Source organism: Anopheles marshallii, chromosome X, assembly GCF_943734725.1.
Source record: "Anopheles marshallii chromosome X, idAnoMarsDA_429_01, whole genome shotgun sequence".
NCBI classification, from domain to species: Eukaryota; Metazoa; Arthropoda; class Insecta; order Diptera; family Culicidae; genus Anopheles; species Anopheles marshallii.
The window spans coordinates 13,660,002-13,728,789 of NC_071325.1; the positions used below are offsets into that span (position 1 = coordinate 13,660,002).

Below are 68,788 nucleotides of genomic sequence, written 5' to 3' on the forward strand. Positions count from 1 at the left end.
GGCGTTAGCGTGATTACGTATGAGCAACATTGTGCATTTTTCCGCTTCTATAAACGACACTGTCAGCAACAAAAGTCACCCCAGTTTTCCAACAGTGACTCAACTATCAAACTTTGCTAGGCGCTATTTCTGCAGGACGAACGGCGTCAACAAAGTCCAAGCACCGTTCCGCAACAACCGGGAATGCCGGACCCGTATAGGTGTAACTTTGTTTTGGGTCCAGCCCTCGATTGTTTGAACACCACTCCTCATTTTATGCGCACAGCACACATGCTCTACTTTTGTTTCTAAGGAACTTTTTTTACTCCCCCCCGCATACTGTAGTCACTGTTGGATTTGTACACGTTGTTTTTTTTTGGATATCATCGCAGCATCATGTACTTATCGATCGTATCTTTACTGTAGGCCCCCAGTTCCAGAGTGTACCAAGCTGATGCTAACCAGTTTTATGTACCATTTGCGACCGAGACAACCGTCTGCGAACCAACGCTAATAAGCAAGCCCGAAGAAAATATGACAGTTCTTGCTTGCATTGGTTCAACAAACAAACAAATCTCAACTGGTCGGCTGACTTCCGATAATGTGAGCAACCGTAGCGGTATCGTACAGACAGTTGTGAAATATCTGTGGACGACCGAAAACCGAACACTAATGCTGTAACTTGCTCTTTGGTACCGGATATTGCCGCCCAGTAGGGAAAAAACTGTGAATCTACACCTTAACTGCCTGCAATGCTGCACTGTGACCGAAATTAAGGCTGGGTATCTTAAAAAAAACGGTTGAAAGCTATCGAATATTCGCAGCGCAGCTTGAAACGCCCGAAACAAACTTAAATACTAATATCGAAACGAAGAAATCTCAACCCACTTACGATCGCCTAGAAAACAAACTTTAATGAATAATTTTCATCACACATCGGTGTGGCGCAACTGGTAAAGCGTCAAGCGACTGGAAAACAAACATTGCTTTGGTAACTTTCTTCAACCCGGATACATCAGCTTCTTTACTACTCGTGAGTCCCATTGTTAACCGTGGACACAATGGAAAATGAATCATTGCCCATTCTGCTTATAACCGCTAATGTGGGAAGCGTGTTCGAAGATGTAAGTAGTATCTGATATATGTTCACGACAGTAAAAACCGTGCTGTTTCATTGCATGAAATATAGAGCTAGCGGAACGTTTGGCAACATAATTATTATACGGAATACGTAAAGCCAGGTTATTCATTATTTGTTTTGTTTTTCTTCTTCCATCTCTCTCAATATTGTGTTGACCCCATCCTTTTTCAGCCCTCAAATCTGCTGCACATTTGGATCAAAGAATTTCTCGAGCAGATTGCTGCACGACAACCAGCATTTATCGCCCTCCATCTGCAGGAGGTGGGTGGTAAAACGTACGAAAAATCCATGGAATATGTGCAGGAGTTCATCAAACAGCTGTGCGAATCGGAAGAGCTGCGTGACTACAATCGTATTCGGGTTTATTTGGATGAAGACTACAATTCGGCGGAACATTTTACGGTATGTAATATAGTAAATAGCACCATCTAACATACCTAAATCAGTGCAACTGGTAAGCCATATGCACCTGTTAGTACATTAGGTTACAATGTAGCGCCATCATACGATACCTTCAGGAAACGCTAAAGGAAATCCAATCAGTGCAAAAATATGACTTCTTGGTCTGTTAGCATTTGTATGGCAAAATCGCTATTCGCTAAGAAAAGGCACTTAGTTTAAAGCAAAGAAGCTTAAAACAAGCGAACCAAACGGGAAGACGACTAATTCCTCGTTCCTCGTTTCGTTTCTGTAACATATTTCTTACGCACACGCTTTCAAATATGCCTGTTGAACCACTGACCTGTATCGTTGCGTTTGTTCCCTGCTATCGCTACATGCGCCCAAACGAAGCCCTATATATGAATGGCAATCGATGTACCGAGAAGATTGTATATTTTTAGATTTCTTGCACGAACAAGGTTCCACGACGGGAAGGTAAAGCCCACGTTCTAGTGACAAACGGGAAGTAAGGAAAAGTTGTGTAAAGGCGGGAGAGTAGAAAAATCTGGTAGGCGCCAAACTTCGTTACACTAATGGCGATATAGACAATCTTCCAGAAATAGCGTTATCGATTTTGGTCAAATTTATCATGGTGTATTGAAGTCATTGGGATGATTTTAAATAGCTCGTAGATTTTTATCAAACATATTATATAAAGAAGGCTCACACAGTTCTCCTACGATCTTGTCCATTCTTAGGAATATTCCAGTGTCGCACTAACTATTCATCTAGGGACACCTCAACTTCAATGACTCGGTCTTTTAACAACATTTTTATATCTTTTTTGACTTTCACGTCCAACTATAATCACTCTAATACTGCATCAAAACTCAACAGTAATAGCGAATATATACTAAGTGTATATATAACGACATGGTTAATATGAATGATCGTTAATTAAATAACAAATAAGTTAATAGCAGTAATTTTTTTAAATTAAGTAATTGCGGCAATTACTCAATGCATTTATCTCAATAAGATTCTTCCAATGATTTCGTATTGTTTTATTTCTTTCTGTTATAGGCCCTCGGTAATTTATATTTCGTCCAGAGCACGGTCAATCACGTGCTGATGTGGAATTTTCTCACGCACGAGTGGGATTCCGTCGAGGGCAAAAGTATACATACGGGAAGTATTGAAACAGTTGCTACCAAAGAAAAGGCTAAATTTCCTCAACAATTCTTTCCCGAGGTTAGTACGATTTCAGATTTAGTTGAGTAAATTATGGGATGGATGTTACTAATCATCTCTTTTCCTTTGCGTTTGTAGTGCAAATGGTCTCGGAAAGGATTTCTACGTACACGTTGGTTCCTAAATGGTACCGTGTTTGATTTAGTTAACATTCACCTCTTTCACGATGCGTCAAACCTGGAAGCGTGTGAAGAATATCCTTCCGTGTATTGCAAGAGCAGACGCCGTGCACTCGTACATACACTGGAGCGGTAAGTGGTCGCACTGATCTCCAAAAGATGCATTTCAATGAGAGGTATCCGTATTGTGCATTTTTTTTTATGTGGGTGTTTCCTGTTTTGATTGTTGCAGATTTCATAAAGATACAGTTAACCGACCAGTGCCATACTTTGTCTTTGGTGATTTTAACTTCCGTTGTGATACGGAAGGTGTTATCAAGGTTGGTATTGGTATTATGACATTTCCCTAATTTACAACTGCGTTCGCTGTTACTAATAAGCTTATATTTGCTGTTAAACGTTCCGTACTATTAGAAACTTACCGAAGATCTCACAATGCATCGGGTTCAGAATACGAAAAACGACAGTACAAAAGTTCAATATCGCGATGCTACTGGCACCAACGTTCTGACCGTGGGGAAGAAGGAGTTTTTCCACTGCGACCAAAGCACGTTCAAAGAAATCTGGGTAATTAGTGCCGGTCCCGGGAGCTATAACAACTGTATTTCAACCTGTTTCTGTTACTCATTTCGTCCTTTACCCAGCTGCGTCAGTTTGATCGGGAGCTTGAATCACTTCGAAGCATACTGTACGAGTTTCCCATCACTTTCCCACCATCGTACCCGTACGAGGAGGATCCGTTCCTGCCGGGTGCGTATATGGCAACACGATGTCCAGCCTGGTGCGATCGAATACTGGTAAGCCCTGCGGCCCGGAAACTTATCTGCGAGGAAATGCCCGACAACAGACGGGAAGATTGCAAACAGGGTGATGAACCGGCTAGCTTCACTAGTGACCATCCTACGGTCAGCTACGGTATTATCGGTGCAAATGTCTGCATGGGAGATCATAAGGTGCGTAGAACGGTACATAGCGGCTTTTGTTATGAATTTGAGATTGATTTGTTTTGTATTTTCGTTCCTTTTTTCCTTTTCTACATCCATACACGCTGGATGGATACAGCCGGTTTATCTCAGCATTAGAATCAAGACGAGTCAAGGTATTGTAGATAACTGCTCCTGTGATACGCATGTGCCTAGAAAACTGCGTGTTGAACACCCTATTTATAATAACAGTGCAAGTATGGATAGTAGTAGTAATAATAACACTATCGTAGTAAGTCTTAGTAGTTATGGTAGTAATAATGGCAATGTAGCCGATTTGCGCACAATGCCACCGAAGGCGGAACTTATCCGTCAGCTGGCTTCCACTGCAGCCCAGTGTAGCGATAGTGATAGAAGCACTAGCGCCACCACCATCATTCCGTTTGCCTCGTCGCTCGATGTTGATAGTTTTGCCTACCATCAGCTTCACTACCCGTCCGCTTGTACCGACTGTGCCGCACGCATCAAACGGTGCTACGAGCAAAACCTTCTCGGGCTTGACCCGGTCGTACCATTGGCTGGACAAGCGAACCAGCAGCATTTCATGCGGGATGAACAGACGGTAGAGCCCATTCAGGCGGCACCACTCGAATTACTTTCGCAGGCATGCTTTCGGTATCAGCATCCACTGGTCAGCATTAACGTGTTCGATACGGACAGCAATCTTAACGTATGCATGTGCGCACTCTATTGTAACAATGCGACTGACGCGAAAAATGTGAATGCTACTGGAACGAAACAGCAGCACGTACCCGAGATGTTGAAAGGTGGTCCGCATGTAGATGATGTCGGTGCCGCTGCATCCGCAACGATCTGCCCAAACTGCCGTAATATGATAAAACATCAACCGATCGAGCACCGCAAAACACTAATCTCGCGACGGATGATGCTTGCCAACGATGTAATCGTAAATCGTATTGACACACACTACCTAAACACGTACTCGTTGTCGCAGGGCAGTAACGGCACCGGGCAACTCCATCCCTTCGAACCGTACACACCGGAGAGTGCCGAGTCTCATTCCCCCCTGCCAGAGTCAAGCGACAGCAGCAAAACATCGCAAACTACAAGCCATACCGATGCAAACCGTGATTCGGACGATTCAAGCCGGGCGTGCGGAAAAACCACTGGCTCGCAATTGTTTCCCACTGTCGATGAATGTCAACCGCTTGTAGCGAACGATACTGAACACGGATCGGACGCTGTTTCGCACGGAATGAAATTGGAAACCGCGTGCAAAACCACCACCCAGCGTGCAGCGAACGTACAAGTCGATCCAGCCAGCGATGCAAATCGAGCCGCCAATGTGCGACTTCCGACCGGTCACGATGGTAGCATTGGTGGCGTATCGCCCCGACAGCTAAAGTCGCGCTTAGAAAAGCTAAAACGGCTAGCGGACGAACGACGCAAACAGTATGGTGAATGGACGCGCAGTTTCTCGCTGTCCGATACAACCAAGCAAATCCACAACAAGTGTTCCATCATGCCGATCGGTAGTGATGGTGGCTGTAGCAATGATGCCGGTTACGGCTCGCCCCTGTCTGTCGCCGATCGGGCACTGAACTGCAATGAATCTGATCCATCCGACAGTACATCATCGGCTGCTCTCCTGCCGGGGATGCGTCCATCAACTACTAATAGCAACCATTGCAATAGTCACTGTCGCAACGAACAGTCGCAATCGACGACACATGCAGCGGCAAACGTAACAAGCTCAATTGCGATGCGTAGAGACTCCGTAATAGTTAACTGTTGTCGCGGGATGTGTACGATACTGTAGAGTAAGGGGAGTATAGAGCGACGATGCTGATGATAGATCTATACATCTGTTCGTAACAGATTGTTGCTCAAATATGAGACGCTCGTCCACAATTTACGAAAAACTAAGTCCTGTCTAGGACTCGTTCACATAGCTCGAAGTGAGAGAAGCAATTTGTGCGTACGGTATAGGATGAAGGACTAATTCCGGCATTTTACGTAGTCTAATGTAGATTTCTTGGACTTCTCTTTTTGCGGAATGCACAAACATAGGTGGTTGTGAAGCTCCTTACATTTCTATGCACTAACCAGTTGAAGTTGAGTGAGTTCACCACTTCGTCACGGATGGAATCCAATTTTTATTTAATCAAAGAAACTAAATTTCTTCCTCCGGTACTAAACAATTATGTACTAATCATCTACCTCCTTCTTTGCACTTAATCGAACTCCATGTAAACTCGAACTTTAACGCTCAGAGCGATAGCAAAACGGAGCGGAATCTGTACATTAGTATTAATCCGGCTTTTGCCGAACGACGGTGTTTGCTATTGCTGCAAACCATCAGCACGCAGCACCAATAGTACTATTACAATGTTATATACTACTACGGCTACTAACGCTACTACCGGTGTAAACACTACTACCCTACTATTCACTCGTCCCGATACATGTTTTAGCTGACTCTCTGTAGAATGCTATTCCAAGTAGATACTTAACCACCACTTCAATTTTGTTTTGATTTGTTCTAACATTTCATCATTAATATAAATGCTATTATTTAAAAAAAAGGTTTATTTATAATGCTATACCTTCACAATAGAGTCATGTATGTGATATCTCTTTTTCTGGTATGACGACTGGTTATTGCTTTCATTATATTTACAAAATACTACCTACTACCTGACGCCTAACTGTAACGTGCGCGGTATCAATCGAACAATGTATTAAATTAAAGGATCCAAGCATTGCTCGTCTGACAATGCCCGACATGTCGTACTTTGGAACCCATGTAAAGCAGAGTGTCCTTTATGTTATATTTGCATTTTTTGTTTTAGTTTATCTCTGTTCACCGACCTGGTTAATTGTAACCAATAATGCGCTGTAACAACTTACCGATTAATTGCGAACCTTTCAAAACCAAAACAATCACTCGAAAGCAAATACACCGCGAAGAGAATAGCGAATTTTCATACAATCGCACTAGAATGCTTCCTGTTTGCATGCATGCCTGTTTGAAAGTCACAATATTTGTATAAAATTTGTTTTCGCCTCTAAGCTTAGGATTTTTTTAAAAAGTGTCCAGTGCTTCCCAACCTTTTTAGTGCCGCGGACCACTTTGGTTCAATAAATGTGTATGGCGGCTCACATGTGCCAGATGTTCCAAACTTAAATCGAATTTTAGTTTGCGCAATTAAACATGGCAAAAGAATGATGAAAGATGAAACATTAGCTTACAAACATTTGCTCTGTAGTGATTCTGAGTGTCACTGTAGAATACATCCGCCAAGAAAACATGCGTCGTTCATTTCACCAAACAAATTCTTCGTAGGACTTCTTTTGCTTGTGCCACGGACCACAAGTAGTCCGCGGACAATAGGTTGGAGACCATTGCTTTAGTCTGCCCGGTCGATTTTCATTTTTTCCGCACAGCGAACGTAAAGCGAACATTCTAACCAGTGACCAAATGTTGCATTAATGGACAAAAGAAAACAAGGAAGGTGTACCATAGTACTTAGCGGCAAAAGTGTAACCAACTATAATACTAATAGTGATTAATATCTGGTTGTGCACGGCATCTGTTTGTACTAAACTTACTTTCGTAGACAGGTTCACCGCAACACCCCACTTCCCCTCCACTTGGGGACCATGGGGTATGCATTATTTATTTCACATAAAGCTGGGTAAAGGGTGGGGCTTAGGGGTTTAGTTTTTTGGTGATGATGAGGAGGGATGCAAAAGGAATCCCGTGTTGGTCCATTCGGTGTCTTTTTAAATTCCTTACACTGGCGAGGGTTCTCAATCGGAGACAGTAGCATCTCCGGTTATGCTAGAATCTTTTCGTTAGATACCCAATTTAGAGCACGACGCGAGACGATGACCAGTTTGTTGGAAAAATAGTTTGTTGTTATAATCGTCAAATGGATTAGAGAAGGCAACCAGTTTTATTGAACTGGTTGGTGTAAGATCAGTCAATAGTTCAAATACATAGTACGGTTTATTAAAACTGTCAGTAAGATCAGTCAGTGTAGGACTTGCAGTAGAAACCTTAGATCACGATCAGTGAATAGATCAATTCAATAAGTCATTACGAGTAAGGACATATCAAATACATTGTCACAAAACTAAACAGTTATGTTTTATTTTATTGTTTAAACAAAATTAATTCCTTTTCCTTTCGATTTCTTTCGTTAGTGTGTGTCTCTCTCCCGTCCCCTGTATGTGTGTATGTCTTGTTTTTGCAGTTTTAGATTGTTTCGTATTGGTTTTCTATTGTAGAAGAACACCTGTTTGCGTTAAGAATTGTTACTATTCGTGATATGCTTTCGCATTACATTAAATGCTTGCGTTTGAACTCCACACATCGTACGTTCGGTAATGCGCACATATATACACATACACTATAAACTGTCCAGTTGTATTCCGTACGCTTGTGCTTGACCAAGCTTACCAAATCCATCAACAAACCGTCTGCACACACCATAGTGATGTATTCTATTCTATGCTTTATTCTCTCTATTCTATGCCATAAAACGATATACCAAACAAAAATGCACAGCGAATGGGCAACTTGCGCTAGGACCGGACGGGAAGGTCGGTGAGTTGACCGCGCAAGAATTCCACGACCGTCTGCAGGAGTATACCGATCTCAACACACGCATCCACGACCAACAGCAGGAGCAGTTGGATACCTCTAACCTAACAATCTTACATTCGCAGTACGTTAAGATAACGCCAATTGAACCGGACGGCCAGCAAATCGGTGACAGCGTACGGGTCGCCGCCGACAGCACTGAGGACGCCACCGCCTGTCACGGCGAAGCTTCCGGCTCGTGCTGTGCGCTTATATTTCGTGAAACTACGGTCTGAAGGTGTCAGTGAGACGCTCCGTACCAGATCTGTGCTATGTGGTGACGACGTTGTTGAATTTGCGTGTTTGTGTGTGTTTTTTTTGTTGCCATTTATTGCCAGAGTCTTTCCATACTACGCGTGTAGAAATGTTTCAGGGCTGTGTTTTGTACGTGCCGTTGTGGGAGAGGGAAGAGAAACGGCACCATCCGATCAACTTGTTCACTTTCCCGTATTATTGTTGTTTCATTTCACATTTCATGTACTTACCTCAACATCGATCCTCAAGTGAGTAATTTTTAGCAAACATTACGTATTACTTATCTCAGCAATAGTGGAGTATATTTAGATGAGCGTTTATTTTGATATTATGGCAAATGCCTATGAGTTGTTATTGATGAAGAAACTTCATTTTAAAACTATGTTTAAACGTACCAGTTACGCTTCCAAAAAGTACATATAATATTGTGTTAAGCGGTGAACTACACCGTCTCCAATCACTAAAGAAGGCAGCCGACATGGTGCGGCATCTATATAATCCTGTCGAGAATGCAGTGTTTACTTACCTGATTAGGAGCAAAATGTCATCATAACAATGGATAGAAGTAATTAGTACTAGTGAAACTAGTGATGGGAATTTGGACTACTTATGTTGCCGAAGACGAATCGATCTCCGGAATTCTTCGAGATTCTCTGAAGTCTCCGAAACTCTGGGAAATATCCGCAGTTCCACTTCGTTCTAATATGCGGAATAATTCAAAGAATAATGAAGAATTATTCAAAAAACCTTGGAACGTTGTGAAAATCGCCAATCATAACTATGGAAACCATCGAAGAATGGTGCGAGAAAACTATTGGAAACTCCGTCGGAAAAGACTTCTGGCGTTAATTCTTCTTGGAAAGGACTTCTTGCGTAACCGTATCGTATTAACTGAAGTATCACAGTAAGTCTTGAACGAAAACGAATTGATGCAATGTAAACTTTGGTGTTGGTGTTACTCCACAGATGTGTCGATGCACTTCGGATCATTCCAAAGTAGTCCAGAGTAATCGGAAGCGAAGTTATCCGGAGTTTGGTTGCGGAGTTGAGCCGGGATTTTTATGGACGGTGTCGAATTCCCTTCAAACATCCCGTCACTAGTGGGGAACCTTTCGGTCCATTTGTGACAATTGTTCAGGAAAGTGCGTGTACTGGAATGCCCGACCACCAGTTAGTACACTTTAACCAAATCGATACAGCTTCTCAGCGTTAATGTTACTCACTTTCCCAATTGTGGATTATATTGGTAGAGGGTAGAGTGGTTGTTGAACGTAGACCATGCTTTTTTTCCGGAGATAGTAAATCCTAAGAATGGTCTGTACTTGTGTGTCTGTGTGTATGTGTAACGGGAAAGATGTGTGGAATTTTCTAGTCAAAAAAAAATCCGGACATATGTGTTACAGTGTACTTAATTAGCAGTCTTAAAAACAAAATGAATGGCGTAACAAAGTCTGAAATGGTACGAGAGGTAGGTAACAATTGGTAAGCGGTACTATCAATTAACACACCAAAACACAGGGATATATTGCGATTAGCATTTGTTGTAATCGTGACGAAAGGATGTGTTGTTTTCGACATGTTGATGGTGTTTTTCGTTTGCGATGCCAAACATCGAAACGCTTTTAGGGATAGTAATATTTAAAGGCTTTTCCTTAGACCAAACATTGTGGATTCCCGTCGATTAACTACCGTCGGTATGGTAGCTTCTTAGATTTACGGTCTCTTACGTTTGTTCTTCCATCTTTTTGCTGTCTTAAGCGGGTAGTATACTCTGGATGCCTGGTAATAGATGAAAATTGCATAAGAAAAATGGGATAAGTATGCTCATTATATCGCTTTCTGGCTTTCAAAACCATTGGTCAACTTCTTCAGCCATCACATCAAATGTAGCGTGACACTTTTATCAGCAACCTGCTGATCGGGAGACATAATAGAGACCGCATCGTTTAAGCTAGAACAAAATCGATAACCTTCCCTTCATTTCCGACAAATTTACTATCATCGTACGTAGGGTCGTTGTGTTGGATAATAAACAATTGTTAACGTTTCGACAACAGCCAAACCAGTGTCTCGAACACAAAATGGCCGAGTACTTTGTCACTTTTCGGCGTGTAACTTTGGCACGAGGTGTCTTACGAACTTCGGGTAACGTTAGCGATAGAGTAGACACTCTGAAGACATTTCTTGTATAAATAATTTTATTTTTCCATGTCACCAAAGTGTACTGCCCCCTTAAGTATTCTATTCCAGGTCGGTCCTGGAGCTTAAGCCCTATCTTAGTCGAACCGGTATTTAACATATATCCTTTCAAGCAGGGTTTAAAAAAAAGGTCGCAAAAGACTCTAGTCAAACTTTAGTTCCATAAAACTGATAATCATATAGCTAAACCGATCATTAAATGCAAATGCGCTTTCACTAGCGGATGTGTACTAACGTTAAGCAGCGGACTAATCAGTGTTATAAATTTGCAAGGATAATCTAGATTAGCTAGCCCACCTCATTCCTTTTCCTGGCAGCTTCAGATAAAAACGTGTTTAGGATGGACACGTGTTACGATTCAAGACATTGTATCAACTGTATTGCAGATATTTCTTTTTATCTGAAACATTTCTCTAAACTTCTTGCAACAGCCTGATCAAGTGAATCACCTTATCGATATGTAGAAAATGTACTTCTAATAATTACTTTTTCTTTGATAGTAGACTTCAACACTGGATGCAATTTTTTTTAAATTTTATACTATATCCATCATCCCAAACTTCGCGTGCAAATAGTTGATCAGATGTGTCAAACAGAAGTGCATTGCATGTGAAGAATATTCGTTAGCGGTCAGGAACAGGGTGAACACAGGATAAAATAGGATGTAGTAATTGTGACGGCTGGTGATGTAGGAGACTGCATGAACTTAGCTTAAAGGACTAACAAAACACTTCCTCAACGAACAGACCTTTGTGTGCAGACTTTGTAGCCATTGCTAATATAACCACATTTACCCTATTCAGAACTTAAACATATGAGTGTGACAGAACCCTGCGTTAAACCTTTAAATCATGCCGATTAATCGGCGGATAAATATCATCGCTGGTAAAGATACACAAAACATATATATATACACATATAAAATATTACTTTTATTGAACCACGAAGATGTATTGGTGTCGTTGAAAATTAACTAGCGTACCGCGTTAGACTAGAAAAAAGTCATTTAAAAAAAGAACATTAATATTGATGGAGTTATACGCTTAGCCATGATAAACGTTGTTACACGCTAAAACCAGTTTCGCGTCTCTTTTGTTTTGCATTTTTCGGTTGTTGCATCCTTTGCTAAGGTGCATATCAATAGCGAAGTTAGGTTTGTTAATCGCACTCCGTACACCGATGTTAAAAACTCGACCAAACGGAGAAAAAAACATAGAATACCCTAAACCTCAAACAGAAAGACCGATCCTACTGTAGCATGCTGATGAAGATACGATGAAGAAAATAGTTTACAAAACAAAGTGCCGAATTTAGAGATTGATTTTACTAGCCGCGATAATATGCGATTCTTTGTACTTATGCCCATCCAAAGTTATGTTACATTGGTTCCGTAAGAAAATGTTAGAATTGTTTAGTTTAGTAACTTGTTTAATGCCATCCGTTCGGATTAAGATACAATAAAAAAAGAAGAAAAACACTACGTTATGGATGTATTGTGAATTGTAGCTTATTTATTAACGTTTTGCATTGCAATGATGGTTTAATTTTTTTTGTTTACCCTGTTACATTATTTCTACCAGGAGTTCCAGATTATCTTTCACAGTATTGTAAATTTAAATAACATTGTAAAAATACTTTATCGATGCAAAAGAAAAAAAACGTATCTCTATAATAAACGTACGTCATACCACAAATTTTCGCAAAAGGTTCAAACTACTGTTTAGCAGTTTAGGTTTATATGGATAATTGTGTAAGAATAACACCTAACACCCCCTGAATCGCACTGACAATATTATTGTTTCGCAAAGCTTTCTGCTGGGCTATAATGAAATGTTTCTGTTTTGTTTCCTTTGCTGGTGCCACAATGCGAATAAAAAGAAAACAAGTTCGTAATTATCTCACTATCAACTCTTAACATACATAATCATATTGCTTTGTTGCGGCATATAATACAATATTATCAACAACGTAGAATATTGTATCTTCAGTTTTGCAATACACTAGAAATGTGATTGATTTTAGAAGGTTGGTGATGTTACAATAAAAAAAAGGTTCGGGCACGAACACGTTACATATTCGGTAACACGCACGCACCTAGCAAAGAACACCCTGGTTGCGTTGCGTTTCGAACCTTAGCTCAAATAGATCGGAGTTTTCCCGTAATACCTGGGAGTGGGTAAACATTTTTCTAATTATTCTACTTTAATGCCATTTCTAGCTTTCTCTGACTTCATATACCCGTAGCAGGATAATCAATCCTGCGCACGGGGGATTGGTCCGGATGGAATTTTGTACCGGTCCTATCGTCCTATCGAGCTAAACGTTAGTCACAGATATATTCAACTCTGGCCGAGTAGAAAAAGAAAATTAATAAAAAAAAAAACCAAAACCGAACACGAAGCTGCTTAATCTTCCCAGTCGGTGTTGTTGGAATTGGAATCACTGTCATCTTCGTCCGATGGACGAATGACTCGGCCACGTTCGGCTAGCGCACGGCGCAATGCATCGGCCAATGCATCCGTACCGACGTCGCCACTTCCCCCACCACCACTGTTCCGCTCACCAACCGCATTTAACTCGCGGTTCGCGACCGGGCGCAACTGGAACCCTTGCTGTATCTCGGTCATCAAATCGTTGCGCATATCTCCGCTACCCGTGTTGTGTTGTGCGCTTTGATCCACTTTCTGCAACAAAAAAAAGAACATTAATATAAAGCGACAATTTTTGGGTTTAGTTAACAAAATCTCAAACATTGGGCAACTCTTAGGAACAAACATTAGTGCAACACTGAAACGGTGAGTATGAACGATTCGATAACCTTTCTCTCGACCTTCTGGTGACCGAATATAAAATGTTTCGTATCAGGAGTTAGTTATTGCCTTGGTTCTAATTATATCGTAGATAGTATAGAGTTAAAATGATATCCTGTTTTCCTACTCCTTTGTTGGTTAATCTAGGGTTTCTCAAAAAGTGTCCTCAGTATTTTTGTTATTCGTTATTGTCTGTATTTATTCCCTCTCTGCCAATGAATATCTTCTCTATGCGGACCATTAACAACTCTTATTATCTGTTTCTACTATATTGTTCCTGTGTCCCACTTTTGTTTACGATTTCGTGAATCCTCATTCTGATTCTTATTCACCTCCATAGTACACCTTAGCCCCTGATACATATTTCGTGTAATGAAAATCTGACAGATAAAATATTGTCTATACAAAACTCTAGAACGACCGGCACGATTTTGTCTGCAATGTTTCATTTTCATCAAACAAATTTTTGGGTATAAACAATTCTGCCGTAGTTAATGCATGATTAATACATATTTATACTGCAGAATAGCACTCCACACACTCAAAAACTTTTTAAAACATAGTCTAAATTTTCTAATTGTGAATTGTGTACTCTTTTCCCGGCGGGAACAAAAATCCAGACAAATTTTTGAAAACCCCAAAATATCATGACCTACTAGATTAAATATTTTCGTGGTTGCCATGAATATTTTTTCTTGGCCCACTTGGTCGGACATTTGCTTGGTTGCTATGGACAATTTAATGGCCTACTAAATCGGAATTTTCATGTAGTAATCATGTAATAAAAGCCAGTATAAAAAAATTAAGTAAAACAGTATGGTAATGAAAATTAAACAACCGTACGTAATGTCTACCAATTAGCTAATCAAAATAAAAGGTAAAAAAACTGTTGACTGTTATTGGGAATAAAAACTTTCCCCTTTTGTACGTTACCTTCAGCGTTGTTCCTTTGCGAATACTGTCGAGCAGTGCTGAACGTGCATCGCCACCCTCGTCCCCACCACCACCAGCCCCACCTGGGATGGCCGGTGCCGGTGGTTTTAGCGATGGCATCATCGGAGGTGGGGGTGGCGGTACGGGTCCAGCTGTTGTTGGCATTGGTGGCGGAGGAGGAGGCGCCGGTGCAGCAGCGGACGGTACGGAAACGGATGGATGCTGGGCCGGCGGTGGTTGCATCGGGGGCGGTCGCGTCACTGACGGTCCGCTAGGAGCGACCTTTGGCGGTGTGGTCGGTGGAAGCGGCGGAAGCGTACGGTGCGGTGGTGGCGGCGGCGGATTTCTCGTTTGACCATTCTGGTGGGACGGCACGCTAGGTGGATGCTGTTGAGGGTGATGATGTTCATGTGATTGGGGCTGAGAAGGAAACGTTTCGGGCTGTGCCTCGGTATGTGTACGAACCGGTACGGGTGGTGGCGCTGGAGGCTTTTGCTTGCGGCCGCTGCTCTGTTCCGACTTCACTGTGTCGAGCACGTTGTTCGTTTGGATAAAATCGTATATAAATGCACACGTGTCGCGATCTTTTAGCTGTACGATCAGTGGTGAGTGGTGCGACAGTGTAATGTGGATCCAGAGCCAGAAAAAAGTAGGAAACAAAATAGAAAGATGGATATCAAACTTGATTGCTCTTCTAGTGTGCAGCGCAACGGCCTAACTACTCACATGCTGGTCCCGTACGCCAGCCTTCTCAAGGAACGGTTTCAGCGATTCCTGTGCGCCAATCAAATCGAAGCCACTTTGCGGATCCCAACCGACATGGGTCACATGCTTAAAGTTCGAAGGTGACCCAATGTCGGACTTTTGCAATTTGCCCATACCCTTCACCTTGCGAGGCTTCTGGTGCAGAGCATTGCCAAGATTTGAGGCCTGCTGCTGTTGTCCGGGATATTGTTGCATCGGTGGTGCTGCTGGACCGGAAAAGGGGTTCGCAACTAGAATAAAAAAAAACTTTGTCAAAAATCTGTTTTATACCTTTCAAGTGTTACTGCAAACTTACAAGGTTGTTTATTCCGGTAGGTTACGGACAAATCTGAATCGGGAATGTTCGAACCAGTTGCACCGACCGGTATGTTTTGCAACGGTGGGGGCCTTGCCGGTGGAGGATCCTTCCGGGTATTATTACGTTTTATACGTTCTGCGTATACAGTTGTAATTATATTTATGAAATAAGAATTATGAATGATTAGTATATCGTCATTATAATATTATGCTCACGATTGTTGCCATTGCGACCACGTTGACGGCTGTAATTCAAACACTGGCAACACTTCATCGAAACGCAGCCTAACAGCTCAGACTTTATTGTACAGAATGTGGATAGCTTTAAAAGAATCATGTTGCGCCCGACTGATATTCATCGATCTTTTCGCTGTTTGATTCATCAAATTTAGCATCAATTCTAATAATGGTATCCATATGGCGTCCACCCTAACAGGCCCTGGGGAATTCAATCTACCCAACTTAAAGGTTTCGTGAGATCGTGAAATGATGCGCTAAAACCAATTATGTATATGACAAAAAATGCATATTTATAAAAAAAACAAACAAACAACCACGGTATCGATTATTATTCGCTTCCAAATCGATACATCCTGAAGTACAAAGCATCGTTTGGCAACAGTGTGCTAACCTTAAACGAATACATCTAGTATGTGGTTGATTGCCTCTCTTATCTGAAAAGCAACGTGTCTAGGGACGGTTATACATATCATGTCATGTCCGTACATTTACCTCATTCAACTGGAATGGGGAAACTAACTATCACATGTTTAATTACATTTTAACCTGTGACCTCACAAGAATTGCAAACGCATGCCTTTTGAGATAACTAAAAAAAATCCCTTTGTGCCCCTTGGCAAACTAACAATTTGAAACAAACCCTTGGGAAAGGAGAGTTGCTTATGTTTGAACGTTTTGTTTTGTTTCCTTTTTTTGCTACTCGCCTCAACCGAGTGTGTGTGTGTTTGAATATTATCACGTCGCTACTAATTAGTGGCACCTTAACAAGTACGTGAACAAGGCACACTTACCATCGCGCCGTCGGTTGCGATTGTGTATGGTGGTAAGTGTAGTATTCATGACAGCAGATGCCTCATCTTCGGTGGCGAAGTTAAATGCAACGATACCATCCTGTTCAGGCAAGAGAAGCGATGAAACAATTTGCAGCTATTAGAAAAGCGTTCGCGTTGAATGTATTGTTGCTTCAAGCCCTTACCTGTCCCTCGAACGTAATAAGGTACGGTTTCGGTTGCGTCACTTCGATTTTCTCGTACAGCTCCTGCTCCCACACCATTTGATTCGATTTGAGACAGTACAGCCGAAAGTAGTACGACTTCCGAATGTTGTCCTTGATGAAGCAGAGCGCACCGGTGCATCGCTTTACCCAGGAGGCATGTGCCGGTGACTGTGTAGTGTACAATTGCACGACTGCCGTACTAAGTGTCTATAGATTGGAGAATGATTAAGTAAAGCATAACGAACCAAATTAACAATAAATAAACAATTTAAATGTGTATTGCTGGGAGAATCTGAATCAGATTCATGAATCCGAATATATGTTTGATCTGAATGCATGACTCTGAAAAGCTTTACTCTAAAGGTTAATGACTCCTTGAAGGTTCATAACTCCTCCATGATTAAAGAATAACTAAAAAATATGATTATAGAAGTGTTTTGAATGTTGTTTTATCTACTGAAATAAGGATTACTATACTAATGAAGTACTGTTCGAGCATTCGATTGCGTATACCAATTACCAACAGACTATTGTTGTTGCTGGCAAATAGTTTGATTAATTTATGGTTCGTATGTTAAATATTAAAAAAAATACGTAACATCACGATAACTTAATGAATCATTGCGGAATTTTGAATTGGTGGTTTAAGAAATGAATAACGATTTGAATGACTATAACTAAAGGTTCACATTAACTACCATTTCTTAACAAAAGAGTCATCTAGAGGATTTTTACACACCCCTTAGACCTTAGAGCGGGGAGATAAAAATTTACATGGCACTAAATTATATAATCTTTTTATGTGATTTTAATCATATTTTGTTGGTTTAACATTATCAGCAGATTGTTAATCATTTTATCCCCCGTTTGAAGGATTTATCAACGAAGCTTACGATAAGACTTCCCCTAATTAGATAACTGTGAAAATGAGAAATAAAGTAAACTAAACCAGCTCACGACGTTGCTTAAATCTAGAAAATATACAATAACTTTTGATGTGTATAAAACTGAACAACGTACGTATCATTTATATTGTATGAGTAATGCAACAACAGATTACAACAGTACGATTTGATTGATTGGAATGTTTGGAGATGAATCATACCTGACATCGACGTCCCAACAGGCGAAAAAGTTGATCATTTTCATCGTTCGAGAGCAGTGTGCTCGGCCGGTTAGCTTTGCTGGCCATCGAGTTGCGATCACCTGCATTTTCTCCACCTGCTGGTTGTTTCATCTTTGGTTGAGTCTACGAACAATACTCTCGGATCGATTTTATTTCACTAGCTGTGGGTTTTGAGTTTCTTTTCCTGTCAAAATAGCTACAAAATGAAAACAAACCTAATATTGGTACACACATATAGCTGCACTTGTTTGGCAGATCATTTTAATTAAGCATTTCATTTCCCTAACAGCTAGAGGAGGGCGTTAACTAGGGGACCCGTGTGATGTTGCTGGCGATAAGATAACCGTACTGTTAACTCATTCACTGTACGTAACTCATATCCATATTTGGATGCAGATTTACACCCAAAACTGTTCACACGACTACACGATATGGTGATGTGAAAGGGAAACTAATGCAGTGGGCGATATAGCTATTCATAACAAATGCATTGGAAAAACGGCATCAGTTATCAACAAGCACAGTCTAATGATTCACCGCACCCTCCTCAGTGATAGAAACAACGCGGAAATTGCCACTTGTTCACTGGCTTCACCACTTCACCTTCACCATTTGGTCACAATATACCCTCGCCTTCAACTGATTACATTTCGCCACTGCTAACCTTACTAATTTTAAAATCCAAGCACGGGAAAAAAAGAAGATATAATATTTTTTTCTAGCAGTTTACGAACCAACTCGCTGCAGCACTCGTACCAGACACCAGCAAATGAGTCAATCCCGTAACATCTTCCTGATGTTAACCGAATAGGGCGAATGTTTTTCCACTTCACTGCAGGCCCATATCTTTTTACCCCTTTGCAGACACGGTTTTGTGAGGCAGTGGTTACACCAAGTGACAACTAACGTCATGTCCGCTGTACGCATTGTTGGTAGCGTCGCGCTGTAGCGTACACTCCAAAATTTATCTCAAAATTTTGCCACTTTTGCTTTGTTTGGACTCATAACTTGTTTAAAAAATTGTATTACAAAATTAAGACAGTCGGGAACATTCTATATCATCTCTATCGTATGTTTTATCACGTAAAATCTAGTAAAAAATAATACCGATCTGCAACTATTCAGCCATCAACCATAAACACAATTTTACCACTCAACTGTCTTCCTGAAAAATGGCGGTTTAGCAAAACAAATCATTCGTCCGCATAATAATAATACAAAAGGAATTCACTTTATTCGTAACTTGGTGGTATAAACTCTTACCTTACAGATTATTAATACTTGAAGTCGTTCTTTCCACGAAAAAAGGACCTTACAGACCCTGTAACAACGAATAACCGTAGCATAATCACTCGTAGAAAGCAAAAGAAGAAAAAGAAGAATAACACAGTGTAGAAGCAAACAACAAAAAGGGCGACGCATAAAAGAGAAACTTTTGCCCTCACATTTGAGAACAGAGGAAGCAAGGAACTATTGTTTCGCGTGTATTATTGTTGTATAAAGGTGAAAAAACGTTGTGTTGCACTGTCGTGCGTGTGAAACGTGCCGTTAAAGAGTGTTTTCCAAAAGGGTCGAAAAACCAATACGACCCCTTCCTGCGATGAGCTGTAACGACAAGAACGATGGTATCTCGAAGGAGGAATGGCAAAGCCGTCTCGAAACATTTCCATTCAAGCAGGACGATATTAACAAATTGATTATGAACTACTTAGTTACTGGTAAGAAATATAAAGAAGCATTATGTAGGAAAGATACGCTGTTTTATATGTCTGTTTTGCTAACCTTCAACCATCCTCTGTACCTTTCTGTATCGGTAATGGATGCTTGTGGATGTTGTTGTCATGATAGTTTGTTTTGATGATGATGTCTCCCTGGTGTGCTAGGTGCCAACGGGCACTGGAAGCTGTGACGTGCGCAATAATCTAATTTTACTTCTCTATTCCAACACAGAGGGATTTAAAGAGGCAGCAGAAAAGTTTCAGGCGGAATCCGGTGTTGTACCGTCGGTGGATCTGAACTCGTTGGATAACAGGATACTGATACGGGAAGCGGTCCAGAATGGCTTCATACAGGAGGCGACCCACCTGGTCAACCAGTTGCATCCGGAACTGCTCGATAACGATCGCTATCTATATTTCCATCTTCAGCAGCTTCATCTGATCGAGCTGATTCGGTAGGGTCTTGATGATATTAGTGGTCCCAAAACACTACTATTCTAATGCTCGCTCCTGTGATGTGATGTGATGAAAATGTGATCCATTACCATTATGCTTTCAGTGCTGGGAAGATTGAGGAAGCGCTTACGTTCGCCCAAACGCAAATCTCCGAAGCAGGCGAAAGTAACCCGGAAGTGTTGAACGAACTCGAGCGCACACTTGCGCTGCTTGCGTTCGAGAAACCCCAGCACAGCCCGTTCGCGGACCTGCTCGATCATACCCACCGTCAGAAGGTGGCCAGCGAGCTGAACGCGGCAATCCTCAAGACTGAACAGCAGGAACAGTCGAGCCCACGCATGATCAATATCCTCAAGCTAATACTGTGGGCGCAAACCGAGCTAGACAAAAAGAACGTCAAGTATCCGAAGATGATGGATCTGGCTTCGGGCACTATCGAGCCAAAGTAGAGTCAGCAAATTCAGGCGTTGTCCAAGAATAGATGCGCGTGTGTGTGTGTGTTTAATGTGTACATGTGTATAATCGAAATATGTATGTGAGATGGTAAAGGAAGGAAGCGGGCGTTGTCTAGTTAGTACGAAGCTTTAAAGCACGATTGTTGGCCCTGGGCTGATTTAGTTGGTTAGAGAAGAATATAAGAGGATTTCTATATCTTAAGAAAGGAAGTGTGAGGCCATTCTCTTACAATCGAACAGAGAACTGCAGCGGCTTAACAACACGAAACGTTTTGCATTGAAATCTGTTAAAAACCCCGGGCCCACCACCGTAAGGACTGACACGGAAATGGCAAATGGCTAAAGTAGAAAACTTTCGAAATTGTCTCTTAGGGCCGTCAAAAGCCGTCGTACAGTCTTTTCCCGATTAATATGAATTTGAAATATTTGTCAGTTCGTAAAGTTTTGTTTTGTGTTTTTTCGTTTGTAATATGCTTCGTAACAAGGTAATAAGTATGAACGAAATACAAACGATGTCATAAAAAAAGTTCGTCTTACGCGATAATTGGAGTTACGCAAATTTCTCTGGGACATGTAATTAGCGTAATTCGGGAAAAGACTGTGCGCCCAAATGCGTGTCGATTCACTACGTGCAAAAAACAGCATAATAAAATTTAAGTGTCACATACTTAGAAGAACTCTTACTTTACTCTCAGTTAGTATGTGGAAAAATCTCTTTTTTTGGTGACCAACGGCATTATTCCCAGCTTATGTTAAAACTAGTATGGCACATAATTATGAAATTTTTCATTCTGTTTACTTCCTTCTATTAGCTATTCATAGCATTATAACAAGGAAATATATGTTTGCTTGAATAATATTCATTTGTAATGGATTTAATCTGGCCCAGCTCAGAACAATAAAATGCAAAAAGGACCTATTCCCCTTAGATCGAATCAATTTTTGATACATAATTGTCTCAAGAACCAAACATTCTGTAGTTAACTTGAGAATAATAAATAAGACTGTTCTTCAATCTATAGTCCTTAAGATCTATTGTTAATCTTTAGGACCATAAGGGTACTCAACAAAATAATGACCTTCATAATTAAACTGGTTTTGTGTCTAACTAATTTTTGCGGAGAGTCATTATATGAATCTTTAGTCAAATGTCATTAGAATCATGAGTCAATTGAAAAAATATTCTTGAATCCATCAATTATTAAGGTTGCTGAATCTTTATAATAGAAATTCTTGGAGGATGAATCTTCAGGATGGAGATTCAGAGCCATTTGTTCAGTTTATTGATTGATTCAAATTCTTCTAACATTGATCTAACCCTCAACATCACTATAATTAGTTTAAAATAGAATTGAACTAATGTACTAACCAAATACCAAGAATTAAGGCTAAGGACCAAAACATTGAACGAGAAAATACTGTTTTGGATGCAACAGAAGAAAGGAAGGATGATACCTTTGGAGGGAATATTTAACGCACTGAGAAGAATCATGAAAGCTTATTGAATCCAATTTCCAAAAGTGAACTGGACTTGGGGCCAAATACAATGGGACGACGCGCCGCAAGCAGTATAGAACGCAGAGCATGAGTCAGAATATGGAATTGTATTTTTTCTAGTGGTGGATAATTTTACCATTACTGCTGCCTAGGGAGTTCTCGTGTTGGTTATCCAGATAATCAACCTCTTAAAAACGTTACTTGATGATGAAGTGGCATATCACAAAAAAGCGGAATACAATCTCTATTTTTCTTTTCTTGCAACAAACAAAATCCTGCTAACGGAAAATGTGATATTTGATCTGCGCATACGCTTTCATTTGTATTGTGTTTCGATCTTTTATTCGCTTCTTTGTTAGCATTCCATTACATTGGTACAGCAAAACGTGTTACCAGGTATGTAGATTTTGCGGATCCTCTTCCTGTTTATTTTTAACACCTTCTTCCGCCCAAGTTCACAGTACAACAATTCAATGCATTTCATAAGTGAAGAAACATTTCCTTGCCTAATCGCAAACCAGGTCAAACAATTATGTTATGAAGGGTCAAAGTTAGGTAAAGTTTTGCAATGTGTTGTTTTTTTGCAAAAAGGAAAGAAGGGGATGCGTGTTAAATTATTAGGCAGCGGCCTTGCGCGGCTTCGCCACCTGGCCCTCGCGGAATCCGTTGCGGAAACGACGACGCACCACCTTCAGGTAGCGCATGCGGCCAGTACCGGTGGTCCTTCTTCGCTTAGCCTTCTCCGACCAGTTATCTACAAAAGTAAGAGGAAACGAAACATAAACAGACCAATTAGTCAATCTTATAAACTCTGGCAAACGCAAATTAGACTACGAAAGTTATGTGGTTTGTTATCCTATACTCTTAATGCAACGGTGATGATATGTATAAAGTAACATTCTGTTTTAGGATAGTAATATTCGACCACCGTTGAATGCGAGCATGATTGTTACACAAATGCCGAAATCTATTCGTGATGCACGAATTATTTCTAATATTGTAATTGTATTGTGGACGAACTGTTCAAATACTATAGAAAGTAATTGCGGTGTGTTCGGTCAATACCCAGAGATAGTAAACAAAATCATCTGTTATCCTATTATCTTAATGCAATAGTGATTAAGGGAACACCATTGCATCCTGTTTTTAGAATAATATTTTATGCTCATCGTTAATATTGACATGAATTTTTCATGTAAGTCAACAACCATTAGATAAGCAAACTAATCCTTTCAGTCGACACGATCTAATTTGTACAAATATCACATTCAAATCATCTTATTGCAGCATGTTCCTAGAGCCCCGTCAAAACTAAATCAGCATAAATATGGATTTACTTACATGATCGGATCTTGGCTGCCGGGTAGCCACAACGCGAGCATGTATGCTTCTGAATATGGTAGGAGGATCTACCACAACGGCGGCACAACGTATGGGTTTTGTTGTGCCGCTTTCCAAAGCTGGAAGTACCCTTAGTCTGAAAGATGAAACAGAAAGTTGATCGTTGAGTGGTGTGTGTTTGTTGCCGAATGCCGCGGAGCACATTATTCTAACACCGAGAACGGATTTCGGACGGTCACGGAAAAATACCAGGAAGTTGTTTCCGTGGCGATATATGCCGGGTAAGTGACAGTTAATCGTAGGGAAAGAGATGAATTGTGCACGTTTTTGTCACGAAATTGACTTCAAAGGAAGACCAATTCGTGCTACGCAAACATTAGTTACCATCGAGGAAAAGACTTCTGGGTGCCACGGGTAAAACTCGTGGCTTAACTATTCGACGCTACATGGGCAGCGGAGATTCTTTCATTCCTGTCCAGGAAATACACAACAGACAAACGTGTACAGTTACAAGTAGTTTCGGGATATTATTAACCATCACGATCCGGGCAGAATCACCATTAACGTCTCGTAATACGTGCTCGGCAGTTCAAGACTTTGAAACTTTTAGTTGCAGTACACCAAAAATCTAAAATACTAACCATCTTTGCTTCTACACAACACTATACAACCTGCCTTGAGAGGCACGCAGTACCGAAAGAAAGATTACAACCGGAACTTGCGATGACTCGAGTGACGGGCTGAGCGGCTCTTGACGTTTCTAGCCAGTCTTGCGTAAAGGTTTGATTTTCAAGCAAACAAAACAGCGGCCGACGATTTTTATTTTAAATTTAATGTGCACAACGGTACGTGTTGGTAAAACGACATCGATTCCGACACATGCTATTTCAAATGCGACGCGAGGCACAATCAATCTATTTTGCACTCCCAGTAGCAAAATCATCATTCATTCCACTTTTGAAAGATTAAATTCTTGGTTAGACAGAGTGAAAAAGCTTGACAATTTTACTATTGGGATATTAATTCTATATAAAAGCATGCAGTAAGATCGCATTGGACAAACTTGAGATATAGCCCTAGTTATGTGAATCACGAACTATCATTGTTTTTAATCAATTGTTCCTATTATGCGGAAATGATAAATTTAAATTTCTAAAAGAGGAAAAACAGGTAGAAATTATTCTGTGCATACCACTGTGTGCATCACGGTGGTCGAAGAGTACCAACCTAGCCATACGAAACCGGATGTAGCGTGGTTGTCATCGTTGGTACTGCTCTCTTGAAACTCTCTTTCCAGCACAAAGCTTCAATTCGTTAACACGTCTCGGAGCGCTAAAGGTAAGTTTTCGATTCCACGCTTCGCTCGATCACTCCTTTTGTGTGTTTAATACGTTTGGGCGATCATGGCGATCTTCCACAATCAAGAAAGTCCAGCATCTTCTATCAATCCTATATGGCCGTTATTTAGTGCAGCCTTTATAACCTCTTTACGAGCAATAGAACGATACAAATGATACCATATAATCTTGTATCATCTTTCAGCTCAAGATGGGGCGACGTCCAGCGAGATGGTACGTATGAATAATCGTTTTACGCTTCGTGTTAGAAATTCCTAGACCGTTGTAATGGAGCGATCGAAATGCTAAGAAAATAAGGAGCAGCATAATTCCGGCCGGTGCACAGAGTGTTGATTCATCGTTCTCTTCCGAGCGTAAAACAACGTGTAGAATGTATCTCCATACATTCGACCAGCTTACCCGGGAGGGAGAACATATTCAAGTAATTAAGGGTGAGATTCATCCGATTTAATTTTCTGTAGGATGGCGTCTCAATATTGCTTGGAACATGATTTTTAAATAGTAATGAAACAAACTCTGTGCCTTTCCTTCGTTTCCTTCTAGTACTTCACTTTTATGTTGGATAATTATCTTTTAAACATTAACCGACTTGTGTATCTAGAAGGAAGAACATATGCAAGAAAAAAGGGTGAGAATCGTTCTGTATCATCAATAGAATGGTATCTCAATTTTGCTTGTAACATATAACGCAATCAGATTGTAATTAATTATTATATTTGATCGATTTATCACTTACTAGGCAAATGATGTAGAGCAAATATCCTTCCGAAATTAAACATCGTTAATGCATACAGTTCTGAGCATTGACTAGTGTTCGATTAGAAGGTAGAATAGATATCAAGAAAAAAGGGTGAGATTTCAGCCAGTATAACAAGGATTGAGATCTCAATTTTACTTGAAACAGATAACTTTCGAAGTTGTTCCCTTGCAACGGTTTGGTCTCTCACGCAACCATCAATCTCATTCTAACATGATATATCGTTTTCAAATCATTTCAGCTATCGTTACTGTAAAAACAAGCCATACCCGAAATCGCGCTTCTGTCGTGGTGTGCCGGACCCGAAGATCCGTATCTTCGATCTTGGCCGCAAGAAGGCGCCGGTGGAAGATTTTCCGCTATGTGTCCATCTCGTGTCGGACGAGTACGAACAGCTGAGCTCGGAAGCGCTCGAGGCTGGTCGTATTTGTTGCAACAAGTACCTGGTAAAATTCTGCGGTAAGGACCAGTTCCACATTCGCATGCGTCTGCATCCGTTCCATGTGATTCGCATCAACAAAATGTTGTCATGTGCCGGAGCTGATAGGTAAGTGAATCTGCCATTATACATATAACTAATGTATAATTGTTTTTAAACTTGTCTATGATGATATCGCTATTATCAGAGCATTGGGTTATGAAGTTCACATGATTACCCTATTTACACGTTGACGATAACTGATGACTTGATACATCAAAATGCTAACCGCTACAAGATGACTTTTCGACTGATTGTATTAAATTGTGTTTCTCTCTCTACTTATACTAGGCTTCAGACAGGAATGCGTGGTGCTTTCGGTAAACCGCAGGGAACGGTTGCGCGCGTCCATATTGGTCAGCCGATTATGTCGGTGCGATCCAGCGATCGGTTCAAGGCGCAGGTGATCGAAGCGCTGCGTCGTGCCAAGTTCAAGTTCCCCGGTCGCCAGAAGATTTTCGTGTCGAAGAAATGGGGCTTCACCAAGTACGATCGCGATGAGTACCAGAAGCATAACGATGAGGGTCGCCTCGTCGCAGACGGATGCGGTGTGCAGTTCCGCAACGATCACGGACCACTGGCCAAATGGGAACAGCATCAACGCGACCGATTTGCCGCCTAAAACGGATTAACGAAAAGGGTGATAATGAAATATTGGGTTGGGAAAAAGGAGATGTATGATGTGTGTTACCTTTCAACGGACGCTCTGCACGGCGAACACGAACATCGCGAAGCATGAAAATTCCCTTATTGTAAGCAGCTACTGGATACAATATACATGCTTCTGAGCGGGAGAAAACAAGTTTTTTTCTGTTATTGAACCAGCTGGACAAGGGAAGAAATAATTTTTGATAATGTAGTTCACCTCTTATCCCTTGAATGTCGATATTTGAATTTGGTTAACTAAACGAATAGACCTTTGACCAAATACAAGTGATTTGAACGTATCAGTGCTAAAATTCTAAGCACTTGTTTCCGGACATTGGTATTGGATTACCAATGTAGCAGAACTCCGCTACTATATCGATATCGTCGTCGTCAACTGATATACTGTTTCCCAGGTGGGCGCTATCAAGATTAGAGCCTCTTTTGTGCATTCATTCACAAACAAATCCTGGCTTCCGTTCATCCAGGAAGCTAATGAAATACTGTGTATATAAATACCAGTTATAGTATCTACGATTTTTATGTCGCAAAGCAGGGATGGTCTTATATACGAAGATTTTGTTTAATTAATTTTAGTTATGGCAGCTCTTCGATGTACTGCCGCAGTGGCGGATCTAACGGTGGCCCCAAAGATCCCCCCCTCCCAACTCCGGTTGGAACCCCTAAACCCCTTTCGGGCAGAAATCCAACCATAATTCGTTGGCGGTAAAATTACGGACATGAAGGCTATTTCTTTGCGTAGTCTGGCCTGAGGTTTACCGTCAACACTCATGGATTATATATGAACTGCGAACAATAATGTTCGTTCTAAGCATTTTTCACTCCAGCACTGTGGTTATTTCGTTTTAACTGCGATTTCAAGTGCACTGACAACTCCCAACTGTCGTAACTGACAGCTTACAATGACGTCTCAATATGAGTTGTTTTGGATACGAAACAAATCACATCCATTCTCGTCGCAGTTTCTTCCGAACAAAGCGTCTGATCCTGAACGAATCTCTATCTATCAATCTGAAAAGGAAGCTGGAAGGCTGCCGTCATTGTCAAGATGGGTAAAATTTTCCTCGAACATATCAACGGCCAAAAGCTGTACAATTGTGCTGCCTGTGAGACCAATCTGACTAACAAGCGCGAGCTCATCAGTACTAGATTTACTGGGGCGACAGGTATGTGAAAAGAAGGTTTGCATCATGTCGTTTGGTTACCCCATGTACCTATTTTCCAGGTCGAGCGTATTTGTTCAAGCGTGTGGTCAACATTACATACTCCCAGGTGCAGGATCGCATCATGCTTACCGGACGCCATATGGTGCGGGACGTGATGTGCAAGAACTGCAAGGCAAAACTGGGCTGGATGTACGAATTCGCGACCGAGGAAACACAAAAGTAAGTTGTTCAGGTTCTGCTTGAGATGTCATACCTAATGCTTAACATGCATCAACACTTTCGCAGATACAAAGAGGGTCGTGTCATCCTGGAACACGCTCTAATCACCGAATCGGAAGGTTTCCCCGATGCTTAATGTAGGTTTCCCCGATGACTGACTTATATGAGCAGGATTGTTAGTATATCCTTGCTCCCACGTTGGTGATTATACATACCACTACGACATGTACGATAGAAACGCTACGAACTGCATAGTATATAAGATTATACTACTAGGTTAACATTAACCTGTATATACAGCAGCTCCCCGCTTTACGCTATATGCGATGTTTTGGAAATATAAAAAAAAGCAGTTCAAAGATAATCAAAGGAATTCTGAAAACGGCAGTTCTAAAAACATTGAAAAAAAGAACAAATGGAAAATTTACTTGTTAAATAAATTATGAAAAAATATGATAGACATGCGTATTCCTATTAGTTCCACGCAATTTTATCGCGAAATTTTCTGTGACCCCTTTTACATGTCATTATCGCATCTCTTCAACATGTAGTATAAATGATTTTTCTAAGGAAATTCGATATACGCTAAGGCGTTCGGTCGCAAACATTAGCGTAAAGCGGGAAATTGCTGTATATCCGATGGCGAGAATGGCACCTTCACTGGGACTCATTTATTCTATCAAATAATAAAATATAAATGCATCACCAGGATGGCGATGGCATATTATTTGCCACTCAGTTTCTGTGCCGCTGCAATAGCGTTTTCGTTCGCTAGCATCTGGAATTCTTGAAACCGCTGGGAGATGCGTTGGTTCATCTTGAGAAACTTTTCCATGCAATTCAGGGCGCACTTGTCCTGCAAGGTGTGGTTACCGTAAGTGCATATGTTCAAAGCAACTCCATTTCAACCATACGTAGAAGGACGCGGGATAATTACCTCCTTATCGCTCACCGTCCGTCCGGTAAACTCATTCACGCAATCGATGAAGCAGAGCTCGGACAGTTTGTTATACGAGAGCAAAAAGTCCGAAAACTGGCGTGCCATAAGAAAAAAACCGTGAGTAGGAATCGGATTGCGTAATTTACACTGTGCATTGATACATACCGACTTTATTTGATCTTTATCTAGCTGATCGATGGTAATTTGAGTCGCCGCCATGCCCTTCGGATATTTGCTTTGCAGGTATATGTAATAACACCAAATCTGCGGCAATCAATATCGCTGGTGCCATGCGCATGAATGGAACCTGTCATGCCCATCGTTTTGACAATGGTAACAGGTTAACAGCGCTCTGCTGTCATGGCAAGTGAGAAACGCATCGAAAATCGAATGGACCTTGCTGCATTTTGAAATTCTTATCAATGGTTAATTTTCCGTATCGAAATCAACTCTGACAGTTTCTTTCAGACGAAGTATCTTTAGGGGTGTCCAACCGAAGTTGGGTCCTACTTTTATTTTTCCTTCCAACTGCTGGGAGTTAGGCCCCAGACAACTTTGCTTCCCTACTACATGATTACCAGCAGAAGAACTTCCTCGTCGGAGAGCGGAGCGTTTACAAGCAGAAGGACTTTCTCGTCGAAAGTTGAACGATAACTAGCAGAAAAACTTCCTCGTTGGAGAGCGGAGCGATAACTAATTTTTGGTACGGACATGGTACCGTTTTTATACCAATATTTGTCCGTATGTTTTGGTATGCGTTCTTTTGTTTTCCTTGACATAATCGTTTCGATTCCCTGTCCTATCGTCCTAGCTTTACCGGTTGTCTAGTTTGGGTTTACCTAGGAACAAAGGACTCATTGTCATTTGGACTCATTGGATTATTCTTCTTGTCCAGGCAAAACTTCCCAACTAGCAATTTGTTTAGTACCCTCTTGTTTGCCTAGGTGGCGCTTTTTCGTGTCTTGGCTAATTACGATTCTCTGGTCGCCACAAAGTTTATCTTACATGTCCTGAAAATTGGTTTTCTTTTGTTTCATATCTACAAGGCACATTAACCACCAGGCCACTCCATGACCCACAATCCAACAAATGTTCTTTTGTGAATCTCTTTTACGTTCCTCGATGAAATATTCTTACAAAATCGAAAAGAGATTAACAGATGCGTGCACTATTTCGATAACGATGGGAATGTTGCTGGATGTCGATGCCAGTTCCCTCCCAGAGCATTGACTGGCTGCAACAAAGCATGGGGTGGCTACATTGGACTCTTTCTACAGCAACAAAGCAACACAACGCACACTCGTTCTTGTTTGATACGTTCATAATACTTTGTCAAATTAAATACCAGCGCTCTTTATTTGCCGTCTGCGAGCCACTTAAACGCACCTATCAAATGGGTCTGTGTGTCTGCTGCTCGCAGGTAGAAGATGATAACACAATGCATCGTCACATCACGGATGGGCACTATTCCTTCACACTTAGACATATACTGCTGCCAACGACACTACTGCAAAAGGAAACATAACTGATTACTGATTTTCCCTGTGGCATACCACACATAGCCCTGTTTTAAGTGTGAACTTCGCACCTTTCCTAACGAATTATTGGCCCTAAGATAGAACACATATTTCGAAACTTATTTGCATACTTCTATGTATATATATATAGATAAGTCAGGTTTCTCTTTTACACTTTATTGATTTTCATTATGTATAAAGGAGTTACGAGACCTAAGCATTCATTTCATGGTATGTTGGTTTCCTTTACTTCTTTGCATTATTCTGGCACCAACGTTTTATTCTGGCATATGAAATGCCGCATATACTCCTTTTCTCTACCGGGAGGATATGAGATTGTACCGTGACGCCTTAACTACACCTGCATTCAGCGCTACAAAATAGGGTGCCGCGATTACATCTTCGTTACGCCACAGCATCAGCGTGTTCAGTCGTACATTGTTATTTTACATTAAACGGTTTAACGTCATGCGCTACATATGTTCTAAACTGTTTCAGCATTGTTTTTTGTGTTACAAACTCCAGTTCATGGCTTATAGTAAATCGGGGTTTTTTTTAAAGATGCTTGATTGTTACTTTTTACATTTGTCGTTTCAACACGTACTACTATACAGCGTTCGCTCACGAAACGCATTGTACACTCCCTGCTAAACTCACGCGTCTATCTAGTGTTCCTACCCGGCCTGGCTTAACCAAAACAGGGGGCTTACGATTCTACATATTTACATTTATTTTTGAAATCAATATATCATACAACAATCATTGCACTCCTCTTCTATTGGCAATCCTGTCTGTCCACTTTTTTCGATTTAATCTAAACAGATACACATTATACTGATGCACAAGGTATACCTCACACGCCTATTTTACTCCACTTTATCCTACAGAAGCACTTATCATACTTGTGTTGTGTTTTTTAATTTAGAAAACATGCAATAGAAGAAAAAAAACCATTGCGTTAATGTTCGATCACGTATGAATAGACAGTGGTTGTCAGGTAGTAGTGTTGCAGTTTCAGCACAATCTGGGTGTTCTGAATGAATTTTTCTTACCTTCTGCAGAATGTTTAGCATAACATTCGCACCAATTTGAAAATAAAATTAATTGTAATACAATGGGAAAAACACATCTGTTTTCTTTCTGAATGCTATATAAAAGTCAGTTACTATCAAGTTACGCGGAAAATGTACCGTATTTTCCCGTTAGCATCTAATACCAAGAGTACAGAGGACGTTGCGGTCCTACGACGATGAAAATGATTCCCTCTGGCTCGAAATTTCTAATATTTCTATTGAGAGGTTTAAGTAATTTTTTCTTAGTTTCACAGTATACAATGATGTTATAAAATCACTGTTTTGTTCAAATTCGAAATATCTAGACTCTGTGCGGTCAAATTAGCACTTTTTAAACCCAGGTTTCCCTAGTGTTCATAATGGAATAAACAAAACTTATTTGAATACTTATGAAAACATCATTTAAAAACAAGAATGAATCTTATACACATGGAAATACGGTGTGTCTAGTAAGCCAGTTATGGCAGCAATTAACTAATAGAAGGTCGTTATGCCAAAAATATCGTTAACTAATATCACGAAAACAAACGATTTCGGAAAAGTATTTCTATCACAACAAAAAATACATCAGCACCCTAGATTTTCAGTGCTTGCAGAGACTATACTCTCGTCAAACAAATAGCTAAATAACTTAATAAAACCTTTTGTGTCACACAGAAAATAATCTTGGTAAGCAAAAAAAAATTATTTTATCCAAAACTGCATCAACACTAACCAACCAACCAATACATGCTAGTCAATTTGTAAAACTAAAATATATATCAAACTGTACAAGGTAATCCCTTCTGTATTGTGGGCACATAAAAGTGATCCGATGGAATAAAAACACTGCAATGGGTAAGGCTTTCTTCGGCATCCGTAGGTATGCGGGAACGTGTGCAAACCAATTCCTTTCACCTACTCACAAAATATAGCAGCCGTTGCGTCGGTGCCGGTAGTACCGGTTCGAACGATACCGGAGGTTTCACAGCCGTCCAGCTGACTCAGATAGTCGATGGCTTCCTTAGTTTGCCGTTTGTGTGCAGTACTTTCTGCGTCCGCCTGGGTAGCAAAGAAATTGAAGAAGGAAAACCAGAGAGTTTGTTTTAGGTGAATAAGCTTCATTCGATTGTAGCCTGCCTATGCATTTACTTACGTTGGTCGTAAGGTTCAGGAACTCGTAGTACCGACTGAGTGCTGCGACCATACGCTTGAAGTTGTTGTTTTTCAAATGCATTCGGGCAATTTGTTCATAACCCTGTTCGCCCATTACGAGCTGACAGATTAGCATGCACACGTGACTGCCCATGTACGTGTGTTCCATGTGATGTTCTGCTTTTTGAATCACTACAAAAAAATCACAAATGAGAGTATAATATAAATTTAATTATAATATAATTTACAAAACAAAGCTTACGTTTTGTTTCCGCATCTTCTGCATCAACAGTACGCGCAGGAGTCTCCAATATAGCGTTCGTTTTTGCTTCCGCATGACTGGAATGGTCAAGGAATATAATAACGTATAAATGCAACCATCCTATATTTCGCTATCGCGTTAGTCTCACCTAGCCATCTCTTCCTGTTGTTCGAAATACTCGACTAGTGCTTTAATGCCACCACGATTCGTTTCGCTGTCCATGTAACACAGTACCTGCTGTCGGTTCTGTGGACTTGGTCGGGCAAGATGCAGCAGCAGCGTTAACGCCAGCAGATGCAGATCAAATACGAACCGCTGCGGAACATACTCGGAAATTCGGAGCAACAGATGCATCGTAATGTTAATCACGTCCGGTTGCTTTCCTACCAGATGGGCACCTTGTGCTACGCGTGGAACAAGAAACGAACAGGTTAGGAATCGAACATAACAAGAAATATTTCATACAGAGCTACTACTTACCTTCCTCGTTAAAAGCGTGCGTGAGTGTGATAAGCATGTGTAGCATCGGTTGGAGTAGCTCGCGCAACAGCACACCGATGCTTTCCTTTGGTGTTGCATCGTCCGTTGGATAGTGCATCAGATCCCGATCGACCTGCCGGTAGAGCCGTACCAGTATTTGTACTAGCAACCCGGACCGGTGCTCCAGCAGAAACCGTTGATTCTGGCAGTTGAACAAGCTGACATTGTTCAGCACACGCAGACAGCGCTCAATTTTGCGCAGTTTCGCCACATCCTGTTCCGTCCAGTCACTCGCCCTGCTCGGTACTTGCTCATAACATTCGGCCACCGTCTTAATCAGATGCTCGATGCCACCTAAATTACGTAGCTCATCCTTGAACCACTCACCGGCCCGCTGCGACGTCAACGAGAGCAGCGATTCCATTGCGAGTGAACCGGCCGTCACTCGGTCAGTGTCAATGTGTTTGCCCTTGCCGGCCCCCTTTATCTCCTCGCACAGTTCCTTCACCCGCTGGCGGTTCTTTTGCAGCTGCCCCTGCTGTTGCTGCTGCTGCTGAATTGTCCCGTCCAGCTTGTGGTCCGTGTCGAGCAGGTTCAGCATCAACTCGAGCGAATCCCGATCCAGATCCATGTTTAGCTTATCCTGCGAAAACACGTACATGATCGCGGCCGTACAGAGACCTAGGCTCGGATCTTGGTGGGCGTCGGACAGTGCGCGGAAAAAGCGCGTCACCACACCGTGCGCTCGTACGTGCATCTTGAACGCGGGCTTCATGCACTTGGTCGCTAACTGCAATGCGGACAGACATCGCGTTGAGATCGGATTGTCGGGATGTAGCGCGCTCAGTATGTAGTCAACATCATCATCCATCTCCTGAAATTCGCCAATCTCCTGCATTTGGTGCGAATTTTTCACGTTTCGCACGATCGTGTAGAATGGTTTGGCTTGACGCGATCTGCCCGCACCGTACTCATCATCGCCACCGTTTGCATCATCATCGAACGCGTTCGCCGCAGCACCATCGTACTCGTCAGCTGCACTGGTTTGCGCCCGACTATGATGGTGATAGTGTGCGGAACCGACCGCACCACTAACACCAACGCCAGCCCCTGCTGTACCTTGACCTGTTGAACCACCGGTCCCAGCAGAGTTACCACTAGGTGCAAACGTTTTTAACCTCTTGGATCGTGGTGGCATCGCTGTCGGCGTATCGTTGTCGAAAAAGTTCCCATCATAATCTAATTGATTACCGCCGGAAATACCACCCCCGCTAGCTGCACCCGTCAGTCCACCGTTACCACCGTCATGTTCATCACCTTCCATACCGTCTCCGCAGCCTCTGTCAGTCAAGCTTGTCGAGTCGCCCGTTGCTTTGCCACTGCCAACACCACCGCCACCTAAACCTGTCGCGTTGCCTCCAGCTCCCACTGCTGAAGATCCAACCAGACCGCTCGCAGTGTCTGCGTTGGCACCCACCACCCCAACACCGCTCAGTGCTGCCTGCTCGTCCATCATACCATTACCGTGGTCATTGTCCCATTTGTGTTTGTAGACGTGCCGCTTCTTCGTGTCCGTTGCCCCATCCGTTGAGCCAACCATAGGGCGGCTTTTGAAGATGGTACCCTTTTTCTGTAGTACCAGACGCATCGGTGGTGGTGGACCCGTTGTTGGTGGTGGTTGAGGTGGTACCACGGCACCAGCAGCCGAACTCACCTCCTGTGCTACTGGTGGGGTAATTGCAGAACTGCAGGATGTAACCATTCGCGGTTCTGTCATTAGATCACCATTTTGTCGTAATGAATGTGAAGGCAGTTCCTGCTGATCAACGGCACTACTGCTGTCAGTTTTCTCCCCGAACGGTGCAACCGTATCCGGCACCGTAGACGCTTCACCGAGATAGTCCGGTGGAACCACGTTCTTCTTGCGCCGGCTGTACTGACGTGTGACGCTTGGCTTATGCCCGACGGCACTTTCTAATGCGGTCGTATTCACAGCCGATGGTGTTTCCGTCGTTAAGCCAACAGTTTCCGGATGCAGCACACCTTCAACCGCTGCTGGTTGCTGATGCTGTTGTTGTGATTGTATCGGGTCGGATGGTTCCGTCATGATTTGCTCCTCGGTATCCTCTCGCATCGTAACCGGTTCCGGTTGCTTGCGTGTACGCTTCTCATTCACCGTACCGCGGACAACGTTATTGTTGTTATTATTGCTGACGGTAGCCGCTGCCCGATTGCGCCCGGTTCGACCAGTACGTAGCAGCAATTGCTTGGCGGGAGAAGATGGTGGCTCCTGCTGCTGTTCCTCCGGCAGGTTATTGCTGTGTTTCATTTTGTTTCGTGTCACGCGTGTACCGTGACCGACATTTTTGAGATTTAACTTCAATACTTCTACCCGTTCCGCGTTGCTCGGCTGTTGTTGTAGTAAATCTACTGGCGGCAGTGTCTCGGCTGCATACGGCGTTGAGGATGACGCTGTTGGGCAGGATGCAACGGAAAGAGATGATGCGACTGCTGCCGTACGGGCAGGTTGATGAGATGCCGCCACCTGCTGTTGCTGATTGTTATCCTGCGTATTCTCACTCTCCGAGTAAACGTCCGATGGTGGTGCCGCCGCCGTGGAGCTGTTTTGTGAAAGCTCTAGATCACTACCACAATCACTCGACCCGCGGCTGTGGATGATTTGACAGTCCTCACCAGGTGCCAGCGTATGCTTCGGTGTATTGTTATCGGACGATGCACTACCTAAGATTGAACTTTGCGAATCGAAATCATCACCACCGGACAGGGAGGAAAGTGTTCGGAAAACCTCGTATGTGTCTGTACCGGGCAGTGGAAAACTCGGACGTGTTAAAGTGGCTACTGCCACCTTTTCCTTCCCTACTACCGTAGAGGACGTTACGGATTGTGTTGTCACTGTAGCGTTGCCCTGCTGGTTCTGTTCTCCATCGGAAACATCAACCTTGCTCCGCTTGGACGATAAGTGCGAGGATCGGGCTTTTTCGCGTTCGATGGCACGCTTTTTGAAGTTGTACTTACTACTGCTCTTAGTAGCCTTGCCGGGTGTGCCAACGTTGCTGTTGGGTGTTGTTGAACCGGCCCCGCTGGTGGTACTGCTGATCAGCGGTTTACCACCGAGAGATATCTTTATCTTAAGTTCAGTTTTCGGCACTGGTACCGCCTGCTGCACATCGGCAAGCGTTGTTCCTTCGCCGGCCGGCGGAACGCTGTGCAGAAATGTTTCGGGCGGATGATTATACAGCTGCTGAGGAGCCTTCGGAAACTCCACCGAATTTTCCACTGTAGTAGTTGGTCCACGTTCTGCTAGCAGCGTTCGAGGCGGCAAATTTCCGTCAAAATCATCCTCATCATCTTCGGCTAGCTGGTCGGACTGCTGCTGTTGATTATAGTGCACGTTGCTCGTGGTCGTGGGTGGCGTACTGTTGTTTGTCGAAACCTCTTCACTATCGGTACTAATAAGCATCGATGTACCCTACGAAAGAGATGATAACACATATCAGTTATGAATAGCACCACACAGCATTGCGATTTATTGATGTCCGCTCGCCCAAGGCGCTTTTTCACCTGGGGTATAAGCAAAGAGCCCGCATCCTTCAGGGCAAAACAAAATCGGTGGCATGACGTTTCGCAACAACCACTAACTAGACGCGGTATACGTGCGTACGTGTGTAACTTTCCAGCTCTGCAGCATTAGTGCCGATATGGCGGAGAAATGCAGCCGTCTTCATCATTTCTATGTCGCCATTTTCCCTCTAATATGGGAAAGTGCCCAGAGTGGGTGCAACGAGTGAAACCCGTACTGCACACATAGTGAAGCAAGAAAATTTTCGGGAAACATCTGCTGCTTCTAACTTGTTTGTGCACACACTGCACACTCACACACCGCACAAACGGACGGATGAATGTAGGGAAAATAAGCAATCAGCAGCACCGAGTAGGTCATGTGTGCAATCAACTACGACATGACACATTTGTTCCACTTTACAAACAGACATCACACATCGAAGGAACTACAAATTTAGCAAAGAATGCACAAGTCACAAGAACTCCCTAAACTTTATAACTTACCAACTACCGAAACGAATAGCTGCTCTTCGCCATCTTTTCTTTGCTCAATAAGTGAGAACAAACACAAGACGTTGCAAAAGCGCGGGCAAAATGTTACAGGCACACACAGAGACAGTTCCGTGTATAGAAGGCACAAACAGTGAACATCACCTAGTAAAACGAAACCTTTTTTTTGCCCAAATGGCAATGAGAACGAGGTCTTTACTCACGGAACGAACAAATAAGAATACGCGCGGCCCGAAACAGATGAATGGAACGGTTACAGTTTTCAACACACACATACATACTCACACACCGTTCAACTGCACACCGGCATAGAACCCACACACACACAGCCGTGCCCGCTTCGATCGCTACTGCGAATCAGTAGCACGCACCAAACGAATGGAATCGACCGAAAGCTTGCCTATTGGTCTTAGCATCATACGTACACGTCTATTCGACTGCCTTTGAATACACATGTGGCAGTGTGTGTGAGTTAGATAGTATCACACGCTTTGTCGGCAAGGGTGAAATCGAGAAAATGCAGGGTTTGCAGTAAAATTATGCTATGACATACAGTACCACAAGGTTAAAGTGGGGCAGCTAAGAAGTGTACTATTTTTCTGCACTCAATCATCACTTTTATGATTGTTAAGAACAGGTTTACAAACTTTTTGTGCTTAAAAAGAGTATCAGTTCTGTTTGCTTGCACTCGGAAATGGTTTAGTTTGACGTTACTCTTACCCTGAACTCTCTAACTGAATATTAAGCAAGAAACGTAAAATCGTATAATTTTTTTTTGTTGAACATTTTTGCTTAACTTAAACTGTCAAAATATTGTTCAGCAAGCAAAGCAAAGCAGCAAGCATAAACAGTAAATAACTCCAGCGATGAAATTATCATTAGTTTATGACAATTTTTATGCAAAGAATAATTGATACATTATTAAAGTATAAAAATGTTTAAAGTTTGGCTTGATTGCAGCACGTAGACCACGTTTCAGTTTTGCTTATTGGACATTTGTGCCTGTAGACCGCCATAATAACATATAATCATTAATCGCGTACAGTGAATTCGATATTAATCCAATTGACAGAATTTACTATTACTGAAAATTGCTCTTTTATAATGTCTTTTAGATTGAAGGTGTCACCAATCAAAGAGGAATCTGTGTTTTCAAAATGCTTATCAAATGATTTTGATGTCTAATATGCATGAAATCAAAATATTTTACGAAGTGTATAATGGAAAGCTTATCTTGATTTGTATTATGTCAATAGATGTTTTACCGTATTTGATAGCCGTATTCTAGAGTAGCTTCATTCAGTTTTCAGCATTGATTGTTCTTATCGTTTGTTTGTACATTGCGATATTACTGAATGTGAGGTTATAACACACCAGTCAAACAGTATATCCAATGAAAAAGTAATGACATTGTAATAATACATAATAAAATTAATCCAGTATTTAACTGATAATTGAAGGTAGAAAAATGGTACAGTTTAAGGTGCCCAACGTAAAGTTGGGTTCTTAAAGTTTTGTTCTTGCGAAAGCAAATATTTATAATGGGTTAAAAACAATGTTAAAAATCAATATCAAATTCTGGTGTTTTGGTTTTTCATACGAATCTAGAGGCCCTACATAAATAAATCATTTTCATAATCGTGCCATCGCTAGCACAGAGAAAATTTAACTACAGGTTGTTAGAACAACAAACCCTGCAAAAATAAAATTTAGGCCGAGACAGCTGTACACGATTGATCTAATTGTCCGAAAAGAAAGTTGCCCTTGTAAGCAATGTCTATTAAATAAGTCTATCCACCAAATTGATAAAAACTACATTTAATTCATATTTAGATAAACGTACCTTGGATATACGCAGCAGAATAGGCCGATGCTCACTCGGCGATGGGAGCGGCGTGGTGACGGTGGTAGTCGTGCTCGGCTTAGCGGAGTATCGTCCCTCACCACCAGAATGGTATCCACCCGCCGGGGACGAAGATGAAGACACCGGTCTTTGTACCATAGGATGATAAGGTGCAGCAGTCGTCGGTACCACCGAGTGTTGATCGAGTGCACCGGCAAACGATGGATCTGTTGGCGGTGCCAGGATGCCGTACTCGGGCGTGCTAAAAGGCGGATTATGATGGTGATTGTTGGTTGTTCGAGAAACTACTGAACGCTCGTAGTCATTACTGTCCTCGTCCTCGTTATAGTTAACCACGCGGTTGCGTATGCGGGACGAGTTCCGTTTCGGTTGCCCCTGCTCAGACTCACCAGCTACCTGTTCCTTTTTCGCCTTTTTCGCTCGTTTTTCTTTCTTTTCCTTTTTCGGAGGTTTGTTGCCGGGCGTTTTCCTTGCACTCGCAAGTGGCGCATCGCAGTGTTCGAGGGTAGCAATGGTACCAGCGGCTGATTTCTTTTTCCGACCCGGTTTCTTTTCCTTCGTCAAGGGGATAGTATGCAACAGTTGCTGTTGTTGCATGGCGTAGGCCATACCGTCGCCAACATGCCCACCCGGAAAAAGGCCCACGTTTGCCGACTGTGGACCGGTGGGTGAAAACTGTGGCGTTGCTGCAGCCGCGGACAGTGGCTGGTAGAATTGTTGCTGCTGTGGAGGCGTCGTTGTCGTGATGTTTGGTTGATTCCATAGATCAGAGGTACCGGCAGGTGCGCCATATCCCCCAGAATTAGCCCCGTACGGTGAGTGTCCCAGATGCTCATTGGGAACCGTTGGTGGCAGTAGTGGTGGAGGTGGCGGAGGTATGATATTGCGGCTTTTAAAGAATTTGCGCGGTCGAACCGATTCCGTGTTGTTCGAACCGAGCAGATTCACAACGCTATCCGGCGAGTCGCCGGTGCCGAGTTCCAGCCCGGTTGCATCCTTCAAATCAACATTGTTGTATTCCGCAACTACAGATAAAGAGAATATGAAAGAAATTAGCAAACGAATACTGATGCAGTTTAAATGCCTACATCGCCCCCGTATAACAAATACAGATATTGTCACTATAATTATTGCTAATATCTTACATTTACACGTTTTACTTAAATATGTTGCAAACCATTTTTGTTTTCAACGTCCTTGTTTCAGACGTTACACTCGACTGTGACTGTGGTGTTAACTGTGTCTTTTTCCAAAACTATCTATGGTTTTCTCCAGCTGGTATTTGTCTAATTCTCTTCGTCTGTCGTCAAATAAGTGGTAGATTATGTCCTTTTGTCGATCGAAAAGTTCCTTACTTTATAATTGTAGCCGTTAAAGTTATAGTTGGCCAGAGATCTGGGTGTTACATTTAACTAAAGACTTACTTTTACCAATGGAAATAATGATGTATCGTTGCGAGCCAACTGTGTTTTCAGTGTGCTGCGCCGTTTTTTATCAGTTACGAGTTTTATCGTTACGATCCTAGATACTGGCACTGTAATGCTTTTCCAATTACTAATATCTTACATTTCCACGGTTTATTCGAATATGATTAAACAAATATTAATATCATGTATTCAATGTTCTTCTTACAGTCGCATTCTTTTGCTATGAGGATGATTTATAGATCTGTCTTATGCTGTGTCTCTTGTGTCTTTCTCCAGAACTATCTTCATGTTTTCTCTTCAGAATTCGGTCGGAGTCGGTCTAATTCTCTTCTTCTATCACCAAATAAGTGTCAGAAAATGTGAAAATGTTTATACTGTTGGTTGAATTGAACTCGAGACTCACATTCTTCCTTCAAATAGAAGTTTTGGGCTCGAGCCTGCAGAATTCCCAGATTTTTGTACCGCTAAGCAAGCGTATTAATAGGTTACTATGAAAAATTCGATAATTGTATCTAAAAGCTTAAATAGCTGGCGTAGGGAACCATCCTTGCCTGTTGATCGATTTTGCGTTAATTTATTTAGTACTCAAAACGTTAATATATGATACAACTAATTGAAAAATAAATGCTAGAATTCCAGTATTAAATATAAACAATGCATACACCTACCATAACTTCGACTGCGTATGGAGGTAAAGCTCGTGATGCCCCATCGGCCGACTAGACCAGCGGAACGACGCGGTGCAGGACAGTTCTCTTTCCGGCGTTCCTTCAACAGAGAGTCGAGGGGTACAACAACACCCTGGGATTTATTCCACTTTGACATGGCAGTGGAAATAGATGTCGCGAGCTAGCGCGTCCTGTTCGATTCACGTAGTGTCTATACGTATTGTAGCTCGCGTCAAACACTTCTTTCTTTTCCTTGATGGGGTTACCGCAGGTACTAGCCCTCGACGTAACTCCTATATACCATTACAGTTTGTAAACACAGCGTACCTGGCGCGTTGTCTTTTTGCTTGTCCGACAGTGTCGAGATACTTTTGCATGGTTTCTAGAAGTACACCCTTTCCAACACGCGCTATCGTACCACACACTGCACGTGATTCATTACGAATTAAGAGTTTGTGAATTTACAACTTTCCACTGTGTTTGTTTCATCTGGCTGATGTTCGCTTTTCTCACAGCAAACCTAAAACGAAAGGGAAAACAGAATAATATTAGGAAAAACATGTCACGTGCATTACCAATACGCCGGTATAATTCACAAATGGTTCCACAATTCATTGGTATTCCTCTACAGATCCAAACGTTTCGTTTACAATCCCTAACTCCCCACATATCGGAGTCTGATTGATGAATGAATACTTTTTTTACGGTTGATAGTTTCAGTTTGACGGTAGGCGAAGATCTAAACGATTGATTGTGTACGGATACCAGAGGCTTTTGATTGCAGATCAATGATGATGGGGAGCATATATCTTCACATCTTGGACATCAACACATTGCTGCAGATTTAGTTTGCATTTCAGTTTCTTCATTGTTTTCGGTGGTGAAATGTTTTATTTTAAAACTAGCAGAAAGAATGCACTATAATTTTGCCGCCGTCCAATAATTAACACCAATAAACGCACCAAGAACACTCACATATGCCATTCGGCGAGCCGCATATTTCTTAATCTAGCGGTTTTTACACAGGGTGGATTTTCTTTCAATTTCTTTCTTAATGGGCTGTTGGTGGCATGATATCGAGGGGGAGTGTCGCACACAAACATCGGTCAGTACATAAATATATCCAAGAAAGTGGAGTTTACTGATGCTACCTAGCGTCTCGCCGAGCAAACTGGCTGTCAAAAGTCGCACGCTTCAAACAAAAAACACGCACACACCGGAACACGGGAGACGTTTGAGACGTTTTTTTGAGTAAAACTTCAACGTTGTGTTTTCCTCCAACGTTTCTACCTTTTGCACCTTCATAAATCCATCTTCGAACCCGCAACATCATCGTTAAACTATGCAAGTAACCAGACACATACACAAAAAAGACTATCAGAAATGCTGCATTTTGTCGGAACGAAGAACGATGAAGAAGAACGATCTAGGGTTTCTCTCTCTCTCTCTCTCGCGCTCTCATTCGTTCAAATGAAATACATGTTATCCATGTAAGTAAAATGGAATTTAATCGAAATTTTCTTGCAGTGGATTAAAGTGCGTGTGTACCTGTGTGTTACATTTCATAATGTTCTTAATGATCATCTTTTTGTGAAAATAAATTAATTAAAATAGAAAAAAAACCCGGCAGAGAAGCTTGAGGCTGCAACACACGCGCAACAAACGTAGTTTTGTTGTCTCTTTTTTACCATGGTAGGCTAACCGGAACCCGGTTCGAAAGAAATTGAAACTGGTTTGTATGAGTGTCGCCTGAAGGCTTGATGCGAATGTGAGGAGGAGGGGGAGAAGGGAGAAAAAAAAGGAGGTGACCATCTTCATACTAAGAACCGGAAAAGAATGCTAAGATGTTCCAGGGGTTGTGTTACCGTTGGTTGACACAACAAACAAATGGAAAGTTCGTGTACAGTTCCAAAAAAACTAATGCTGGTAAACCCTGTAAGGATGGTTTCGGTTCCAAAGAAAAAGGAAGAAAAAGATCAAATGCACTCAGTTTACATACACATACCCATGGCAGGGCGCATTCCTGCTTGCATACAGCAATAAAATAAGTTGATACGCACACGATGTATGCGTAAAGGAGGAGTCGGGATGAATGGGGCGGGGGAGTGATCACCGCGGAAAAGAAAAACAAAAATAACAGTACGAAACCAAACACTGAAAATGGCCGCGAAACTGGACCGGAACAGGCACGTATTTTTGACCTCCCTGGGAAAGTGCTCAACCATATTACTATCCCCGATATCATAATCAAAATGCACAAGAAAACTATTCACACTCCTACATAATGAAGTGTCTTTTCTCTTTCTTTGGACGGTCCCAAACACCAAAACTCGCACCAACACACCATCGCTTTTGCTAGGGAGAAAATGTCAGACGATATATAAACAACGTCGGTGGGAGCGATTAAATAAGGTTAGGGTTTTCATTAAAGAAAATGTGTGGAAAACTCGAGATTTTTAGAGCTCGTTGATTAGCGTAACTCATTTTTTTAAGAAGAAGCATCGACAACACCAGGTTGTTGGGATTGTTGGGAGGGTGGGGAGTGGGGTTGATAGGCTTCTAAATTTACCTTTTTTCTCCTTTCAAACCCCTGCCTCTTCCACTGCCCATCCGCAGTGCCGGACGTTTGCTGATGATGTGAGAGGCTGGAACGGGTTTTCCCGGGGTGGGTGGGCCACGGGACGCCAATGTTGGAGAACAAAAAAAGCGAAGGTGTAATTTCAACCCGCTGCGATGGATGGCGAAAATTCACTCACTTCACTCACTCGTCACCCATTTCGAGGCCCTAATTTTCCGTGGCCAATATAATCGGATGGAGGATACAAATTAAAACCACGCGGAAACAGAACTAAATCACTATTCGATTCTGATTGCCTGGCGCACACATATTCGCGATCCGTGTCTCGTGAACGCGCTTTCGTCCGGGGCGACGTTTGCGTTTTTGCGTTTGGCGATGCGTGCGTGCGGAGAGAACAAAAACATTGACCAACCACGGTACAGGCTGTGTACGCAGAGACCAGAAAGGTTGGTGTGTGTGTGGTCGTACAAGAGTCGTATTCACACACGGGGTTGCAATACAAGCGAGATCACACGGCAAACCTCTTTCTGGCTCTGTCTCTCATGTCGGAGGCTGTCAACGAGACGGTGAGAGTGCGTGTGCGATCGCATTGGTAGATGCGTTTTTCTCTTCATCTTCTTCTCACGACTTTATTTTTTATCCTTTTTTGCTTGTTCTTATTATTGCCTGCACGTTTGCGTGAATGACCACACGTATACAAGTATAGACTATGGGCGAGGGAGATAGTATCATGAGTGTGTGATTGAATTAGTTTTCCAGAAATGTAGATTTGCCAATAAAAATACCTCAACAATACATCTAAAATTATGTACAAACGATGCTATTTCAGCAATCAAGCATTTGTTCTCGTAAGTGGTGCAATTTAATTTATATATAAATTTTGGCTGCTCTCTTGTTCTTGCTCCTGATGCTGATTGATGTGTGAGAGAGAGAATTGAAATTCCACACACACACAACCAACAGGCGCACGCCTACATAGAAACAGTCGTCTTGAAGAGCCACACACTACCTTCAGCTGGATGTAACTAACGACATTGGGCAAAAATTGAATGAAAAAGTGAACATAATGAAAAGAAATGTTTCTTTTCTTTCTTTCTTTTTTCTTTTTTTTCAGTGGTTGTAGGTTTTAACACAAAATAGGCATAAAGGAGAATTAGTTAAAAAAGTGTGTTCAAAGAGATCTATTTTGTTTAGATGCATTTCACTCATGACAGTTTGAGGTTATTTCTTTTCCAACACCCTGTGACTAGCGCTATCAAAACAAACGTCCTCAGCGATGTCAAACATACGGCTCGACGAAGAATTTTGATAACTTTGATAATTTTCTAGTTAAAATTGGAAGTGGAAAACTTTACATCGGGAGAAATATTTTCTCACTCGCTTTTCACGCGCTCCTCAACGGTACAACAACATCAAATGATCTAGGCCTGCCGTTTCTGGCATTCTTTGACTTAATTTACCCATAGTCTAGCTATTCCATAGGCCATAGTCTATCCAGTCCTACGTACGGGGGATTGGTCCGGATCAGATTTTGTCCCGGTCCTGCTGTGTGAAGCCTAGCGCCGCTACCAAATGATTTTTAGTACCGTATAGTAATATCGATGAGTTTTATCATAAATATTTCAAAATTAGTTAACCGTTAGTAAATAGTAATCATTACCCATTACTATTTACTAACGGTTATCTAATTTTGAAATATTTATGATATGGATTTATTTATTATGAAAAATCATTCTGATTAGGTATCCTCATAGAATAACGTCTGGTGTGGTCAAATCTGCTTAACTGGCAGTTGGCAGGTCTCTGGTTGGTTTTATTTTCTGGTACGATTCTGGTTCTGGTACGATAGCATATCCAGGGTAAAACATAGCGATGAAATGAGCTCCCGGCCAAACTTACCGATAATTTCGGTGTAATAACTATGACCAACGTTACAAGCTATCTTCTCTCAGTAAATCCAAATTTTGGCATACGCTGATCACATAGACATAATTGATTTACGGATCTCCTACGTAGCGGATGCATACCCAAGAGTTGAGCAGGTGGTGGAAAACCTCGGGTTGGAGATTGACGAGATAAAAACTAAATGGATGGTGCCACCACCAGCGGGCTTGCTAAAAATCCTAACTTTCTCAGAGGTGACGAAGAGATAGTTGATAGGTATACAGAATCTATGAAGTCGTTCAAAAATTTCACCTATCTATCAGTGTCAGAACATTGATGTTGAGATATGCGCTAGGCTCGTTCTTCATACAGTCTTAGGAAAGGTACTCTATTCTACTCTACTCTACTCTAAACCTTTAGCTACAACAGAGGCTATATTCAATTTAAATAGTTCCGGTACTAACATACGCCTCTGAGACATGGGTTCTGTCCGAATTTGATCAACATTTTTTAGCCGCATTCGAGAAGAATATACTCATATATATATATATATATACAAGATTTTTGGCCCCATATGTGTAGAAGGACAAAGGAGAAGCCGCGAAAATGACGCTGCTACCTTGAAATAAACTGAACCTTGAACCCATTGTGAACTTATATTAGAGTTATGAAGTTAATGCGCCCTTCAGAAAGGCAGGGATATTAACAACAGTGTTTTTTTTTTTAAGACTTATGCATAGCAGGCCAAGACTTCGAAGCCTGATGTTAAGAATTAAGTCATTTTTGGAAGCATCGCATAGCATCTGAATCATCACTTCAGCCCGAGATTCAAAAAAGGGTTTGACATCTCTGCTTTCCATCGTGGAAAACGGCTTGTTTGTCGATCGCCTTACTAGAAATGGAACTTAAAAAGGATTTATATCCTAGTAAGTTATTATAACAAACTTCATAACGATTCATTTTAATTTTAATAACTTCTCAAAAATATGAAATTGAGGAATGAAAATTCAGAACAGACACATACGCGTTCCCTTGCTGGTGTACGTTTATGCTATTGTTTTGGGTGGATTACAATACACGGCCGCGTTTAGGTGGAACTTACATTGCGCGGGTGTTGTGTTGCGTACACAATGAAGCGGAATCGAACCATGGCGTATAGACGAAACCGGTATTAGGAAGCTGTAATGTAAATATCATAATACTGCGTCGCACGTAATTCGTTTGGACAAGAAACGTTCACCACACAACGCGATGCGACTTCGAATTTCATAATATTCGTAAGCACCGTAGAGGGTGGTTGTGATTCCACAAGAGAACAAGCGAAAGCAACCGGAAATGGCAGCTGAAGCAACAACGGCGACAACAGCATTCGACAAAGCAGGCAGTAGTAGTGATTCGTCCCTGTCTACAAAGGATAAAAGGTAAACCATGCGGCCGGAAATCGGGTACTTGCAATTGCCATTCATCGATGATAAGAAAAGTAGCTTTTTAAGTCATCATTTATGCATGCTAATTTGCTTTGTTTCTTTTTGTTTACCTCATTAAAGTTGGTGTAACTGGTGGACGGGCACATCCTTCGATATGTTACGTGCGTTGGAAAAACGTATCCTTTCATGTAAGTACGACGAATTGCTTGTAAATTGTAGATGATGCAACTAACTTCAAACACTTCCGAACGTTCCAGATCTCAAAACGCCGTACCGTGGGAGCTTCGTTGACGTAGGACATTGTGTTGGTGAAGCAGATAAAGTATGGACGCTTTCGCTGAACACAGAATCCCCGAATGTGCCGCTAGTGCTGGTGCATGGACTTGGTGCCGGCGTTGCCCTTTGGGTGCTGAATCTAGACGCACTTGCCAAGGATCGACCAGTGTATGCGATCGATGTGCTAGGGTTCGGTCGCAGTTCCCGGCCACGTTTTTCGTCCGATCCGATGGTGGTGGAGAAACAGCTGGTTAAATCTATAGAAGAATGGAGACGTGAGATGAACTTGAAGGAAATTATACTACTTGGCCACTCGATGGGTGGCTTTATTGCAGCCAGCTACGCACTCTCCTATCCGGACCGGTTGCGTCATCTCATACTGGCGGATCCGTGGGGTGTGCCGGAGAAGCCAAAAGATTTCGAAAACAACGTACGCATTCGTTTCTGGTTGAAACCAATCTTTGCCGTCTCGAAGATGCTGAATCCACTCTGGCCGATACGTTTCGCTGGACCGTACGGACCGTCGCTGGTGAACCGCTTCCGGCAGGATATTGTGATGAAGTTCTCGCCCATCATTTCAGACGGAATGGATATATCAAACTACATCCATCAATGCAACTCTCAGAACCCGACGTGAGTAATTCAAACTACCTACTAGCTGGCAAATGCGTCCACACTTAATTTTGCTCGAACTCCACAGTGGTGAAGGTGCGTTCCATACGATGATGCAAGATTTTGCTTGGGCAAAAAATCCGATGCTCAATCGAATTGGTGAGATAAAAAGTACCGTACCGATCACCGTGCTGTACGGTTCCAAGTCCTGGCTGCTGAACACCAGCCCACCCGATATCGTAAAGCAGCTAGAGGAGAACAGTTCGGTGAATGTAAAAATTATCGAAGGATCCGGCCATCACATATACGCCGATGATGCGGACGCCTTCAATCAAATGGTCAATGAAGCCTGCCGCGCAGCGGACAAAGTGCAGAAGGCGGAAGAATAACAGAAGCTGTTTCAGTGCAATAGTACCAGGGCCAATTTTCTTCCGCCTACCTCCTGAGGTTCTAAAGGTTGCTCGTAACAGGTTGCTTAGCCATTGATCCATTGCTCCAAATACCAGGATTTTTTGGTTGACCGTGCATTGTTCCGTCGCGTGCGGGTGACGGTGCGCATAATATGACTGTACGATATGAAAAGTGATTTGTCATGCGCTGATGACATCATACGTAGCAATTGCCTAGCCGTGTTCCGTATCGCCTCTCCGGACACGTGTCGGGGGAGGCAGAAAATCGCCGTGTCATGATGCTTGGCGCTGTTGGGAAAGGAGTTTGGATAGCAGGGGGTAAGTGAGTTCTAGTGTGGTGTTGTGCTATTTCGCGGCTTTAATCCGCTAGTGTAGTTGTAGTTGTGTGTAAGTTTTGAACAGCTGAGACGTCTTGCCGAGTGATCAAAACTCAGGAAAGCTAGAGTTATGTAAAGTTTTGTAACAAGTAATAGAAACATAAGACATAACATATCGTTAAAAATGTGTGTACATAGTACTGTAAACTGCCAACGTTCTGCGTTTCATCTTTTCTGTGATGACATTCGTCTAATGCAGCGATACGGTGTTGAAGAGCAAGTTAACGCACACGCGCACCTCGTCGAGATATGTCTTATCGAATGCTTTCAGTACTGGTATCTCAAGGTTATGCTAGTAGGGAATATTTAACACCAAAAAATGAACAAAAAATGCGATCAAGAGTTTGGTTAAGAGTTTCTCTTTCAGTGCGGTTAGCAAAATTAATTTGGTCATAGGACGCATATTAATAGCCGACAAAATAACATTATTGGAACTACAATCAAGCCCCTCTAAACGAGAATCCCTTGCAGCGAGTTTTTCGCATCTAATGAATATTTGAATTCTTAGAACTCAATTAGGTAATAGGTAATTGCTAGTTGCTGTTTGATAACAAAGTTGGAACATAGAAGAAAATATTGGCCTGATATAAAATGTTCAGTAGCCGCTCGCATTAACGTCACTAAATAACGAACCATTATATAGTTAGTAACGATAATCAGTAATGTAGGATTACGAGTTGAAAACAATAATGTAGTAGAGCTTCTAACGGAGTACATGGAAGACCAATCCTTTGAAGAACTCGAGACGCTACTGATACCAAAGACGTTGTGTTTGTAGTAGAAATTAAAACAAATCCTCGATCCATCGAAGGCATTCTAAGTATGTTGCCAGCATTGGATGCAGATTCTTCATTAGTTAAGAATTACCATCCTGACGATGCAGTGGCACTACATTAGAACGATTTGTTTGAGACAAATACTACTTCTGTTTTTTGGTCAATATTACATAGCGTTACTGAAAAGTAACCGTTTGACCTGCAAGCATATCGAACATTAATTAAAGTCGAATATTTTCAGAACTTTGTCTGCCTAACAGATTGTTGCTAACAAATGATATGCACATTAAATAAGAAATAATTCCGTTTCGGTATCGGATTAATTGGTTGGAAATAAAACATCACGCATAACGAGCTTATCGTATGACGTTTTAAAACACTGGAACGGATTAAAACCGTTATAAGTGGGTTAACTAGTACGAAGCATTCAGTTTAAAAGTGTATCGAAAGGTGTGTTTGGTACTGCCTGCATGTATGGAAACTCCCAACTACAAATTTGCCCACAATTTTTAAGATGACAAGTAATGGCAGCACAATATCAACTACCTAACACAACTGTAATTATTACAGCTTATCGACAACGCATGTACTTGTGGACTAAATCAATTAAATCAACTTTCTCACTGCAGATGACTGCGTTTCTCCAACATGAAGGTTGCCGATTTCCCGGCAGTCTTTCCAACCCGCTAAACTAGGTCCAAAAACACACCAGGATGCACACGACAGATCACAGATGAACTGGAATAATTAAATCTGCACGGCATGGCGCATCGATCATAATTAAAATTATGCTTGCCTTTGCACCGACCGGACGGTAACTATTCGTGCGTGCTGGAGCAAACGATTAGGATTTGTACGGCGGAGAAATCGATGTCGTCTAGCATTCAATGGATGTCATCATTAGTGCATGCTGCTGGTTTGGTAAACATTGCTGCCAGTCGTATAGTACGTACCGGGTGCATGGTTAACCCATGAACTTGGGATAGGAAATTCCGAATGGTGTGAGACCGTGAGACGCAAACGACATGATGGCACATGGATGATGTATTGGCACGGTGATTTATTCCCTGATGCGCAGACACTTTGGGCCACTTTCTGGAAAGAGCGGCGGGGATTTGAGAGCTACTTGTAAATGGCTTAACGCTACGGTATTGATACTTGAAGTGAATCCCTGCTATAATTGCTACTTTGTTGCCTCTGGTACTGCACCGCCATTGTGCACGTTGCATAGTTTCAATTAGCACTCTAATAATGCCGGTGAGCTCTGCTCAGGTGCATTCGAAACGAACCACCCCAACCGGTTAGTTTGACGATAGTACTGTGCACTCTTGTACCAAATGAATGCTTTGGTCTGTTATTACGTTCCTGTTTTTTTTTGTTGTTTTCGCACCATATGCGGTGTGTACATTCTCGGTTGTTTACAACGACAGCACGACGCTCCCGGCTTTGGTTTTGGTTTCCATTGGATGCGGTGGCTTGCTGGGACACAGCTGTCCCCGGCTAGCTATATTGTGTGACAAGAATGTCCTTACCCGACTTATTTCTCTTTTCGTTTTTGGTTTGGTTGGTAGGTTAGATAGACCACTCATTAAAGCGCACGGACAAATCTTCCAGCAGCGAACGTGTAGGATGTTACTCTTCGCAGCGTTCAGCAGTGGTGTTGGCCCGGGTTGGATGATCGGTCCGTGACGCACGCACACGAGTGGCCGGACACTGCCGGACCGGGTGGCAGCAATTCAACATTTTTGGAATAGTTTTCTGTCACGTTTCCGTTAAGGTTGCTCCAATTAGAGCACAAACTGTGCGGTTCCCGCGTACGAATTGAGGCAGTAGAGAAATCCACGGTTGGCGTTGATAAGGTTATGATCATCCAGTTTACAGCATACAGTACATACGGGAGTAGAAAGTGGGCAATATAATAGAGAAGATATAAAAAAAAAACGATCACAGACACATACTCACACACACAGAAATGAATTTTAAAAATATATACACACATATCTATCTATATATATAAAGACCTGACAGTGTACAACGGCGCGTTAAAGGAATGGTACGGCAAGTTGTTGGGGTTGTTAATACACGCGACCCGTTGGTCCACGGCTTGTCGGCTTCGAACGTTATGGCAAAGGCATTTCGGGATGCAGACGGGCGGGGCATGCGAGCAAGGGTGAGAGTTGATTTGAAATTGTAACGGCACTGACTATGCCGATGGCTATCAGCTTCACTGACCACCATCAGCCTCAGTGGCCGTTATGCCGTTGGCTTTGACGGTGCGTGACGCATACAATGACATGTTGCGTTCGTCTCGTTTCGACTTTCTTCTTCGATATGTTACGTTTGCGTTCTTGCAGTTTGTAATATTTGTAGTATTAAAAGTTAAAAACCTAAGCTTAGATTTGCCAAATCAAGCCTTGCTTAAAGCCACTAGCGTTCCCTACCAACCAGCGTATAATAACGCTGCACGATTACCTACCTAGCAGTGAACCGCCGAACAGTATGAAGATCAGATTGCAGTTATACGTGAGCAGATAGGCGATAATGTTGCTGCCGGCCATTGCCCCAAACCGGCCGGTCATCAGAATCAGGCACATCGCCATTGCCCTATTTGTTTTGCGATTTGCGCCGTGGAACCCGGAAGGGCGGTGATGTAAACACGCGGATACGTTGATAGGTTAACCGACAGGTCCGGCGGTGGTTGTGAATGATGAATTAAAGATTTACCGGTCGTGTTTCGATTGGGAGGGGGAAAGTAAAGATGAAGAAAAAAGAAGACAAAAAAAAAACGGGGTAAAGATAGAAAGTATTCGTGGTGGTACATTGTGTAAATGAGATCAAATGATGGTAATTATTTCCAGTAGGTTTATGAGCGGGGCTTTTCGGTTTGATACTTGGGACTCGATAGGGGAGACTTTAAGGGAATTTTCTTTTGGGTTTGAACCTCCCCTACCTACCACCTCTTTCCTTCCTCTGCCTAACTAAAGCAACATTGTGATAGTATTAAGACACACAGGGGTTTCGAGTGGTGTTATGCCTAATGAATCTTTTTAGAAGAGTCATTCATATGAATCTGAAATAATACTGTAAAGATTCATGAAACCTCAGAGCCCCTAGGAGGCATAGAACGGAATGATAAAATAGGTGTAGGTAACAACATTTTAGATGATTCGGGATTTTAATCGGGAATAGGATTCATGAATCTTTGAAATAGAGATTCAGATTCATACAAATTCCTTCAAAAATTCATTAATTCAAAATTTTAGATGATTCGGGAATATTATAGGATTCATGAATTTTTGAAATAGAGATTCACATTCATGCAATTTGCTTCGAAGATTCATTCAGATTCTCAGCATCTGAATCAGATTCACCCAACACTAGTTTTGCGCGCTGCAGTCAAAATGAGAGCTATCTCTGGAATTTGTTCAAGCGACGGTCAAATGTGTCAAGGGATACCTGGAATACTTCCCAATTTTAGGAACTCTGCAAGTTTTCTCGACTTTGACTCGATGGAAACAGAACAGAATCGATGCCAACTCTTAAAAGTTCCAGTATGTTGCGAAAGATTCCAGATTTTGGGGCTTAGGAAGGATCTCAGAAATTGCTACTTATATGATGAATTCTAAAAACCCGGGAAGTCAATAATCACTAGAATAATGATGCATATAGTCGGAATATCAATATATTGGGTTTGCAGCGTAGACTTCCCATTTCCTGTGATAGGTGAGGAAACCAATTATCTTTCAACCGTTTTTACACGCTTCGATCAACTGGCGCGTTGATTTAAAATCAACTGTACAAGTACACACAAGCGCGCGCGGTTAGACATGCGTGCGTGTGAAGCCGGTGCGAATTAGCAGGGAAATCTCGCTGGCGGAAAAACGCATTACGAATTCGTTGGTAGAAGAAACTTCGCACTGCAAAACCGATGATTGCTATTATTGCAATTTTGATTTCCCAGTGCTGCTCCGATGCTAATGCTCGTCGCAAAATCTGTTTGCCCCGCTTTCGGCAGAAGCCACACAACTCACGCGCCCGTGCAGAGGGGTTGTACAGGTGCATGATGAGTCGCGGCTAATCGGAAGCAGCAGGCAATAGACGTAAAGGCTAAAAGCGTACCTAAACCTAATCGACACCTCGTTCATCTTCTCGTGGTGCGTTGGATGTGCCATGGAAAATAATAAAGGAAGTACAAGGTGTAGGAATAGGTAGAGCGAGAAAGAGAAAGAAAGAGGGACAGAAATGAGAAAAAAAAGCTTACCGGTAATTAGTCGGAAATAGGTCGACCGATATTGCACTTAGGACGCCACCGAGGCAGCCAGACGAGACGAAGGCGGCGATCAGTATCAGCGTCAGATAGAAATCGGAAGTCCACAGTACGGCAAGCCCGCAGATACCGCACACCACAAACCAGCCGTCTGTGCGCAACAGTGGGAAAAAGAAAAGCGTAGCAACTTTAGCAAACGAACGATGAAGGCTTCGTGCAAGGGGAAAAAGAAAAACAACATAGTGTAACACAGCATCAACAACCAGCGATCGACACACCAAGAAATGGAAAATGAAACGTGGTGCGCGGAGCGGGAGGGCAAGGAAAGCCACCGGGTGGGTTGAGAAAAACGGGGCACGTATGTGCCGGATTCGATCACTATAATTAAGGCGCGTACATTGCCGGGCTTGTGCAAAGCGGAAAATAGCAGAAAGGAAGTGTGCGTGTTTGTGTGTGTGTGGCGGGGGGTATTTCAATGCATCTATGCCAGTGGTCGGCAATGCGGGGCTTAGGCACTTTCCTTACTTAAAGCCGCTGGATGTTGCTTTTAGTTAAACATTATTCAACCAAAGACGAGAAAAAATCCTCTGCATTGCAAAGACTCACCAAGCCATCCAAACAACAGCAACATTATGCATCCCATTCTTAAATGCTTCATGTCCTAAATTGTTGTTGTCATTCAAACTGTATTATGGTTGTTTTATTGTGGCTGGTTATGGTTGCAAAATACTACAATTATCTTTAACGAATAGTAAGTGCTTTAGTGAGTCTTTCTTCTAAATCCTTTCAGGTCGATTGTTTTCGTTACCTTAGGTCTTTGTGAGTCTATAAGAAAGGAAAAAGACTTCTTCAAATTTTCTACTATAAAAAAATGAATAAAAGTATAATTCATTAACCTTGGGCTGTGTAGTAATTGAGCAGGTGGATGTGGAATATAGGTGGAGAGAGGTGAGCACACTTGTCGAAGTAGTCCAACATTTCACCTATCTTGGGTCAACTAGAGGACTCCTCTAGTAGGCTATAACAACGAAGAGATTGTAGCTTCTTCTTCTTCTTTGTCGGTACAACATCCTCAAGAGGTCTAGGCCTGCCATTTCTGGCATTCTGTGACTTAATTTACCCGTAGCTGGATAGTCAGTCCGGCGTATGAGGGATTGGTCCGGATGGGATTTTGGTCCGGTCCGTCCGTTGTGAAAACCGGCGTTGCTACCATCATGCCACCGGGTTGTCGCTTAGCCTCTGTTAATAAGTAACAGGTACTACTTACTGGAATATCTGATAGGAGGTGGAATATCTGATTAGATCCAATATCAACAAATGCTCCAACGTTCAGCTAAGCATTATCAATTTTTCATCAATGTTTATGCGATTTTTATCAAATTTCTCCGTTATGTCTCGCTTCGATTGCGCTCTGAAAATTGAAAGTATGGCATGGCCGTTCCTTTGTACTTTGGGATCACCTTTATATGGCATAATAAAGAAGGGAAGTTGGAGCTGGAACAATTATTCTAATCCAGTCCGAACTTCTTATAGAGCGACATGATCTGATTCCAAATTTTGGAACTGAGGAGGAGATGGAGTAGCTTCTCAGTATTGTGCAGTCTTCTTCTTTTTTATTAACGGCTCAAGAGCCGCCAAGAAGTCTAGGCCTGCCATTTCTGAAGTACTTTGGCTTTATTTACCCGCAGCTGGATAGTCAGTCTGGCGTACGGGGGATAAGTCCGGATGGGTTTTTCTACCGGTCCTGTTGCGTGAAGAGCGGCTCCGCTACCAATATACCACCGGACCGCCCCACTGTGCAGTCTGTTCAATCCAGTTTTCACCAATAGAGATTGGAAAGTTTGTTGCTTCTTCTCAAACTTTCAATGTTCATAATTTGGCACCGCAAAACTAATTCAGTGAGTAAGTTTTAATGTTATCTGGCTGTTTGCTCTTAGAACTTTGAAGACCACTGATCTATGCGGTTGCGGGAACACGGCCGATAATATCGCAAAATGAGCATTATGTGTGTGTGTGTGTTTTTATGTTATTTCTGCTTTTTTTTACTGTATGCTGTCTAGAAATGGTTCGATTTTATGTTCGTTCGCACGACGTCCGACGATCCGGTTGAAAAATTGTCTTCGAGAAAGGCAATTTCTATTGTTTTGCTGTGCGCTTTACGCAGGATAAAGCAATGAAGGTGTTGAGTCGGACGAAAGATGTGGCACACTGGTGCCCGGACCGGCGATGAGAACATCGGAGCGAACACTGATGGGGATAACTGACTGACAACTTACTGAGCAGTGTCGTCTTGCCGACGCGGTTGATGATGAAACCGTTCAGGATGTAGCACGCCAGAAAGACGACACCCATCGCGGAGGTGATCAGAAAGATGTTCGCGTTGATCGCAATTGGGCAGGTGCTGCCAGCGGTTGGATCGTTCGTACGGGCAGCCGTTTTGTTTGCGTGCATCAGCGCAATCACGTCGCACAGCTGCATGTCCTCGTGCTGGACGTACGTGTTAAGGATGTCCGGTATCCAGAGGAACAGGCCGGACGAGGTGGCAAACAGCCCGAACATCAGCACGGATGCCTTGAGCGTGTGCCACAGCAATGGTGCCCGGAACAGGGGTACGGTTTGCTGCCACAAGTAGCGCAGTCCAAGGTTGGACCGGCGCTGCATTTCATCGGCGTACGGCGCATCTATCGCGTCCAGGGTGATCGACTTGACGGGAAATGTCTGGGCCGTTGGGGAATGTGTTGGAGTTGATGGGAACGACAGAAAACAAAAGGGAAAAGACGAGTAAGAGCAAAAAAAAAATGGGAAAAGAAAAGAAGCAAAGATGAATAATACGAAACGTCGGCGAATTAGCGGGATTGCGGGATGCGTCTGAACATGGGAAGCTTGCGCCGGGTTACAATGGGCCCACTCATTAGCGTTAGAAGTGCTGCCGTAGCCGTTTACGTTGGGCGCGAGTTATTTGGCAAAGCGTTACACGCTTTCCCATATTTTTTCCCAGGTCCAATTACCGACGGTTCATCATCACTTTCGGTACGGTACGGTTCAGTTCCCGGCAGTAGTTACCCACCGCTCCCGGAATAGGTTGGTATTCCCATCGGATGGCAACACAACCGAAGGCCCTCCACCTAGACAAGATGCCGCCCGCTCTAACTTACGTGCTCCGGTTCGCCCTGATTGAGGTGATAGATTTTGGCCAAAATTTGCACCACTTTCTCCCGGTGGCCGTTAGTGAGCAGAAACTTTCCACTCTCGGGCAGATATAGCAGACCGGCAATGATGAGTATCAGATCGAGTGAGCAGAGTAGCAGATAGATGCGCCACATGTCGTACCGCATGCCGAACAGGTACAGCTCGAACCGGTCATCGAGCGGTATGATCAGCCAGGCGAGCGATGGTAGAAAAATCAATCCGATCGCCATGAACATGGCGGCCCAGGAGATCACCTTCGCCCGGGAGGATTCACCGTGGAACTCTGCCAGGTACGCGTACGAGGTCGCCGCATTGCCTGATACGCTATTACGGAGAAGCAGTGTAAAAGCGATTAGTTTTGAGCACGACAAACATTGAGACAAGCCTCGGACAGATGAAAAACGTACAAGATGCCGACGAGATACCGTGCTCCGATAAGTACCCAGACGTGTGGTGCGAAGGTGGAGAGGATGGATATGATGAGGGCACCGGTCGACGCTAGTAGTAGCACCCGGCGACGACCCCAGGTGTCCGACAGGAAGCCCCAAACGTAGGAACTTGACACCACGCCCAAGAATCCGGCCCCATTCAGCACACCCTTGTCGCTGAAGGTGAGGTTCAGGTCACATTCGGCTGCGGAGATTATAAAGCCCACGTTGACCGTTTCGTTGACCACACTCATCAGGCAGAGCCCGGTGACGAACAGCAGTATGGTGTGGAACCAGCCCTGACCCGCCACAGCGAGCGCCTCACTGTATGTGTGCGTCGTGATGCTTGGAGGGCTACTCGTCCCATTCGTGACAATTTGTGTTGGATCTATCACGATTTCTGAATGTTTACGTGTCTCCCCGTTAGCTGCAACGGAAGAGAGTGGAGAGATAGAAAGAAGGAACTGATCAGTTACCTGGGGTAAATTGTAGAATGGCTAGCTTGTCACTTTTGATATATCTGGTTGCGTTCTAGCTTGAGGCACTTCGGGCCTCTCCGGAGGCACTCTACGTCACGGCTAAACATCAGATCCGAGAAGCTCCACGAAGCGGATCTTTGTCTTGAACAGGTCTAGCGACCATGGGCTTACGAGTTCTATGGTTTTTTAACTCGAACTCACTACCGCTGTTGATTGATGTCGTTTGGGACAAGAGCAGCATTCATGGCGCATTGTTGATTGAGAAGGTGATGGGTAATTTGTGGAAATCATTTCCCAAACTATGCTGTGATGACATTGAGCAGCGTGTACACAATCGGATCCTTTTGATAACGGACTAGCGCATAGACCTTGGATCCAACCCAAACCACATTTGTTCTTACCGTCGCACTTAATGTCACTGTCACAAAGTCGTTACAGTAAAGTCACTGTCACAAAGTCGTTACAATCATCTTTACGGTAACGACTTTGTGACAGTGGCATTAAATGCGACGGTACAAACAAATATGGTTTGGGTTGGATCCAAGGTCTATGCGCTAGTCCGTTATCAAAAGGATCCGATTGTGTACACGCTGCTCTATGTCATCACATCTTCATCTTTTGATGGTTCATCTTAAAGATGGTGTCCCACATCAAATTGCATCACGTTTGACACGCTACAGAAAATTAGCAAGCAGACCGATACTCTTCAAACCTTCAGGCAATAAAATAATACCCTCAAGTAAGCTTTTTGGAACTTAATTTTATGCATCTTGTATATTAGAACCGTTTGTTCACACCTTGCGTTTAACACCACTCATCAGGTTCTGAACAAACATGTGCCTTTAGTTTCTTCTGTACTTAAACTCACTTTTTCTTCATGTTTGCTTAAGATTTGACCTATTTGGAATACTTCCGTAGTACCTGTTTCATAACAGCTCTGCACTTTTTGATGAGTATTACTTCTGGTGCGTTCGAGGGGTTTATGGCCTTGGGAACGAGAGTAATCCCGTTGGCTGCATACCACTTCAAGGAAAGAAAATGAATAATTGCACGAAAACAGATCCGGCCAGTTCGAAGGGCTCTCGTTTTGTCTTTACTGCGCATGCACGTGCATCTGTCAGGGCGGGCCGGTGGCATGATGGTAGCGGCGCCGATCTTCACACGAACGGACCGGACTCAAATCCCATCATGACCAATCCCCTGTGCGTAGGACTGATTATCCAGCTGCGGGTAAATAAAGTTCAAAGAAAGCCAGAAAATGGCAGGCCTTAGATTTATTGAGGTTGTTGTGCCGATAAAGACGAAGAAGCAGATGCATTTGTAGACACTACTTGAGATAGATCGCCAGGTTTCCTGTCCCGGTAGTAATGAACGCGCACTACATAGTTGAAGCACAAGAGCAGATCGGTTGGCAAATTATATATTTATTGGCAAACCTTTCTCTCTCTGGAAAGGTTGAGCTTGGTGGTGAAAAACAGTAGCACTGGATTCATTATGGCAAACAGAGGCTTCGTCAGCATCTGGTGCTGAATCGGTTTTCCATGCTTATACTTACTACTACTTAAACTCAAAGAATAACCAATAGGTATTTTGTTAAGAGTGTTTCAGCCGTGATGCAATTTGATGTGGGACACCCTTTACAGCAAAGGCATTGTGAGTACTTTTCGAAGCTATTCTTTCTTTGTCGACCGGATGTAAAGCGTCCAAACAATTACCAACATGCTGAGTGATTCACAATTACAATAATCTGCTCAATCTGGTGAACTGTTTAAGTGGTCGACGCGGAAGATAAGACGCTCAAACAACCTTAAACTTATCACCAGGCGCACTTCGGTCACTGCATTTTTTTGCTAAAAACGGTAAACAATTGTAAACCACTTTTGCCTGCTGGCTACGGTTTGAAAACAGTGCACGTGCTTGTGATTCCTCACTAATCCACAAAATCCGAGATGCTCGAGCTTAAAGAATTCACTGCTAGTTGCTGGGGAATATCCGGGGGCATTTGCGGCGAGAGGGTGAAAGGTGCAAACCATGGAATGATCACGTTTTGAGGCTATCTAGATTCGCCTACCATTTTCTTTCTCTCGTTGATCCTCTTCTGGTTGACGCATTGTACGGCTTCGTGCGTGTGGTAGTTATAGCTCCGGTCGTCACCTTTTTCACAAATATTGCAAAACAAAAAACACCACACAAAGCCAGTGCTCGGATCAATTGCAAGCGATCCGGACGGTCCTAGTCGTGTCAACGTCCCGTACTGTACTGGCGCGCGGGCGACACGGATAGCCGTAGAATAAAGGATGGCTTACGCGTTCTAGCTAAGCCCCACGGGTAACTTCCTTACCTTGCTGTTCCCGCACCCGATAACCTCTTGTAAACAGCGTGCCTTTTGCTCCGCCATTCACAGAGAACCGTTGACAAGTGGGGTCGCCTGCATCTTCACTGAACAACGGCGGGAGGTACAGTGCGTGTATTGTAGCAAGAGTATCGAACACGAATTCATGCAAAACATGTTGATAATTAAAACACAAAATAGTATTAATATCAAATAACCATATTTGCATTGTATTCAAACGAGCTATTTTGATACAAAAAGACTAAAGTGAACCGTTTGTTTTTAAAACTAGCGCTCAAAACTAAGGCGCTTTAATTTACGGTACGTACTGTGCGCTGGTTCTAGTGAACGTTCTAAGCGTATCTGTGCATTGTGCGAGCGTGTTGGAAAGTGTAGGCGTCAGACAGCGGCTCTGTGGCAGCCATGTTGCGCATGCTGACGTTATCAAGCGATCGTTCATCGGTCATTCGATTAATGGGGCATCGATCGGAGCGTACCGGAAGCGTCGTGCCCCCCTTATTTCGAATCCGATCTTGGTTCGATACGTCAAGAATTATCGTTTCCTCCGAAGGAAACTAGTGCAATGCGTGTAAACTCAGTTAGTTTGCCCTAATTGGCTATCAAGCAGCGGAGTTTTAGAGGAGAAATTAAGTGGCTGCATACCACTAGTAAGCTGCATGTAATCAAAGTTACAGCTTTCTTACAGCATTGGCATAAAAACAGCATCAACTCCAAGAATCCAAGAATGTGAAGTCGCACAACCTCGAAAAGAGTTACCGACACTCAGACATGGTTGGGGGTCGATTACGCGAAACCGTACCCCACGGGTGGTTGCGAGTCCCGGCGCAAACATCGCTCTATTTCTATTTGTTGAAGCTAGCAAACTCATTCTATTTTAAAAGCAAGTACCTAACCGGTGCCCTTTTGCTGTCTGTTTTTATGTTGTTGTTTGTTTTTTCTTTCTCAACACACGATTCATCTTGCCATGGGCATCCAAAGAAAGGGGTGATGAGCACCGTTGGCAGATGTAGCGACACGCGGCGAATGTCGCTGGAGTGGCAACAGCGTACCAACAGTACCCGGGAACAGCAGCATCATTAAATATGGCAAGATGTGCTGTTATCTATAAATGGGCAATAAATCAAAATAGTCTGCATCCGATCCGGCACACATATCCAAACATAACGGGCTCGCACCATCTTAACGACTGGCCAGGTACGGGAGTGTGACCAGCCACTATTCACTTCTGTGATTTTCACCGCAGCTCTTTGCGACATGTTTACGCTAGCGCTAGTTCACGCGGTGTCGATTAAACAGTAGACGATACCGACGGTGTCCGGGGAAATAGGTTGACTGAATCTCTGCTGCAGGGATTGCAATAGGGCTAGTGTCTACTAATGAGATTAACAAATAAATGCTCAGCGATTTTCTACCTAACTGTCGTCTACGTTCTGGCACCTGGCAAGAATCTATTGGAAATTGTTTGGTGCAAAAGATTAGTGCCTACCAGCATAATTCTACTGCTTAATCCAATGAGGATTGAGGACTCCCGTGAGTTCGTCGTACAATTCGCAGAGCTAGTTATTGTAGCAGCTGCTCCATTATCTTTCCGCAAATACGGAACCAAAAAACCCTTCTGAGTATCCATCTCTCCAACGCGGCTAAGAGGATTTCGTCAGTTTTGGACAAAGTCTCAGAGGCGTTTGTGAGTACTGGAACTATGTATGCTCTATATAATCCCAGCTATAGTGTCGCCCATCGCGGCAGGTGTTTTGGGTAGGGAAGGTTCCTCCGGCTGTAGAATAACCTGTTGGCAGCGTATCTCAACAACGCGTATCTCAACATCAATGTTGTTGGTGGCACTGACCTTTGTCCTTTGGGAAATTTTATACGACATCAACTTATCTGTACGTCACCCAAGTTAACAGGGCCGCTAGTTTTTATCTCGTTAATCTTCAATCCGAGGTTTCCGCCACCTATTCTTGCAATTCTTTGCAAAGCATCCGAAACCAGAATATTTAGAAGAGCCGGAAACCAACGATGTCTATGACACCAGCGTATACCTGGATCTTTCCACAAGAGTTTTCCATCCATCATCACCTAGAATGTGACGTTGATTATTGTCATTCTTACTAATCTGCTAAGCTTGACTGGAATTCCAAAAGAGCTCATTGCGTCGCACAGTCGCTGGGAATGTTATCGTATGCGACCTTGAAGTAGATGAAGAGATGGAACGAGTGGAGCATGGTAAAGATCTGATCAGTGGTTGATTTCCCTTTTCGGAATTCCTTCTGATAATTTCAAACTGTCTTATACTTGAATGGGACAAGATTATCTTGTAGTACTCGAGAATATCTTGTAGGCGCTATTCAATTGCTTTACTTTAGCTTATCTCCCTTCTTGTATATGGGGTAGATGATACCAAGATTCCAATCACAAGACATCCAATCCCATACCTCAGTAATAATTCGATCAATTCCATTCTCTAGTGTTGTATCTCCATTTTTGAACAGTTCGTTTACTATTCTGTTGGAACCAGCGAGTGCATCCAGTAAATTCTGAATCCTTCTGAAACCAACCTAACTAGACGCCGTGCGTCTACGTACGCCTATTCGGTTCTTTCTGTAAATTGGTTCGCCTTATTGGGATACGGTTCCGTACCGAATGCTACCGAACGGAAACGTTCTCCTTCACAGTGCTTAGTGCGGTGTAGTTAATACTGGTAGCCAATCGCAAGAAACGTTCACCGTTATCTATGAGTCCTCTCGTGCGTAACATAACGATCGAACGAATTGCCACGGCATCTTCCTTTGAGGTGGCAGTTCCGGAAGGCTGGATTGGTTTGGGTCTGCCTGCTCCCTGCACTAGTTAAGGCTTTGCCTGGCTTACAGAAAAATGCTTGATTGCTGAAACGCACACGCGGTAGAAAAATTCATTCGGATGCGCACGGCACCCCAGCACGGTGCGGATGAACCGAGCCGACAGTAGTGACGTGTGAGCGGCACACAGTTATGGAGCACACATTGTGCCGTGGCAGTCGAAAGACTCCGTCAACGGGAAGAGATTCAACATGGTCCGGTAGACCGGGGCGCGCGTTCACTGGTCAGCCGTAACAGGTGTAACGGGGTGTGCCTTGTCCCGCTTCATCCGCAATGCTGCTGACTGTGGATGATGGATAGAATGTTGATGAACCAGTCGCCACCATTCCGGTTATCTATAGCAGCGAAGACGCGCGCTCTGGTCGGCGAGCAATGGCAAGAAACGGAGCAACATGTGAGGTGGACAAAAGATTGATATAAGTTGCACCGGGATAGTGCGCTGTAATGTAGACAAATGAAGAAATCCTTAATGAGACACTTAGGCTCGGCGGTGGAAACGCTGGGTAGAGCTACTCGATAGACTGACCCACATTTTGACTAGTGACAACTGTCAACGTAAGCATCGTAAGACAGAAGAATTGTTTGTTAGTTGGCATGCATTGGGATAAGCTGGATGTATACAACCATCACCGGAGTGTGTGTCAGATTACGCACATTTCCAATTTCCACTGTCTTCCAGCACGCAAAAAACAGGGAGGGTAAGCGTTCCGTTCAACAAAAAACGCGTGAATTGTGTGCATCAATTACGGTAAACGAGACTGGTGGCGGTTCCCACGTAAAGCAACACACATCTCCCGAAGCGGGAGTTCTCTGCCATCATTTTGCATAGTTTACGGGTGGTCAAGAACTGCTTTGCCAGCACGATTGCATATAGGCCAGCAAATTGTGCCCCCTAACGTCAGACACCCTTTTCCAAGGTAAGTGGAGCAAACGTCTGAGTGAAAATGGTTTTATCACCTGTTGCTGTGAAGAACTCTTCCCCATACCAACGGCAACTGGCCGGAAGATGCGGCACTGAAGACCTTGGGAACGGTAAATAGCTGGTAGTCCGTACAGTGGAGTGCACTCCATTCTTAGCAATGCGCCCAAGGGCTGCGTCCCTTTTTTGTGTATCAGGTGCGCGCAACGGCTCGCGACAGTTTTTTTCTTCAGCGCAAAAGATGATTGGATGAAGACGAAGAAAAGGGAACCACGCACACACACGCGGTTTACAAATAAGTTTGTAACTACGAGGACAACCATTCAAACCTGTAGCTTTCTTCCTAAACTTACCGTTTTATTCCCGCTGGAGCGTGTACGTTGGAATGAGAAAGCATTGTATCTAATCGTTTCGTGTCCCGCACACACCAACCATGTAGCTTAAAACCGGGCGGGAAAGCTCCACGGAGAAAGCGCACATCATCTCCTCTGCACGGTTCTTGCGATCTTTCTCCTCCCCATCCCCCCTCCCCTCCCCTCCCCCCCCTTGCCGTGTGCATATGTGTTGGTGTTTACGTGTGTGTTTTGGGGGGCGCCCTCCCGGTGCTATGCGTGTGGCGTTCTGCTCCTCCCCCGACTCCCCTCCCTCACCTTCCTTTCTTCAGTGGCCGTCAGGCCATTACCCATCGCAATGAGCCAGTGATACCGAACGGTGCGGATACACAGCAACATAACATAGAAAGAAGGAAGGAAATTTACAAAAAAAAGAAAAACAACCATTCACGGCAACATCACGTTCGTCATAAGACCGGTGTACGGAGCGATCCGGCGTCCCACTTGCTCAGCTGTGTGTGCTACCTTCGTCGCTCCTTTGCATTATCGCCTGGTAGATCTCTTGCCCCGGTGCGCCCGGTGGTTTTTACTTACCTTCGCGCGCACAGGAGATAGTTTCCACCGCACGATAGCGTGTACGAGAAGAGCAGAGTGCAACGGCCAACCGGTACAGCAGGCGGTAGCGCAAGCGAGATCGAGACGCCGAGAGCGTTCCCGTTGAGCGGGCAACCCTGGGCCTCCGATGCTGGGCGTTTGGCTCGGCTGGCAACTACGTTGGGCTCCCGAGGCTGCACGGTTGGACATTCCCCAATCGACTCTGCTCGCGACAGCACGTGCGCTCACTTCTGCAGCGCTTCTGTATCGCATCCTTACGTACCAAACCGCCAGCGGTCGGTGTCTGACAGTAACGCGAGACCTGTCTTGTGTCTTGCTCGGTGTACCGGAGAGATACGGGCGAAAGGTGACGTGTTGGAGCCGTGGCTGCAACACAGATCGTTGGAATAGGAAACGGCAGTCCAGTGTTCTTAGGTGATTGGTTTCGGTTTGTTTCGTGCATAGTGGTGTGGACGACACCGTCACCGTTGGTGGCGCGAAACGCCGGGTTGAGGGCGGTGTGGAAGTGAGTTTTGTAAACCATAACCATCAAAGTTGCTCTGAAGTGTCACGTTACGAGAAAGTCCCGCGCCGGTTTAGAGTTGGATGAGATTATAGGTGGACAGGTGCAGTTCCGCTCTAATACCTTTGATTACATATTGATATTGAGTCCGTGCCCAAGGGGGAATCCACAGTGCAGTGAGTGTTGATCGGGTTTGAAACCTGTAATATAGTGCCGATAGGGAAAACAACAACCACAAAAACCCCGTAGCGTGCACATTTGAATGATCTAAGCCACCATACGCAGTAAGACCCTCAAGTTGTATCGAACGTACAATCAATTCTTCACTCAACCGATCATCAAATATCACAAGTTCCCTGAGCGTGAACTCCATATTGGGCGGTATTAAACCGTTCGGGCGTTTTTGAAGTCTTCCATTTGCAGGTATGTCCACTACTTTTAGCTCCGTAGCTGTTCGCTGGTAATGCGCTTCCTGGAAGCAATGATTCATTGGGAAACCCAAAACAGACACGTCTTATCGATCTCGAATAGAGCGCCTTAATGATCAAATGCTCCACTGATGCCACTTCGCTCTGCCAGCTGCTTCAATCTTGCTCAGCATTCTACCTGTAGCGATTTTATTGCATGCTTCCATTCTTCCGCATCATCGCTCGTTCCGGCCTGTCAACTTGCAAGAGAAAAAAAAAACTCCCACCAACATCTCCACCTGAGCAAACCCTTCCAGAGGCAACGTTGTACGAAATTCGATATCACTCCGCTCACTTTCACGGTGACTTTCCCGTTTTTTGATTCGCTGGACGGCTGCCGGGGTTTGAGGTGAAGCGTACGGCAGAGCGGGATACATTCCTTCGCCGAAGAATGCGGTCTGCATCCCGCGTCCAGCTCGTATAACGCTGCGTTGCGGTCAGGGACGGTCCAAGATGCATTAAGGTGCGCGCGTGCTCGATCGACTCGATTGCCAACGATATACCCCATATTTGCACCGCTTCCAACCACTTGGGTTTTTGCCACACCGCAACCACACTTGGTGGCGAGTACACCCGTACCAACGAGGTGCGCGCGTGAGGGAATGAGAATACAGAGCAGGACAGCCGCATGAAGCAACGGAACATGGCGAAAGCGTTTTGCTGCAAGTGCATCCGAAGATGTGCTCCCATTTACAGTGCCGTCCATCAGAAGTCGGACATTTGTGCAAATGTTTCTTTGGATTGTTGCTTATCCCTTCTAAACGCATTGCTTGTCTTCTGGATCTGTTGATGTAGAAGACGCACCAAGAATCAGTATCAGTGTCAGCCCAAATCAGCAAGTTTTAGGTAACTGTAACAATTTAAAAGTAAAACAAGTTAAAAAGTGCATAGAGATGGTAGGTTTAGATGTCCTATGTCTATATGACCTATAGACACCTATAGGATCAGATGGAAGATGTCCTAGAAAAATATCCAATATTCTCATGCTGAGATGACTAGAATAATGACTTGACTAGATGGAAAATATCCCAAAGCGAGTACCTATAGCCATCTTCATATACAGAGAGTCCCTTTAGGTTATGACACGCCATTTCTATGTATGATGTTTTTATACATGAGTATATTCATAGCCGAATGATCCTGGACATTGGAAGTCACGATTTAGTCGATATTTTAACCTAAATCTCGCGTGGTTGATGAGTACCGATTATACACATTTCTGTAGCACCTAAAACAACCAATTTGGGTCGGGTCTGTGGTGTACTTGCTAGCGGCGTCTTCACATGAGAGGACCGGTCCAAAATCCCATCCAGACCATTCCACCAGTACGCAGAGCTGGCTATCCTTCTTCTTTATCGGCATAACAACCTCAGGAGGTTTAAGACTTGCCATTTCTTGCTTTCTTTGACTTTGTTTATCCGTAACTGGGCAGGTAGTCCTTCGTACGGGGGATTGGTCCGGATGGGATTTTGGACCGGTCCGTTCGTGTGAAGACCCGCGCCGTTGCCAATACACCACCGAGCGGCACCAGGCTGGCTATCCAGTTAAGGGAATATAAAGTCAGTCAGAAATGGCAGACCCAACCCTATTGAGGTTGATGTGCCGGTAAAGAAGAAGCTGCGTGCTGAAGTGAAACGGAAGTTAAATTTGAAAGAGTCCATGTTTAGGTTCTCAATACTGTAATTGGTCGCTTTACTTCTTTCTTGCAAAAGAAATGACGTGGTTTGCACTGACTGTGCAGGGGAACCGCGAAAGATCTGTAGAAATGTTGCGAAAGGGATGCAACGTTAACTGGCGACTGTGTGCGTTATGGCAGCTATGGACCAGCAGTGCGCTATGGAAGATGTGTGTGAGCAAACCGGAAGGTAATGTGAGCTCTGACCTGTGTGTCACTCTGGTAGTTACGATGTAGATTCTTCCAGCGAGTGGAACCTCCTCTTCCCAACAGATTTGTGTCAGTAAACAGATGGTACATACAGCAGTACTCTTGTTACTGCCAATTGGCTGTTGGTGAATAAATTTCTCCGTTTCAGAGATCGGTTTGTGGATATCGAACTAACAACCTGTTAGGTGGTTAGGTTAGCAAGCTTATCAATGGCAACCGCGGGACCTTCTATTATCCGGTGGAACTTTGATCGAATGGCCTTGGCCAGCGAACCGGGAAATGCGCCAGGATGTTCCGTGTGCGTATCTCGTTTGCGGTAACGGTGCGAGAGCTTCCACCTACTACAACGAGGTCATGCGCGCCATTGAGCACGTGGCTCGTTAACATGTGTTGCATGCCGTAAAACCATTTAGCTAGGCGTTTTGCAGAAGATCGAGCTTTTTATTTTTAACGTGAAGGAATTGGAAAGCCACGGATTGGAGCACCGTAAGTTCGTCCACC

At 43.2% G+C, this 68,788-nt stretch overlaps 10 protein-coding genes across 11 annotated transcripts; 5 read left to right on the top strand and 5 right to left on the bottom strand.

The window, feature by feature from the left end:
* The first annotated feature begins 1,040 nt into the window (after positions 1-1,040).
* LOC128714898 (uncharacterized) lies at positions 1,041-5,634 on the top strand. Its single transcript, XM_053809816.1, has 8 exons — positions 1,041-1,103; positions 1,292-1,522; positions 2,585-2,752; positions 2,831-3,003; positions 3,104-3,191; positions 3,286-3,438; positions 3,516-3,824; positions 3,934-5,634. Exons 1-8 carry the CDS (start codon positions 1,041-1,043, stop codon positions 5,632-5,634), a joined length of 2,886 nt encoding a protein of 961 aa, XP_053665791.1.
* Positions 5,635-13,322: 7,688 nt separating this feature from the next.
* LOC128710601 (actin nucleation-promoting factor WASL) lies at positions 13,323-18,196 on the bottom strand. Its single transcript, XM_053805581.1, has 7 exons — positions 18,065-18,196; positions 16,939-17,166; positions 16,754-16,853; positions 15,721-15,858; positions 15,387-15,655; positions 14,661-15,251; positions 13,323-13,601 (listed from the first exon to the last, which is right to left on the bottom strand). The coding sequence occupies exons 1-7, from the start codon at positions 18,194-18,196 to the stop codon at positions 13,323-13,325; spliced, it is 1,737 nt and encodes a 578-aa protein (XP_053661556.1).
* A 1,489-nt stretch (positions 18,197-19,685) lies between these two features.
* Positions 19,686-20,708, top strand: LOC128707213 (glucose-induced degradation protein 8 homolog). The gene is made up of 3 exons (XM_053802167.1): positions 19,686-19,803; positions 20,036-20,258; positions 20,363-20,708. Exons 1-3 carry the CDS (start codon positions 19,686-19,688, stop codon positions 20,706-20,708), a joined length of 687 nt encoding a protein of 228 aa, XP_053658142.1.
* A 2,120-nt stretch (positions 20,709-22,828) lies between these two features.
* On the bottom strand, positions 22,829-24,090 carry LOC128706749 (probable 60S ribosomal protein L37-A). Its single transcript, XM_053801695.1, has 3 exons — positions 24,064-24,090; positions 23,553-23,688; positions 22,829-22,965 (listed from the first exon to the last, which is right to left on the bottom strand). The coding sequence occupies exons 1-3, from the start codon at positions 24,088-24,090 to the stop codon at positions 22,829-22,831; spliced, it is 300 nt and encodes a 99-aa protein (XP_053657670.1).
* Positions 24,091-25,100: 1,010 nt separating this feature from the next.
* LOC128708204 (60S ribosomal protein L10) lies at positions 25,101-26,767 on the top strand. The gene is made up of 3 exons (XM_053803168.1): positions 25,101-25,123; positions 25,909-26,214; positions 26,437-26,767. Exons 1-3 carry the CDS (start codon positions 25,101-25,103, stop codon positions 26,765-26,767), a joined length of 660 nt encoding a protein of 219 aa, XP_053659143.1.
* A 1,092-nt stretch (positions 26,768-27,859) lies between these two features.
* On the top strand, positions 27,860-28,332 carry LOC128706856 (protein yippee). Its single transcript, XM_053801801.1, has 3 exons — positions 27,860-27,977; positions 28,037-28,196; positions 28,263-28,332. The coding sequence occupies exons 1-3, from the start codon at positions 27,860-27,862 to the stop codon at positions 28,330-28,332; spliced, it is 348 nt and encodes a 115-aa protein (XP_053657776.1).
* Positions 28,333-28,920: 588 nt separating this feature from the next.
* LOC128709836 (mitochondrial import inner membrane translocase subunit Tim9) lies at positions 28,921-29,355 on the bottom strand. Its single transcript, XM_053804858.1, has 3 exons — positions 29,302-29,355; positions 29,134-29,229; positions 28,921-29,052 (listed from the first exon to the last, which is right to left on the bottom strand). The coding sequence occupies exons 1-3, from the start codon at positions 29,353-29,355 to the stop codon at positions 28,921-28,923; spliced, it is 282 nt and encodes a 93-aa protein (XP_053660833.1).
* A 3,268-nt stretch (positions 29,356-32,623) lies between these two features.
* Positions 32,624-41,810, bottom strand: LOC128719928 (protein wings apart-like). The gene is made up of 7 exons (XM_053813574.1): positions 41,654-41,810; positions 39,538-40,583; positions 33,603-37,092; positions 33,271-33,526; positions 33,123-33,199; positions 32,862-33,052; positions 32,624-32,767 (listed from the first exon to the last, which is right to left on the bottom strand). Exons 1-7 carry the CDS (start codon positions 41,808-41,810, stop codon positions 32,624-32,626), a joined length of 5,361 nt encoding a protein of 1,786 aa, XP_053669549.1.
* Positions 41,811-47,450: 5,640 nt separating this feature from the next.
* On the top strand, positions 47,451-48,819 carry LOC128718190 ((Lyso)-N-acylphosphatidylethanolamine lipase). 2 transcript variants are annotated; one of them, XM_053811863.1, is made up of 4 exons: positions 47,451-47,545; positions 47,609-47,730; positions 47,800-48,451; positions 48,519-48,819. In XM_053811863.1, exons 2-4 carry the CDS (start codon positions 47,697-47,699, stop codon positions 48,817-48,819), a joined length of 987 nt encoding a protein of 328 aa, XP_053667838.1. In that variant the 5' UTR covers positions 47,451-47,545; positions 47,609-47,696. The 2 variants fall into 2 exon arrangements, with proteins under 2 accessions (XP_053667838.1, XP_053667842.1); XM_053811867.1 differs by having other exon boundaries at positions 47,451-47,536; positions 47,663-47,730.
* Positions 48,820-51,754: 2,935 nt separating this feature from the next.
* Positions 51,755-60,467, bottom strand: LOC128710017 (synaptic vesicle glycoprotein 2C). Its single transcript, XM_053805062.1, has 7 exons — positions 60,428-60,467; positions 57,857-58,304; positions 57,416-57,773; positions 56,537-56,978; positions 54,255-54,411; positions 52,470-52,597; positions 51,755-51,792 (listed from the first exon to the last, which is right to left on the bottom strand). Exons 1-7 carry the CDS (start codon positions 60,465-60,467, stop codon positions 51,755-51,757), a joined length of 1,611 nt encoding a protein of 536 aa, XP_053661037.1.
* Between the last annotated feature and the right edge of the window lie 8,321 nt (positions 60,468-68,788).

Bases quoted from the DNA above. Each gene is read 5' to 3' on its own strand.
- LOC128714898 (XM_053809816.1), top strand. From the start codon at position 1,041: ATGGAAAATGAATCATTGCCCATTCTGCTTATAACCGCTAATGTGGGA. The intron at 3,192-3,285 runs GTTGGTATTGGT...CCGTACTATTAG, and splicing joins ATACGGAAGGTGTTATCAAG to AAACTTACCGAAGATCTCAC. The intron at 3,825-3,933 runs GTGCGTAGAACG...GGATGGATACAG, and splicing joins TCTGCATGGGAGATCATAAG to CCGGTTTATCTCAGCATTAG.
- LOC128710601 (XM_053805581.1), bottom strand. From the start codon at position 18,196: ATGAAACAACCAGCAGGTGGAGAAAATGCAGGTGATCGCAACTCGATG. The intron at 16,854-16,938 runs GTAAGGGCTTGA...TTGCCTGAACAG, and splicing joins TTATTACGTTCGAGGGACAG to GATGGTATCGTTGCATTTAA. The intron at 15,656-15,720 runs GTAAGTTTGCAG...TTTTTATTCTAG, and splicing joins CTACCGGAATAAACAACCTT to TTGCGAACCCCTTTTCCGGT.
- LOC128707213 (XM_053802167.1), top strand. From the start codon at position 19,686: ATGAGCTGTAACGACAAGAACGATGGTATCTCGAAGGAGGAATGGCAA. The intron at 19,804-20,035 runs GTAAGAAATATA...ATTCCAACACAG, and splicing joins TATGAACTACTTAGTTACTG to AGGGATTTAAAGAGGCAGCA. The intron at 20,259-20,362 runs GTAGGGTCTTGA...TTATGCTTTCAG, and splicing joins CATCTGATCGAGCTGATTCG to TGCTGGGAAGATTGAGGAAG.
- LOC128706749 (XM_053801695.1), bottom strand. From the start codon at position 24,090: ATGGTTAATAATATCCCGAAACTACTT. The intron at 23,689-24,063 runs GTAACTGTACAC...TTCATCTTTCAG, and splicing joins ATAATATCCCGAAACTACTT to ACTAAGGGTACTTCCAGCTT. The intron at 22,966-23,552 runs GTAAGTAAATCC...TTACTTTTGTAG, and splicing joins GGCAGCCAAGATCCGATCAT to ATAACTGGTCGGAGAAGGCT.
- LOC128708204 (XM_053803168.1), top strand. From the start codon at position 25,101: ATGGGGCGACGTCCAGCGAGATG. The intron at 25,124-25,908 runs GTACGTATGAAT...AAATCATTTCAG, and splicing joins GGGCGACGTCCAGCGAGATG to CTATCGTTACTGTAAAAACA. The intron at 26,215-26,436 runs GTAAGTGAATCT...TACTTATACTAG, and splicing joins TCATGTGCCGGAGCTGATAG to GCTTCAGACAGGAATGCGTG.
- LOC128706856 (XM_053801801.1), top strand. From the start codon at position 27,860: ATGGGTAAAATTTTCCTCGAACATATCAACGGCCAAAAGCTGTACAAT. The intron at 27,978-28,036 runs GTATGTGAAAAG...CCTATTTTCCAG, and splicing joins TAGATTTACTGGGGCGACAG to GTCGAGCGTATTTGTTCAAG. The intron at 28,197-28,262 runs GTAAGTTGTTCA...ACACTTTCGCAG, and splicing joins GCGACCGAGGAAACACAAAA to ATACAAAGAGGGTCGTGTCA.
- LOC128709836 (XM_053804858.1), bottom strand. From the start codon at position 29,355: ATGGCGGCGACTCAAATTACCATCGATCAGCTAGATAAAGATCAAATA. The intron at 29,230-29,301 runs GTATGTATCAAT...ATGGCACGCCAG, and splicing joins ATAAAGATCAAATAAAGTCG to TTTTCGGACTTTTTGCTCTC. The intron at 29,053-29,133 runs GTAATTATCCCG...CACACCTTGCAG, and splicing joins GGACGGTGAGCGATAAGGAG to GACAAGTGCGCCCTGAATTG.
- LOC128719928 (XM_053813574.1), bottom strand. From the start codon at position 41,810: ATGTCAAAGTGGAATAAATCCCAGGGTGTTGTTGTACCCCTCGACTCT. The intron at 37,093-39,537 runs GTACGTTTATCT...TCTCTTTCGTAG, and splicing joins TTCTGCTGCGTATATCCAAG to GGTACATCGATGCTTATTAG. The intron at 33,527-33,602 runs GTAAGTAGTAGC...TTCCACGCGTAG, and splicing joins GCACGCTTTTAACGAGGAAG to CACAAGGTGCCCATCTGGTA.
- LOC128718190 (XM_053811867.1), top strand. From the start codon at position 47,451: ATGGCAGCTGAAGCAACAACGGCGACAACAGCATTCGACAAAGCAGGC. The intron at 47,537-47,662 runs GTAAACCATGCG...ACCTCATTAAAG, and splicing joins CTGTCTACAAAGGATAAAAG to TTGGTGTAACTGGTGGACGG. The intron at 48,452-48,518 runs GTGAGTAATTCA...CGAACTCCACAG, and splicing joins TGCAACTCTCAGAACCCGAC to TGGTGAAGGTGCGTTCCATA.
- LOC128710017 (XM_053805062.1), bottom strand. From the start codon at position 60,467: ATGCGTCAACCAGAAGAGGATCAACGAGAGAAAGAAAATG. The intron at 58,305-60,427 runs GTAGGCGAATCT...CTTCCGTTGCAG, and splicing joins TCAACGAGAGAAAGAAAATG to CTAACGGGGAGACACGTAAA. The intron at 51,793-52,469 runs GTAGGTAATCGT...GGAACCGCACAG, and splicing joins GTTCGGCGGTTCACTGCTAG to TTTGTGCTCTAATTGGAGCA.